Here is a 50,605-nt window from a genome sequence, read left to right as displayed (position 1 = left end):
TATATTTTTTAATTATTATTATTATTTTTCTTATGATACTATTCACAAAAATTCGTGTATCCGTCCTTTGCTTTTGATTGCAGAATTTAGTGTTCTAAGGAAGATCTTAAGTGTTTATGCTGAATTTGACCTTGGATGTAATGGTGTTCATTACCCGCAAAGGGCTTATTGATAAAGGCCGGATGTTTTTAAGGAATTTTTTTTAAAAGAAGCAGATTTTATTAACCTAATCAGATCATTATAACCTTTAACGGGCGTTGGGGTGTAAGATCCATGCCATTTTTTTTAAAGGTAATAAATATTTAATTTCATTTCATTAGAAACCTCTACTTTCACGAAAAAGGCCAAACAAAAGCAATTGTCTGTACAAATTCAAATTTTATAAAAGATCTGTACAATTGCCAAAGGTTTCCGCACAAAAAAGACGTCGGCAGTAACAATACAGCATAGAAAGAAATACCCTACTAGTCTTATAGCCCATTAGCTGCATCCCACATAAATCAGCATCCCTAAACAAAAATAGGTGAGCTGTCCTGATCTAAAGAGGAATTGACAGGTCGGCTTTTTTGGTGCACTTGTTAATGCTTCGGGACTAGGAGATGCTTCTTGCTTTTATATTTTTGTTTTAATTAGGCAGTTTCTGGTTTCTTTTGAATTAGCACTAGGTCTTAATTATGTGCTTTGCTGGTACGTTTTAACTCTATTAACTTTTGATTTCGTACTGGATAAAATCTAATACAAAGTTGGAATAAACTCATGCACTATAAAATTTGAATTTGAAATCGATTAATGAATTTAATCAGGACCTCCACCTTACTTTTGAGACAAATCGTCATTAATTTGCTCAAGTCTTCACAAATTGAAAAGAATTTATTGATGCTAAGAAAGCAGTACTAATTAATTATTTCAAACATTTACAACTTTCAAAATGAATTTAAGTTATCAAGAAAACAAAGCCTACTAATGAATTTGTCCACCCAAAGTTAGATTAGTGATCCAGCACAACATAACACCATTATACAAACCATTTCTTCACGTTAATTAGAAGTTCAACAAATTAACCTATAGCACATATGTCATTAACGTTTTCCATATCAAGATATATGAATCCAAATTTTTATTAATTTGATAGGGTTATTTTGATATTGTTACTAGTACATGTTAAAGTTTGTATTGTTGATAAGCTTTGGACCTAAGTATAGATAAATAATTTAGAGGCATTTTAAAAAATAACCCTTAAAGATAAAATATTTTTAAAAATAACATTTTTTATAATTTTAATTAATTTTAATCAAGTTGGATAAAATTACTCTTAATGATGTTACACACCATTACACGATACTACACGTCATATTAAAAAAATGTTATTATTACATATTATTAAAAAAATTTGTTACATGCCAAGTTGAAAAAAAAAATTATTATTCTTATACGTACAAATACATGTTATACGCTATAGTTAAAAAAGATTGTTACAAGCCTTAGATGTCATGATTAAAAAATATTATTACAATTCATGTTAAGAAAAATATTATTGTTACATATTATATTAAAAAAATGTTATTATTACATGTCATATTCAACAAAATTTTATTACATTTTAATAGCTAAAATGTTGTTATTTATGAGCTAAAACTTCAAATCCTCTCAACTCTTTTGGCACCGATAAAAGTATGTTTAATATGTTGCAATATATCAAAACATAAATTTTCTTATCTAAAACACCTATTTCTAAAACACCTATTTCGACTAAAAATCGAAAAAAATTCTCTTTAAAATCTTAAGTTTATAAATTTCAAATTCTTGAATTTATTAGTGTCTAAGTTCCGAATTGATCTAATTAAAAAAATCTTAAGTTTTTAAATTTTAAATTCTTGAGTTTATTGATGTCTAAGTTTCGAATTGATCTAATTAAAAATTATTTCAAACATCTTTAATTATTTTTACCGTTTTAGTTTCATCTCAAATACTTAAAAATCAAAATTTTCAAATAACTACCCACTCCAAAAACATTAAAAGCATCGCTTAGCATCTTGAAAGCGACAAAAATCAAGAGCATAATGTACTAATGTTGAAGTGAGAATAGAAAAAATTAGAGAACTAGATGGTGAAAGAGAAAAATCGAAAACACATATGAAAAAAAATTATGATGAATAATTTAATTTAATTTGAAATAATTGTGAAAGTATTTTTATCTAAATCATAATTAAATATAGTTAAAAATAATTAAATTTATTTTGATGATTATTTTTAAAATATTTTTATTAAAAAATTATTTCGCACAATTTTCTCCATAATTTATTATTTCGTACTATCTTAATGAATTATTAGAAAATCTCTAAGAAGAGGCGCATAAAGAGAAATTTAGCTACATAACAATATACCTTGGAACAACCATTCACAAGTTTGTGAACATTACATGATCAGCACTCAAACCGAAAGCAGAACAGAAAAACTGATTAAAAGCACAAATTCTCTTTAAGTACTTTCTACATCAACCTTTCAAAAGTTATTCTCTTTGTCTAACTGATCCATGACCGGAAACCATCACAAGGAATCACTTAGTACTACCACATAGAAATAAGTTTGCTCATGAATCATCAACATCAACAAGGTAACAGCGAAAACCTCGACATATGGCCTTTTTTGTCCTATAAGAAGTGCCTTTTCTTTATGCTGGACATTGGAATCCTCCAGGTGGAGTCTTCCCGCAATCGACGAGGACCTGAAGGGCAATTGGAATTATAATATTGATATTTAAAAGCTTGGCCTTTATTGTGGTGCAAAGGCAAATTGCAGCATCCAAGTCTAACAGCCCTTGAAGTACGGGGCAACATGTGTCCTTGGCGCTGCTGCCTATGCCAACGTGCACTAGGCCACCTAACACGTCCACACATGCACCCAGTTTCAGAGTGTCAATGGGGCATGTTTGCTGCGCCGGCGGTGGTGGATATGGCAAGGGTGGGGGTGGTGGAGGACATGGTTTCTCGATTGGAGGTGGCTTCACAATAGGAGGACTTGGATATATAGGAGGGGTTGGAGGCAGGATTGGCGGTGTTGGTGGCTTCACAATCGGAGGACTCGGATAGACAGGAGGCGTTGGAGGCAGAATTGGTGGCGTTGGTGGCTTCACAATAGGAGGACTCGGATATACAGGAGGCTTTGGAGGCAGAATTGGTGGTGATATGACTGGCGGTATTGGATAATAAGGTGGGGGTTTGACGACGGGTGGTTTGGGTACATAAGGTGGCTTAGGTACAGGCACGATGGGGGGCTTCGGTACATATGGTGGCTTGGGCACCGGCACGTAGGGAGGTTTTACAACTGGAGGTTTTGGTGTATAGGGTGGAGGCTTGACAACTGGAGGTTTTGGTGTGTAAGGTGGAGGCTTTACAACTGGAGGTTTGGGTACATAGGGAGGCTTCGGCGTATAAGGTGGAGGCTTTACTACCGGAGGTTTGGGTACATAGGGAGGCTTCGGGTATAAGGTGGAGGTTTTACTACAGGAGGTTTGGGTACATAGGGAGGCTTCGGTGCATGAGGCGGGGCTTTACAACAGGAGGTTGTGACGGATATTGGTGCATTGAGCGGAGGCTTTACAACTGGAGGTTTGGGCACATATGGAGGCTTTACGACAGGAGGCTTGGGTGGCTTTGGAGGATGGGGAGGATGTTTTGGTGGTTTAGGGGGAAACGGAGGCCTCACAATGGGAGGATGTTTGGGTGGATACTTTGGAGGAGGACATTTGGCGGAGGAGTTGGGTGTGGACATTCGGGACAGGCAAGGAAGTGAGCAAAGCTCCCAGGTTCAGAAGAAGGATAATCACATTTGCTAAATTAAGCTTCCCCATCATCAAGCTTTTCCCCTCCTCTCTGCGTAGGGAGTGGGGAGTAGAGTGCTTAATTTATTGTCACTCACTCTTCGTACGAGGCACTTATAGACCATGCAAAGGCAGACAAAAAGAAAGCAACCAATTATACAAAAGGTTTTTTCCTGGTAATTTATTAGAGCCTTTGGACTCATTCATCGACTTAAGAACTTCATTAGTCACAGACTCGAGCTTGCAAAACTTAACCCAACTTAATTTCATGCATACTTCACTATCAACAAGGGATAATAGGGAGTACACATTTTTTGACATGAAATTTTCAACTCTCGAGGACAGGGGAATCTGTAAAACCGCGTGCTTGATTGGGGACATTTTTAACTTGTAGTGCCTGTTGAACCCGTGATTGGATACTCGGCTTAATGGAAGCCCAGCTTGCATGTGAATCCTTTCACCATTCCATTTTCTTTACATTAAAAACTTTTGCAACATGACAAACCTCGCCCAGATTTTTTCATTCACGTAGATAGCGACAGTCCTATCCTGAATAAGACCACTGGGCCATCCTCCAATGTCGGTCAGATACGTACAAACAGTACACACTACATTTAAGTAATTATCATTGCTTTGCTTTATACATGCACAAGAATTTTTCAAATAGCCAAGTGTCTAAGAATGCATGAATTTGTCCACATCGAGCGTACGTTGAGATTTTTTCTCCTTATTTGCCTACAATTTTCCACTTCCTATGGAACTCTACTTGCTTATGGAGATATATAGTAAGTGGAGTAGGTTCAATTAATCAGTCAAAAGATTGATAGTGATTGTTCTATCATCTTTCTGGTTGTGGTGCATAATGGACTATCGAATTAAAGTCTAAAATCAAGGATAGAGAAAAACCCACCATGATCTTCATAAATTTAGCACTATTATCCATTGTCAAAATCAGTTGCACTGTTTTCTAACATATATGCCTTTGAGTACATATTGAGAATCTTTTTTTGACGATTCAGACACATATTGGAGAACAGATGGATGATAATTATTATATTCTGGTGGGTTAATTAGTAACTCAGCAAATAACAACAGACTTGGCGCGAAAGTCAATCACATGAACTAATCATAGCATATTTTGTCTTCACTTTTTGGATCTCAGACGACGACGTGCGCTCTGGAGAAAAATGGGGAATGGGGCTTCATTCTTACTTGAATGCTACCCCGACCTTCTCATCCCTCCAATCCTACTGTCTTCTTCATTTTCACAAACAACCTTCCTATTTAACTTGTGAGCTAAAAGTAATGAAGACCCATCACATTGCTGTTGAAATGTTACATCAGAGACGCTTGGGATATTAATTAAATATCTTAACTCTATCATAGTAACTTTTTTTCTTTACTCCTCTTGGAGTTAAAATTAGAGTTGCCTATTGACCACTCTTTGTTTTATTATGTTTTACTGGCTAAACTAGTCGAGGTAGATTTGTGCATCGATAATTTTCATAAAATTTTTGAAGCTTCTAAAATATGAATACCTGATATACATTTATCGGGGCCTATATATCAACAATCTAATTCACATTTATAATTTATGTATAAATGCTGATATATCATATTATATAGTCTTCAAAAATATAGATATATACATGAAGGAAAAATGTGATAATGAAAATATATACTGTAATCATTTTTTTTACCAAAAAAAGAACCAACCTAGTAGTCTATATGTATCATAATCAATTTATTGAATTGCTAAGCTACTTTAGGTCGCTTCCTTTCCTCCAGCAAAGGTGAGCTGGAGAACATGAATGAGACCGCACCAAACGGAGAAGAGAGAAGAAGCAGTAATATTTTTTATCAATCAGAATCAGACAGCCGAGGGGGGAACAAAAAATAGGGGGCCCTCAATTTACACTGTTTGCAAACCTTACGCGTTCCTGAAGAAGGACCAGAAGAAACCGATTGAATTGACATTTTTGGAATTCTTCTCCCATAAATGTTGCTTCCAATCCATACATGGCACAACCCCTTCCCCTGTGGTTGGCCTCTTCCTTTCCACAAAATGCAAAAAATACAGAAGGCAACAAATAATACTGGGCAATTCAACAAAAACTTGCCACCTGATTGCCACTATACTTTCTCCTTGGAACGAAAATGCTCTTTTCTTCTTGGAGGAGTCTTTGGAAACACAACTCTTTGGAAATACCTTCTTGAAGAAGTCTACTAAGATAAAAAATCTAATTCCACAATTATCGATCCCATGCTCCAAGTTCCCTTCTTTGATGCAAAAGAATAAACACTTCCAAAACTTGATAATGGTCAATAAAAGAAATTTTTACTAATTAATAAACAATGTGTTGGACATTTTCAGTAACAACAAGTATATATGGCCCAATCTCACATTGGAAGAAATAAAGAAAAGGAGTATTCTTTAAATTAAGATGTGTATGAGTCCTTCGGAGTTAGACTAAACTCGGTTAAAGTGTAAAATGGACTATGACTAGCAGACTTTCCAAACCTTTAGTTGATCTTTTAATTTAATTAAATTAATAATATAATTTATTTCTTTAATAAAAATACTTGACACTTGGCGCATGTAATTAATTAAATAATAAATTATATTTATTTTTAATTATTTGACTACGAACAAATATATTTGTCCAGACAAACAGTTATGTCTAGACAAATAGACATGTACTTCTCTTTAAATAGAGACTCCTCTGTTTAGGACAAACACACAAGAACAACTTCATCAATCTCTCATTCTTTTCACTATAATTACCTATTATTAGAACATAGGATTGGAAAACGAATTAAAAGAATGATTTCAAGACGTGTATTGATGCCACTATCTTAAAATTTTATCACCCCGACTTACAATGTTCAAAAAGATTATGAGTAATAAGCCTCAAGGATACAATGAAGTGATTGATTAAATTTACACACTGTTGAAATCAATCCATTGGGCATTTACTTGTATATAGTAAGATTACCTAACTTCCTTACTTTATAGGAGTTTTTTACAACAAAAAGATATATAAGAAATCTGGATAACATTGAGAAAGAAGTGAGAGATTATAGTTTTTTATTTCTATGTATCCTTTTAATCTAGAGTTCAAGCGACACAATTGTTGATTTTTCAAAAGACATGACTATCCTTTTATGGTCAATTAATGCTTGCAAGTGCCAAATTAATTTAATTAATTTCAAGACCAATCAAGGCTTGAAAAGTCCATCTATAGTTCATCTTGTACGTCAACCCACTTTAGTTCTATTAATATGAACTTAATTTCCTCTTCATTTAAAAAACTCTTCTTTTTTTTTTTTCAATATGAGATTGTGTCCTACATTTATTATTATTGAAAATTTCGGCACTTATATACTACTTTGTTGTAGAAAAACACTACAAAAGGCTGATAATCTTGCCACACACCATTGAGTAGTAAGATTTCGTTGATGCAAATCGCAATCAAACATTGGACTTTATTGTGTTCTTGAGGTTATTGCTTTTTTTAACTCTTTTGCACATCTTAGTGGGAGTGAATGAAACTTTAAAGATGGTAACATTATTACACACTAATTTTGAAGTATTTCCCTAATATTTGTTGTTTTCCAATCCTATGCTCTAGCATAATGGAATTTAGAGAAAAAAAAATCTCCAATATTACGGGACATAATTCTTCCATAATTTTGGGGCTCCAACAAATATAGCCTCCACCCAAACTCAATTTTTTCAATCCCATGAAATCCTAATCAATCACAATGTGGACTCTGGCAAAGGGGTTGGACTTGAGGTACTTGACTACTTGTAATTTATTGGATTTCGGATGAGAGCTTTTGAAGATGTTGACAGTTTAGGGAGGGTTGGGGTAAGATATCAAAGGGGTTGGACTGGTGGTCTGGTGATTTGGATAGAAAACTCAAAGTGATGTTGAAGGTACTGCCGTCACTTGGTACCATTTTGATAACTACCATAAGGTTGGAGATAACACTAGGACAGGAACAAAGAGCATGGGAGACAATTCACTGATAATGTAGCCAGATTGTTCTCCTGTTGTATGAAGGTTCCAGAAATTTAAGTCTTCAGAGCTGGCCTGTGTGGGAAAATCTTTTTCACAAATAAACTTTCGAAATACATATACCAAATATTAGTATGATTAACATCCGAGTATTTGACTAATTGATTGATGCATGTGCTCTTTGCTTAAAAAACAAGGTTCAGATCCCTGTCTCTCAATTATAAACATATATATATTAATATGATTAACAATTCAATAAATATATAACTGAAACTAAATGCAATAAAGATAAAGAGCATATAATAAAAAGAATTGCAAACTCAATTCATAGTGGTTTGGTCCTTCCTCTTGGTGCCCATGTCCTATCCCTTAGCTTTCTAAGGAGTTTAACCTACTACTCAATTTAACTAATCAAATACATTTTGAAACCTAATTCTATCTTTCAAAAACTTAGATAGAACCTCTAACATTATCTTTAGCAGGTTAAAGTATAACTTCTTTATCTTTCAAAGGCTCAAATAGAACCTTTAACACTATTTTAGGATGACTTATATATAACTTCTTTATCTATCAAAGATTTGAGTATTTGATAAACTATACAAGCAAGAAAACCTCTAACAGATAGATATTACTTAGTGAATACGAGGGCGTATGTGCTACTCCTGAAAATCTAATAGTGTATCTTTTTGGACATTTAAAAAAAAAATTCTTCTTTGAGTTGAACCTATATCGTTCTAGAAAATTAAAAACTTAAGTTTGATGCTTTTCAAAATAAAGAGAAAAAGAATGAAATAAAGGAATATATAATTAGAGGAAATTTACCTACCACAGTGAGTGAACAGAAAGATGGGTAAAATGCAAATGCTATATTCTAACCTATATTCTTATATATTGTTTTTAACACATTTTACCTCAAATTTTCTTCAAAATTTCAATCTTTTCCTTGCCTAAAAAATCATCAAAATTGAGGTTGTTGATGATCATTCTCAATCATCTTCGATGCTTGTGATTTATCGTTAAGTAATCCTTATGATTTATGGTCAACTCATTATTCACTAATTTGATATATGTAAATTTCAAAATCTGATTCTCGACTACTCAATTTGGTTGCTATGACATTAGATCGATGCATAAATGATATAATCTTATTAACAATTGTGACAATATAGAATGTTAGTAATTAGATCAAATTACTTACAAGAACAATTCAATGCTCCAATGGCATATTTTACTCACTAAGAAAGATGGATCAACATAAGAGTATCAACAGTTATCTTATAATTGAGTATCTCACAACCCAATTAAATATAATTAAGGTACCCCATAATCTAGTTTGGATAGTCAAGCTATCACCCGTCATGGGTTTAAGTAGGATTTAGGTAGTGGCCCTAGGGTACCACTACTCTGACTTGATTATAAATAATAGTTTAGAATATTAAAATTTAGTGTTAAATATATATTTCTTAAAATTACTGTATTACTTACTAACATTCATTAATTATCCTACATATGATTTTAAACTTTAATTTAAATGTATTAATTTAATTTTCATTAATAATATACATAAAATTTGCTTTTAAATTTATTTTAATTGGGTATTTAACGAACACAAGTATTTAACAAGTATTGTTTAGGATATTCAAGTACAGGCATGAGTATAGATTCGGGTAATAATTCAAAATTTTAATTGAGTATTTATAAGATTCGTGTAGCGTATCAGATGATACGGTTCGAGTTAGTGTACCTTAAAAATAACAAGTACTATACCTGTTGACATCCTTATATTAACATGTTAACCACCAATCCATGTTACAGTTAACTATGCTATATAGTAAATATTGTGTAATTGGTCTCTTTAAATTATGAAAAAGGGATTATTTATCTCATTTGTTAACATCAAAGGTATAAAATAAAGATTTACTTCACTAAAATCAATATAGTAATAAATTTTATAACTATTTTTTTTTACTATTGTCACTTTTAACTAAAATATTGTATTATGACACATTTTCTTATATTGTTTTTAAGACAATTTTTCCTCTTAATTTTGTCCTTGCACAAAAAATAATCAAAATTAAGTTCATCAATGATCACTTTCAATCATCTCCAATGCTTGGGAATTATGGAGAAGTAATGCTTGTCATTTATACTCAAGTCATTATTCACTTATTAGTGATATGTCAATACCGAATCTAATTCTCTATAACTCGATCTCATTGTTGTGATGTTAGATTGTTGCATATATAAATGATATAACCTTATTAACGACTGTGTCAATCTAAAATGCTTTTAGAACTAACCACTTACAAGACCAATTCAGTGCACCATGACATGTTTCGCTAATCAACAATGATAGATCAACCAATTCCTATTACAATTGGCTATGGTAGATTGTAAAAGATAAAAATTTCCAACTCAAAGCAAAATTTAACAAAGTAAAATATTAAATTTTATTTCACTAAAAGCCAATACAATAATAAATTTTATAATTGTTATTTTTAACTATTGTCTAACGAAAATGGTATAGTCTAACTTATTTTCTTATATGTTGTTTTGAAGATAGTTTTACCTCCACATTTTCTTTGTAACTCTTACCTTGAACCTACTCAAAAACTTATCAAAATTATGGTCATCAATGATCATTTTCAATTATTTTCAATGTTGTGATGTATGGTCAAATAATTTTTGTGATTTATGGTAACTCATTATTGACTAATTTTTAAATGTGAATTCCAGATCTAATTCTCTATTACTCAATTTGGTTGTTGTGACATTATATTGTTGCATAAATGATTATAATTTTATAAAAAATTATGCTGATATAGAATGTTCTTAACTAGATTTAATAACTTATAAGACTAATTCAGTGCCCCAATGGCATGATTTACCCATCAATAATGACAGATCAACATATTGAATACCAATCCCTGTTATAGCTTAATGTGCTAGATGGTAAAATATTATGTAGTTGGTCTCTTTAAATCATGAAAACATAGTTTTTTCATTTGTTATTGTCAAAAGTAAAAAAATAAAGATTTACTTCATTGAAACCGATATGGTAATAAATTTTATAGTTGTTTTTTTTCTAATGTCATTTTTAACGAAAATATTGTATTGTAATCTATTATGTTCTTATATATTGTTTTTAAATTAATTTTACTTCCATATTAATTTCAACCTTGTCCTTGCCCAAAAAATCATCAAATTTAAGGTCTTCAATGATCATTTTCAATCATCTCCAATATTATGGTCTAATAACACTTGTGATTTATGGTTAACTCATTATTCACTAATTCTTTTTTATGCCAATCCAAAATTTAATTCTTCAATATTCGATTTTGTTGTTGTGACATTAAATTCTTGCATAAATGAAATAATCTTGTCAAAAACTATGCTTATGTAGAATGCTTTTAACTAGATCTAATCGCTTACAAGAGCAATTAAGTGCACCAATGTTTTTGCTCATCAACATTAATGACAAATCAACATATTAACCACCAATCTATATTATAGCTGGTTGTGTTATATAACAGAATAACTTATAGTTAGTCTCTTTAAATTATGAAAAATGAAGTAGTTATGCCATTTGTTACTATCAAAAGTAAAAGATAAAGATTTACTTCAATAAATTCAATATGGTAATTAATTTTATAGTTGTTTTTATTTTACTATTGTCCTAAATAAATTATTGTCATAGTATAAGCTATTTTCTTATATTGTTTTTAGGACAATTTTACCTACATATTCTCTTTGTAATATCAATCTTGTCATTTCCCAAAAAATCATCAAAATTAATGTTATCAATGATCATTTTCAATCATCTCCAATGTTTGAGATTTATGGTCAAGCCATTATACCCTAACATGTGATATGCCAATTCCAAATCTAATTCTCTAGTACTCAATCTAGTTATTGTGATATTAGATCGTTGGATAAATAATATAGCCATATCAACATCAATGCCAATTTAGAATTTTTTTTTTAAATTAGATTTAATCACTTACAAGAAAAATTTAGTGCACCAATGAGATGTTCTGTTTATCAATAATGACAAATAAACATGTTGACCACTAATCTCTATTATAGTTGGCTATATTAGATAGTTGAATAGTTTTTATTTGGTCTTTTTAAATTATGAAAAAAGGAATTGTTATCTCATTTATTACATTCAAAATTAAAAAAATAAAAATTTACTTCACTAAAATGAATATGATGATAAATTTTATAACTGTTATTTATTCCTAATATCATTTGTAACTCAAAAGTTATATTCTAACTCATGTTTTCATTTATGTTTTTAAGACAATTTTACCGTCACATTTAATTTATAATTTCAATCTTGTCTCTATCTAAAAAGATCATCAAAATTAACATTGTTAATGATATTTTTATCATATCTTATACTTGTGATTTGTGATCAAGCCTCTATTCACTATCTTTTAATACGCCAATTTCAAACCTAACCCTCGACTATTGTATCAAATTGCTAATCACAATCCCAATAAAAAATCTTAAATTCCACATCAAAAGGAATATAAAGCCTCGGTTGAGAAATATAAATTTCATATAAAAAAAAGCTCCGAACAAAGAATCGGACAATATCACGAACTTAAAAAAAATCATAAATATCGCATCAATTATATACTAAAATAAAATTAGATATTTAAAAAGTTACATCACTTTCATCTTAATGTAAACGCTATTTTTTATTTTTTTTAATTTTTATTTTTGCACCATTTACTTTAGTGGTTATTTAAATTGGGCCTGGTAATGGAAACCTACTATTGGGTTGACAACAAACCAGCCCGGTAGGAACAATTTGGCCGAAAAAAGATTAAACCACCTAAGCAAGGTTAAGATTAATAAAAAGTAAATAAAACTAAAAAGCTTCAGAACAATCTAGAAATCAGAAGAACAATAAATGAAAAACAATAAGAAACAAGAGAGAGAGGCAACAGCTCAGAAGCAATTGTCTCGCCAGATGCAAAATTTTCCCATCTGGCAGTAGCCCTCCGATGCTGAGGGGCGCCTAGGTGGCTGCATCCCCAGCATCCAGGGTAGATATATAATGCCCCTAAATCCTAGAAAAACCCTAACGGCTAAAAAACGAAAAAAAGAAAGAAAAACCCTAGGTAGTTTAGCGACCAGAAACAACCCCAATAAAAAAAAGAGAAGAGCGAAAAGATATAAAAAAAGCTAAAAAATGAGAAAGGTAGTGAATAGTGTTAGGATTTCTGGTTTCGTTTTTTTAAAGGGGAAGAAAGATTTAAAGTTTTAGAGGTTTGATCTTTGGAAGGCCGACTAAAGGAGAATGAGAGCTAAAGTTTTTTTTGGGTTCGGTATATCGATCATCGACGAGGAGAGAAAGGGCTCATTTGGGAGACGAAGAGGGAGGAGAGTGAACGGTCGGCGAGGGGAGTGCGATTCAAAGGGTTCTTGGGTACGATTACTAGTGAGAAAGGAGTGAAAGAAAGGAAAGGAAACGTTTAGACAGAAGGGAATCGGCGGTTAGACAACAAAACAAAAGAAAGGAAAATAGGGAGAAAGAAGAGAAAAGGAGGTTTAAGTATCTAGTGCTGGGGCGTGTGAAACGACACCATTTTGAATCTGTCTAGAGTTCTCTTTCGCTGCTCTAAATGACGTCGTTTGCGGCACTTAAGTTGCTGCTGTACAAGGCACCGGATGGTGCAGTTGGAACGAACTACGGGCCAGGTTGTCTAGTTTGGGCCAATTTAACCCAATCAGGTAAAAGCTTTTTCCTTTGGTAGATTTTGTTGTGATTTGGGCTATTTGGGGTTGTTGTAGCTTGGTGTTTGGGTCTTGCTCACTTTGTTTAATTCAAATTTGTTTGCTTAAAGATATAGGGTGAATTTCATTCATTTTATCATAGTGTTATAAGATTTTTAGATAATATTTTAGGATTAGAGAATTAAAACAAACCGAGGAATATGAAAATAATGACTTTAATAGCAGAAAGTAGTAAAAATGTTTTAGATATTTTTGTCATAAACTATTTTTTTTTGGAACTTAGAAAAGTATGTATTTATAAATATGACAAATTAGGTTGAAATATATATATAAATAGTGAATAAAGGTCCCAAAAAAATATAGTTATAGTAATAGATTTAGTTTAGTTAGAAAAGAAGAAAAAATAAATAGAGAAGGAAAAAGATAAAAGAAAAAGAGGGAAAATAAGGAAAAAGGATATCGGAATAGGTAAATGATTAATAAAAAATAAAATAAATAAGTAAAATGAAAAAATATGGTAATAAAATAGAAGAAAAAGTAGATGCTTGTTGATAGGGGTTAAAATGGTGAGATAAAGAAAATATTAATTATAATAATAAAATCTATGTCTTGGGTCAATATTAATAGTTAAGAAAGTATAGGAAAGTGAGTCTTAAATATTAATCAAAAAAATAATATATAAGTAATACCGATGATGGGATGTACGTTCAGAATGCGAGGAGTCGCAATTCTAAAAGAATTTTCCCTAAGCTCGAGAATTAAATTAAGACCCCACCAGTACAATAGGAGGGTCTTGATTCTAAAATTTTGATGTTTCTAATTTTAAATAAACAAAAATTATTGAATAATAAATTAGTCAAAATAAAGATACAAATATACTAAACATAAAAGAATAAATGACATATACTTGTTTAAGTTGTCAAAAGATAAATAGAAAATTGTAAAAATAATACTCATAACAATAACTAAATAAATATATAAATAAAATATTCAATGATGGAAATTCATAATAATGAATATATTAGGTTATATAAAATATATAGAATAAATTTATAGGAGTTATTAAAGGGAATATGATAGATAATAAAATGAGGAAGCATTGGATCAAAACATATACAATTATGAAATGAAACATCCTGTTTAAAGGCACCCGAGCATTTGGCTTAGTAGTTGGTGCATTATCCCCCTACCTAAAGAGTAGGATTCGAATTCCTCCTCTCCCAATCATAAAAAAAAAATTCTATTTAAAGGACCATAGAGTTTGAATAAAAAAATTTTATAATAAAATAGGCATACACCTAAATAATATAGAAATATATAATTAAAGAGAACAATAAAAAAGGAAAATCTTAAAGAAATAACAAAGAAAATATAAGAAGATTTGGATATAAAATATTGAATTTCATAAGTATAGCATATATCATTATTGCATCGTAAATGTCATGACATATAGATACTTATGCATACGAGTATAAGTCTCGATGATAGGATTTTTCAAAAAGTATTGCAAAGGTGAATTTTCTTCGAAAAGTTTTCTAGGTGAAAGGAATTTCTCGAGTCCAACCAGTATGATGGGAGGGCTCAGGCAATATCTTCAATAAAAAAGCTTTTTAGGTTTACATTCACAAAAACATAACTTTTTCTAAAAAAAGCATACGATAATCCCGAAGATGGGATTTATTAGTCAAAATTGCGAAGGCAAGTTTTTTGGATAATTCTCTATGTGAGAAAATATCCCTGGATCCTACCAGTATGATGGGTGGATCCAAAAAGTATCCTCGATAAAAAGTTATTCGTCCAACATTATTTGAATTTTATATCGTACATTTCACGAATGCATCATATACACATCACACTTGTAAAGTCAAATAAAATATTTTAATAAAATAAAATATAAAATAAATGAATAATAACTAAGGAAACATAATAAATTTAAAAATTAAGGCTCCAATAAGATAATATATAATCAAATGGTACTGTTTATAGAACGGATGTCAAGGGGTACTAATCCTTTTCTGGGCATAATTGTACTCCCGAACCTAGTCCTAAAAATCATAAAGCAGTTTAAAATTCTCTCGACGGACTTAAAATTAATTTAAGACCTCGTCGATTAGAATTAAGTCCATAGATAGCCAATCACACTTAGGAAAAAGATTGGTGGCGGCTCTTAGATTTTTCTCGCGTTTGGAGGTCGAGTTCTCGGACTCGCACATTACGACACTTATGAGGCACCTTTGGTGAGAAAAAACCATAATGCTCAACAAAGCCAAAGCAAACAATACCTTATAGTTTGGTGTGGACTATGATAATTGGTATTATAGTGGATTTTAAAGGTATTAACAATGTGCCATTGAAGATAATGGGCTCTTGTTGAAGTGAGGGAAGATGTCACGATTCTAGTGAGGAGCCTCGAATCCCACGTCAAAGAGAATAAATGGTCCAGCATGCAACCATAAATCCCACATTGAAGAGAAAATCCCAACGCGGAGGTAAGGGAAGATATTATAGTCCTAGATCGGAGCCATGAACCTCACATTGATTATGTATTAGAGTGAGATTAGGCGTTTATGGGTTCACGTCACCTTCTACTTATAAGACACCTTTTGTGGGATAAAACTGTGAGTCTTAGCTGAGCCAAAGTAAATAATACCTCGCAAGTTGGTGTGGACCATGACACTAGCGCATTAGTTTTTGACATATGTCATTGACTGTTCCCATTTTACAAGATTAATTCAGTGCACCAATGGCATAATCTACTCATTAATAATGCCAATTCATTGCACCAATAACATAATCTACTCATTAATAGTGCCAGATCAACATGTTAACCATCAATCCCTATTACAGTTGGTTGTAATAAATTGTAGAAAACTTTGTGGTTGGTCTGTTTAAATTATGAAAAAAAAAAGAGAACTAACTATCATATTTGCTATTAAAACTAAATACATATATAGATTTACTTCACTAAAATCCATATGGTAATAAATTTATAACCGTTATTTTCGCTGTCATTTTAACTAAAATGTTTTATTTTGACCTACTTTTTATTGTTTGCAAGAACATTTTACCATATATAACTTTCTTTCCTAAATTATGTTCATGGAGTGAATTTGGACAAATCATTAACCTTGTTAAGGTTGTATATAAATATTGCTAGTGAGTGCTCATTTCAAGCATATTTTATCTCAAGTTTGCTTACTTGATACCATAAATTTTGATAACAACTTCTTCAAAAAGATCTTTCAGAGTAACCAAGATATGTCAGTGCATCATGTTGCATGGGTTCCATCATCTGATGACTCATGGAAACTCAATTTCGCTGGATGCATTAGTCCTAATGGTGGTGGTTCTGGGTGCGTTCTTCGTGATCAAAATGGCATATTCAAAGCAGCCTATGCAACACCGCTAAAAGATTGTAGAAACCTTATAATGGCAGAATTGATTGCTTTGCACTATGGGCTTCTTATTGCCATACAGTATGGAGTCGATTATATTGAAATTGAAGGAGATCAATCATCCGTGATTCAAATGCTTGTAGGTCAAGCCATACCTTTTTCGAAAATATGTCAAAGGATTCTTGTAGATTGCTTTAAATATATTAAGAGTTTCCGAAGTGTGAAGGTTCGCCAAATATTCGAATATTCGAATGATGCTGCAAATAACATTGCTAGAATCTCAACTGAACTAGATGAACCTTCCCTTTGGAATGGCTACCCTCCTGTGGAAATAGCTAATATCTTAGTTACTGATGTAATTGGTCGTTGGATTTCTTAATTTGCTTATCTTTTCTTTTGTTCATCATTTTAATAAAGTTAATCGGTTTTACAAATGCATATCCATGGGTTGAAAGTTATGGACATGAGAGAAATATTGCAATGTATATTATTCTTCACCACAATTTCTAACAATCTAAATTTAAATTATGATGAATCCTATCTACATATTTCTTCTACATCTATCATCTGTTGTTGGTGTTTTAACATGTTTTAAGGGTATTTTCAACTTTTTACGTTTTTTTCTCCTTTCCTCCTCACCTCTCTCCTTCTGCCCATGCTTGCCATCTCATTCTTCGACAGGTCGATGATATTATGGTCATTTTACGTCTTTTACAATCGGCATTTTGAACATTCGACATGTATATTTCTTTCGGCATAGTGACGGTGATCATGACGAGGCAAATTTGAATCATGAGGGAAGCTAGAAGCTTCCAGATTGCAGAAAAAAGAGTTGTTGTTGTTGTGAAAGAAGAAGAAAGCATGAAGAAAACGGCAGAGGAGAACTTGGAGCAACGAGATTTTCTTTTTTACTTTCTTCGGCTATTTGTTACTTGGTATTACTTTCTCTCTATTTTCGTTTCCTTTGAGTTGGCTTTTATTTTCAAGATCTTTTTTTTAATTGGTTTTTTGGTGCAATATCAACGGCTGCAGAAGTAGGAAAGAGAACTACTAGGGGTGAGTTTTAGACCAGAAAACATTATTCCGCGCATCATACTGTGTTTCATATTTGAGTTGTTGTTGGATTTGTCAAAGCCCAGTAAAACTCTTTCCAAGAAGAAGAATTTCCTACCTGGAAAGCCTCACGAACGAGACTTTGTTTCCACTAATGCTGAACGAAACCATAAAGTGGTTTGTTTTGGCTTTTTGATTGTTATTATTTTAAAAAATTTTACTTCTTTTGTAGTGTAATTGTTACAAATAACAAATGTGATGACTTTTTAGCGTCTTTAAGATGTTTGGATGGCTGAATTTTAGTTACTAGAAAAGGGAATGACCTTAGGGGTCTACTTGATTGAAGTAATAAAGCTCAGGAGCTTTTTTCAGAACATTTGAACTGATTGTGTATGTTGTTTCTGGTTATGGTTATCATATGCTTTGCTGAACTCATGACATAAATTTCTCTGTTTAGAAAACTTAAGCAATTTGATTTAGTTTATACTTTGTATTAACATCACCCAAATGATATTATAAAACTATGGAATTTTGAGTTTTTAGACTTATTATGACAGGTTTTAGTGGTTAGACAAAAGCTTAAGATCAAATCAGGGAAGATTACATCTCAGTGTGCCTGTGAGATTCATGAACCACTCTTAAATCCGAGATTTTGACATCAAATTTTAGTCTCCACTGTTTTTCTGACATTAACTCCTCAAATCCTCCCACCCCAAGCTAAATTATATTAGAAGGAAGTCCTCTTTCTCACTTTTCCATGTATGTTAACCTTTCGATTATTTGACTAAATCTTTCTTGCCCAAATTTACAAATTCTGTTACTGACATGTATGCAGAACTGATTCAAACGTATGTTTCCTAATTATGAGTCAATTTCTTAATTCCATCTTTCATTTGTGGCCTTACTATAGTGGAAGATCCAGGAACCCATTGTCTACATTAGTCATATGTATAGCTAAATCGTTTTATTAATGTTAAATTATGTAAAATTAAGACAAGGGGAGGATTATGGGTAATCCAAAATGGTCATTACATGCGGGAATCAATAAGAAATGTAAGCAGGTGATTGCATTGGGAATGATTAGGTTTTCACTATATATGCCAACATTCATCTCTTATGTTTAAAATATGCTTTTTTGTTTTCTTAATTATGTAAGTACACTTTCATTTTCTTATCAGGAATAAGTTAAGGGAAGCAGCTGAGAATATTGGCCTCATGAAATGAATTTTCCTTAATGGTTGTGGTACCTCTCTTGCCAGTAACTTTTTCTCTTTCTTTTACTTTTTAATTTGTTAAAAAGAATGCGGCTATGATGAGTGTTTTTATTTCACCTTTGTTGTAGATTTTTTACAATTTTAAGATTATCTAGTTGTTCCTAACTATTTTCTCCTATGTTTTTCAACAAACGATATGGTTATTCTTTGGTGAGTTACTACGTTTAAGTTCAAGTTGGTGACTATAAAATTTATTGGATAAAAGGATGAAATTTTGTTTTCCACGCATGGTTTATAAACCTTTTTGTTTTGTAGAGGTTTCGTGAATAGACAGTTAAGATTCTTTTAATCATGGAGGCAAAAGGCTTTGAACCCTATATTGTGATGCTGAATGTGTTGAACAATTCCTTTGTTATAGCTGGGAGACATGAGGAGGCATTATCTATTTACCACCATATAAGAGACAGTGCGAGCCCTTTATGTTATGCATGGATATGGGTGAATTAGTGTTTTTGTTTTGTCTTTATTTTTTTCATTTTGGGGCAGGCATGATAATTTGTAACGTAGGACTCTTGATTTCCTCCATTAATTAATCTTTCAAGATACATTTTTTCTAATTTCGATTTTCTAATTGTTTTGAAGGGTATTAGTCCCGATGGGATTACTTATAGTATGGTCATGAAAGCTTTTATTCGAGCAAAGAAATTTGATAAGGTTCTAACTATAATTGAAGTCTCTAAAGTTACTTGATTAGCTGCAAATTCATCACATATGTCATTTTGCTCATGCATGCTTGTCTCTCGCTAGCTAGGTTCCGGAGGTCTTGGAAATATATAGGGATTTAAGCAAATTTATCACATAGTCTTTGAAGTTACTTGATTGCTAATGTATTTAGATTTATGGTTCCTACTATAAATTGTTGGGATTTCAGCAACCCTTCTAATGTAGATATTTTACTATTAAATGGTCGTAAATTGAGATGTTGTGAAGTTGTGGTATGCATGTTCAAAATAAATGCATGAAAATTCTTTAACCTATTAACCAGAGCAATTTGTTATTTTATTTTATATATATATATATATATATGTAACTTTTTGGCCTAAAATATTCTGTCATTGTACTCGTGTAGATACCAAATTCATTACTTCATTTTTTACCATTAGAAATTGTTTAGAGGAGGCAAAATAATGAGACAGAGGAGGTCAAAACAATGAGACGCAACATGGCTTTTCATTAAGTAGCAATAATATTATAGAATCAGTCTCTTTATGCAGTTATGGATGATCAAAACAAAAAACTTGAGTTAATTACAAAGCAGTATACTACTAAATTGAAAGGATATGCAGACTTCTTTGCATTGAATATTGTAAGAATCTCATATTTGGCTTCAACTATACCGCAAATGTTATTTGTAAACATGTTAAATATCAGTCGTCAAGAACTAGAGTATATTGATTTTACCGTATCAATGATAATAGTCACAGTTGATAACAATGGTAAACAATTTTTAAAAAGGAGTATTTAACAAATGTTTTCGGTTTGCTTCTGATAATGGGGGGTCTTTTCCAGCTTTTCGTAGAAAATGGCAAACGCATTACAGGATTTTTGTTTTTTCTTCCATCCTTCGATTCCTTTGACTCCTTTTTAGTTATGTTGCTTTCATCATAGCACATTGGGAAAGAACATTCACAATTTTTACCATTGATTATTAATTTTTTACCATCCATTTACAATCAACATAAAAATTTACAAAATTTTGTTAACCCAATACATTTTATAAAATTTCAACATCAATTGTTCATAAAATTTTGTAAACTCAATACATTTTGTGAAAAAATACACCTATATAAGTCTTTATAAAATTCTATAAACCTGCTCCGCAGCTTTTCCACTAGTTATATTAACAACTAGAATACCAAATAAAGAAAAGGTATAATTATTTAAATTAATGTCTAGTTGGGAGGGTAGGAGGGTTGGGAAGGATGTGAGGGAAAGAAGACAAGAAAGAGAACTATAGGAAAAAAAAAAAAGGAAAGATAACTGGAAATGTAAAAACGAATGCCACCTAAGTGCTAGAGGTATATCAGCTAAATGTAAAACCCTTTAATTTTAGTTGATTGAATTTATGGAAAGGTCACAATAGCACCCTTAATAAGGCTGAACAATGAATTCCAAATGTAGATCATTCGTTAGTTTATGATTTTTTTAAAAAAAAATTATTTAATTCACGACTTAAAGAGTTTGATTTTTTTTATTTTCCTTTCCTGACTTTTTAAATTGTTTCAAATCTTCTTAGGACAAAGCCGAGATTCAAAGTGAGGGGGCCAATATACATTAAGTTAAGCTTATTTTAGCAAGAATTAAGTTAAGAAAAATAAAAAAAATAGTGTTTTACTATTTATTTTTTATATATTTTAAAATAAATAAATTAACTTAAAGTTTGTTTGCATAAAAGTTTTTGTAATTTATTTTTTGATGTTATCCACACAATATCCATAGTTAAAATAATTTTTTGGGAAAATACAATTTAATGAACAATGTCATAATCTATAAGTTTGAAAATCTAACTGTTCGATATGTACTAGGGTTGTCATTATTATTTTTTTATTTAAATGTGATTGGTCATCTATTTGAATCAAATTTTTAAAATGTTATTCTAATCTTAGATTAAATTTATTTATTTTTTTAAAAAATAAGTTCTTATCTATCTAACAACTGTAAAGTTCAAAAATACTATTATACACAAGGGAATATGGATCCAAGGTATCAGAACTTTTTATATTGGATGCAAACTTTGGAACAATGTCACCAAGGACATTGTTCAACCCACAAGTGGGGTTGATGAGATTGCTACTTGAAGATTAGCATAGTTAAAATCATCATATCCTGACGTGGTTTTATTAACACCTCTGTTCCGACTAGTCATATTCAATTTGCTGATTTTGAGAGAACGAAAGTGATTTGAGATTTTCAAGCCACTAGGTATAAATTTTCTAGACTTGCTCACTATTATCAGTTGTGGACTACTTCTCAAATTGCAATCCGACCTAAAAACGATCAAATTTTTTTCCCAAGTTTAACCTATTTGGAATTAATTTACTCATGTTAAAATCAATAAGGATTGTCTTCATCTTGTTCAAGTTATTAAGGATTTTCGTCCGGAATATGAAGCTGTCAATACATAATTGCTAATTGAATACCACTTTTGACACTAGATGCTACTGTCTAAGAAACTACTTTTGAGGAGACGCATTTTGGCCTAGATAAATTTTCACAAACTGGCGTTGCTCTTGCTACAACTCATTCTAGGCCATCAAACCATAAGTCTGGAGCTAAGTTCTGCAAGAATCATTGCCAAAAAGGTCACAACTTTTCTGATTGTTGCACGATTGACTGTAAGCATTGTTGCAAGGTTGGAATTATTATTTAAAATAGTCATGTGTACCCACTAAAACCTCTAGGTGGAACCTCTAAATCTAAGGGAGATTTTTAAACATATGGATCTTCATCCATCATCATTGTTGCATCAGAAAGAAATACTGCTTTCACTTTAAGTGATATTGAGGTTTTGCTAAAACAGGTTATCTGTTCCTATTCTCCTTGTCACATTGCCCTATTTATTACTCAAGGTAATTCATCTAGACTCCTTAGTTTAGGTATTTGCACTTCAAATTGGGTAACAAATTGTTACCACCGAAATCTTGGTCAGGTAACAAAACAATATGTTAAAACCATTTCTTGTACTTAAATGTTCATGTACATGTGTTATGTTATCAAATATCAACAAGAGTATAAACATTTTACATCGAATGTCCTTACCCAAAAAGATTATCAAAATTAACATAACCAATTATATTTTTTTATCATCTTTGATGCTCGTGATTGATGGTTAAGTCACAATTCACTATTTTTTTTATATGCTAATTTCATGCATAATCCTCGACTACTGATCTGGTTGTAATAGCAATAGATCCTCACATTTATCATTGATTGTTCCCATCTAGAGTATTTGTAATTAGATCTAGTCACTTACAGGTTCGGTATGGTGCACCAAATGAAAACCTACTCATTAATAGTGCTAGATCAACATGTTGACCACTAATCTCTATTACAGCTGGTTGTACTAGATTGTAAAAACAAATCCTATTGTTGGTCTTTGTAAATTATGAAAGAAAATAAAAAACTAATTATCTTATTTGTTACCATAACTAAAAAGAAATATACTTCACTAAAATCAATATGATAAAAAATTTTATGTCGATATTTTGGATATTGTATTTTGACCTAGTTTGTGTGCCATATCAATGTACCTCTTATCATGTATAACTTCTTTTTCCTTAATTATGTTCATAGAGTGGATTTGTACAAGTCATTAGCCTTCTTAAGGTCATATATTGCTCATGAGTGATCACTTCAACCCTCTTTTGATAACAAGTTCTTCACAATAAATCTTACATAATAACCAAGATAAGTTGGAGAATCGCGTCTCATGGATTCTAGCATCTGATGACTCATAGAAACTCTATTTTGTTGGATGTAATTGGTCTTCACGGTGGTGGCTCTGGGTTCATTCTTCGTGATCAAAACGTTGTATTCAAAGTAGCCTCTGCAAGACAGTTGCCAAATTGCAAAGACCTTACAATGGTGGAATTGACTGCTTTGCACCATGGCTCATTATAGCTATAACGTATGGCATCAATTATATTGAAATCGTAGGATATATATCAATCACACGTGATCCAAATGCTTGCCAGTCAACAAGCCACACCATTTTTAGAAGTATATACAAGTACTCTCACAGATTGCTATGAATATATTTGAAATTTTCAAAATGTGAAGGTTCGTCAGATATATGAATATTCCAATGATGCTGCAATCATCATTGCTACAATTGCAACTGACCTCGAAGAACCTTTGTTTTGGGATGGCTTTCCTCTTGTAATTATTAATGTAATTGGTAGTGGGATTTCTTAATTTATTTCGTGATCTTTTCTTTTCTTCATCATTGTATTAAGTTTAATCAAGTTTACAAATGCAAATTAACGGGTTGAAAGGTATGTACAAGAAAATCTCTAATAGGTAGATATTGCTTAGTGAGTATAAAGGTATATATTACTCTTGAAAATCTAGAAGTTTATTTTTTTTCAGCCATTTTTAGAGAAAAAAAAATCTCTTTGTTGCCTTTCTTGAAAACTTTTAATTTCTTCTTCGAATTGAACCTACATTGTTCTATAAATTTAACAACTTAGTTTGATGCTTTGATTTAACTATAGGCTAAGGATGATAAACTTATTTGATTTGGCACAGTTGACAATATAAATGTCAATCAGATTAATGTACCAATACCAGATTTCAGTAAGAAACATAATTTAAATAAATATTTTAAAACCAGTATACTTAATTGATATGATTAGAATTGAATTCTATAATTAGAATGATGAAATTGATCAATTAAACTAATTGCCCTGTGCTTTAAGATAGTATGAAGTTTTTGACAAATGCCAATGCCTAATCAATAAATTTAATGTTTATGTCCAGCTTGAGCAGCAAAGAAACTTTGGGAATAAGTCTATTCCACATTATTCTCTGCAGGTTTTTGTTTATACATTATGCTGTAAAATATAAATTGCCCGGGACTTGTTTATACATCATATAAAAATACTATACTTCAAACTCTATCCGGTTCACAGAAGGTAGCAAACAAGCTAACAGTTTCAGCTAAGCAGTTCAACAACCAAAATGCTACATCTATAAATAGAATCACGTCTAGCAAAAGTACTGCTGGTTCAAACTCCTCTGAAATAGAAAGTACTGGACTTAAGGGTTGATTGGTCTTTTAAATTGGGGCTTTCTCTCTTCAGCAATCAACTGTAGCTGAACTGGCACTTCTCAGAACCTGTCACATTTTTCATTACAAAAATGTTATTAAAATGAGCAAATACATATCTTAAAGTTAACCAAGTATTTAAAGAAAAAGAAACACGAAAAGATGAATAAATCTTTGGAATAATATTTCTATTTGCATATTGGGAAGTAGAGATTGTGGCATTAAATCAAACTTACTAGGATCAACGGTAACAAGCATGGCAGTCCCTCCAAAGTCACAAGTTCCACCTGTCCCCTTGGTGTTTTGCCAGTAGCTGTTGAAAGCATATGAAGCATGCGAAATCAATGTATTGGGTTGAAAGCAGGCCTCATTCGGCTGGATAGACTTGCAATCTGCACCAGACCCACATGCATAGTCCATGGCTGCCTGGATTATCGGATCAGGTACGGTCGGCTTAGCAACACACCAAACACCAGACTTTGACGCTTTGCTTGGAGGGGGCGGCCCCAAAGGCTGTGGGTTCACCATTGGCGGTTCATAAATGGGTGGGCCTGGAACATGTTTAGGGGGGCTGGGAACATGTTTTGGTGGGCTAGGCTGATATTGAGGAGGACTTGGGAAAATGCTAGGTGGACTGAGCCCATGTTCAGGGGGATTTGCTGGAGGGGTGTGAATGTAACCAGGTGGTGGAGGAGTTGCTAGTCCGTAGCTCATTGGAGATGGCGGACGGATGGAAGGTGATTGTGGGTTGAATGGAGGGTACTGATAAAACGGAGGAGAGTGGTCAGGCTGAGGAAGTGGTGATAGTGAGTCAAAAGGTGGTAAATAGAAAGGTGAGTTTATGGTATATGGATCAACATTGGAGTTGACACGATTTGTTATTTTTAGTCTGTTGATCAAGTCGCTGATTGGACTTTTCTGGAGCTTTGAGCCTTGTTGCTTCCATATGTGAACCACAATTCTGGCATCTAATAAAAAACAAGACACAAGAAACAAATGTATGAACCATACATATAGTGCAAAAAATAACACTCTAACAGACTACATTCAACCTTAGAGAGTGTAAATATGTTTAGATGATAAATCCTTCATGTAGATTTATCAAAAACTTGGAATTGAATCTGACTCAAAAAGAGAAAAATAAAGGATATATATGATTGGGGGGGAATTTACATACCACAGCTAGTGAAGAGAATGGTGGGTAAAATGGAAATGCATACGACCGAAAGGAGCAATCTTGGATAGTGCCCCCTTGCATCCATGGCTCTGAGCAAAGCTTGAGAGTACTGACTGAGATGACCAACTCTTTGGGGATGAACTAGGTGCATAAATATAGAATGTTAAACGAGCCAAGGACATTTAGCTAACAGGGAAAAGGAGAATGGAGCAAAAGAAGCGGGCCGGAAAGCTGAATTATCAACATAGGAAAACTAAAGAAGATTCCAAGCCAATAGTTGGTATTGTCACACTAACACATAGATGGGCTAAGAATAAATGGAATGCACTTCTTTTAGCTAGTTAGAATATATGCTTGCTTGGCGATGGAGGAAAATAGGGAGAAAAATTTTGAGGTCTTGTACTTTCGTTTTGCTTGCTTTCCACTCAAAGTCAAAGAGCACTTTGTCTGGAATCCTCTCATCTAGAATCCTGAAAACCATCCTAGCGAAATGTTCCAGCAAACAGTAATGCATGCAGGAAAGAACCAAACTTCAACAGGAAACACAGTATTAAACATTGTATTTGCATTCTTGCATTTTTCCAAGTCATCCCCGTACCGAACTGAAGCTTCAGGGATGTGGCAGATCCATCTTAAGTTTCTTAAAGCTTCTCTGTGAAGTTGCACACGTATTACACGCATTCAAATAATTTGGTTTTGAAAGCTCTGGAAGCCATATCATGGTGATTTGGCATGCGCATGAACACGAAGCAAAAGATAATAATCCATGGGAGGAGAAAAGACTTGAGCAAAAGATGGGCATTATCTTATGCTTATTGCTAAAGGCATTGCAATTCCGAAGACGCCACTCCAAACTAAACCTTCAAAATCCTTGCCTGGAATATATTTCTTCTACTTTGGCCAGAAGATTACATTGTAAACTCTCTTGTACGTCATATGGATATTAAGTCCTCAATAGAGTTCAAACTTATAGGGCGGCCATCAACCTGTAAGACAGAACATCAATCCTCGCCACTCACTGAGCCAACTTTGCTAAAGCATTTGAAATTTAACTTGAATTCAAATATTATTAGGTTCTCAGTTCACTAAATCATATTATCTATGTACTCTTTGGAAGCAAGTTGATAAGCTTTTTCACAATATAAAGGGTTAAAATGGATAAAGCACCAAGAACGAATAATGGGGTTTTCTGCAACCTCCATTTTACTGCCTCATATTCGCAGTTGATTCTAACATTTGACGAAGATTCCGGTGCTTTCATTGATCTTGAGCCATTCTAACGCAAAAGAGATTCCTATCACTTCAGATCGGTAACTTAGATTTAGATGGGGGAAGTGAACAACAAAGCATATTCTATTGGTCTGCTGTTCATCCCCCTCCATTTGAAATCACGTCCACAAATCATTTCCTTTTAACCATAGTAATTAAATTAACAAATTTACACATTCTATTACCATCCAACCATCTAATTTAATTGCTGATGTGAATGGGATATATCCATGACAATCCTGTTTCAATCCTGTTTATCAAGAGTCCAAATGATGCATCTAACAACAAACCAATTAACCAAATCACCAGCTTCTAAAAACAAAATAAACAACTTACCAACAACTTCATAATGCCAAGGAATTGCAAAAACTTCTCAATTTAATAAAATTCTCCAAAACAGGATTACAAACGTAATACCAAAGGTTTTCTAAACCTGCTTCAACTCACTGATAATATGAAAACAAAACTAATGTCTTAAACCAGTAAAATAACAAAAACAAAGCCCTCAAAAAGCAACCTTACTTCTTGTCTTCTTTCTCAGCCTCAGCCGCCTTCTTCATTCTGGCACCAATATGGCGCTCATTCATTCGTTCAACACGGAGCTTGTTATAGGCCTTGAATGACTTCATCTCCTCTGTGACCTTCACAAGCTCAACAGAAGGCTTCTCAAGAGAAATAGGCATGTATGGTCCTTGGACTTGGGTTGCAGTTGCAAGCTCCTCAGCAGCAGAATCACCAGCCTATAGAAACACAGAATAAAAAAAGTTAAAATGCACTAAACAAAGATAAAGGATTAACAATTAATCACTGCAGATAGGCAACATAAAAATACCTTAAACTTGCGCGCACGTCTTGGGAAGACAACTAGTTTGGCCTTGTACGTCTTAAGCCTCTGAACATTGGCTTGAAGACCCTCAAGTGATCGGTTCTTACGGCGGTGATCAACTGCGATACCAATGGTAGGTGCAAGTTTCTTTGAAATACCAGCAGCCTGATTAGAAAATAAGATGAGTGTCACATTCGTTACAAGCACATGCAAACTACAGCAGGTGGGAATTATAATTCATCCATCATATCTGCAACACGGATCCCTATACACATTTATAAAAGAACCGGCAGAATTCATTGATTATTTTAATTCTTAACTGTTCAATTTTAAACTTGATTGCCGATAAAGGCGTTAATAATATTTAAAGTTCTCATAGGCAGAGAGACAAAATATTTCTTTACTCACTTGAAATTAGTGTGAGCAGTTCAAAGGAAGTTAAGAGATCCTAAGAGATCGAGGTTCAATCAAGGTTCTACAATTACTGAGAATAAATACTACACTTAAGAGATCGAGGCCTTCTAAAAATAACCCAAAATTGCAAAACAAATAAAAAGAAAAAGAAATGGAGAAAATAAAACAGCATACCTTAAGCTCTTCAAGAGTGAAACCCTTGCCAGCTCTCAACTTCATGTTGTACTTCAAAGTCTGGCCATGAACAATTGGGCGAAGAGGTCCAGAAGTTGGCCTTGGAAAGATCCTTACCGCCTTCTTTTGCCTTGCTGGAAATCCCAAAACCCCATTACACGTCAATTTTAGCCACTAATTCTCTTAACAGGAAAACAAAACAGAAAAGCCATAGTGACAAAAGACCCACCAATCCTTCTTCTGGCCTTTCTTGCCGGCTGATTGAACCAAGTTTTCACATAGTTCTGCCAGTGCTTCCTAAAGTGGCCATTGGGTATAACATTGTTATGCTTAACCATGACTTACCTGAAATTTCATGCAAATACAAACCAAAATGTCAAATGATTATAACGAGGAAATGAAAAAATGAGAATAAGAAATGAAAGGAAATAAGCGGAGGACCTTCGGTTGGAGGTGGCTGGGGAGAGAGAGATGGTGGAGGATCGGCGCAAAGAAGAATGAACCCCCTTTAGCCCTCTTTTTAGGGTTTTTCTCGACTGCAGCATATTTATATACTGCTTCTGGTTTAGATCTGACGGCTGTTCACTTAACCCTAGCAATCTGACGGTGTAAAAGGAGTGGGTTTGTACATATATGTATATCCAAACTGAAATGGGCCAATACTCTGGAGGCCCAAAATAGGAGAATTACTAAAAAAAATATCAAAAATGTATTAAACGGATACTACTTCCATATGTAAAAAGTTATGTTTTTTGAAAGGTTAAAAAAAATAACCTAAAATTAATATGAATTTTAATGATTAATATAAATATTTTTTTTAAAAAAAAGATAAAAGTACCAATTTTTTGGACTAAGATAGCTCCACATAAAAAAATTTTCAATAATTAAAAATAATTTAAATAAATATAACTATTTTTAGACTAGACAAATCTACACAAAATATAAGTCTTAAAATAGAAATATAATTTCATAAATTAAGATAACTTAACATATTAAACTTAAAAAAATAATTTCACCATAACACAACTACGTAATTGCTCAAAAGATTTTAACATTTATAAGGTACAACTTTACAAGATTAATTTTAACTATAAACTGTTTCAAATTTTCTAATTTGTCTTCACAAATATTGTCATGTGTTAGCGAATCAATATAGATATCCTTTTTTAGCATAGTAACTCTGAAAAACATATTCTTCTTAATTTTTTACATCTATCTATTTAATTTGCTTTAACATAGATTTTATGCAACAACCTTTTTACCTTTTTTTTTTTTTCTCTTTGATTGTTTATGTTGTTTTATAAGTAGCCATAATTTCATGATCTTTTGCTCAATATCTTTACTTTTGATGCATTACTCACATAATTTATCTTTGAGTGCTTTTTCTACTAAATCAATAATTTATCTTTGCTCATCAACAAAGATAAATCAATATATTAACCATCAATCTCTATTACAGTTGATTGTGCTAGACAGTAGAATAGTTTTAATGAGACCTTTTAAATTATGAAAATAGAAATAGTAATCTCATTTGTTACCATAAAACAAAGATATTATCATTTTGTAGTAAAATGTTGTGTTCTAGCCTACCCAAAAAATTAAGGTAGCCCTTACCCTTCATATTTTGGTTGTAATTTCTATCTTTATCCTTAGCTAAAAAATCATCCAAATTATGGTCGTCAATGATCATTTTCAATCATCTCCAGTTGCTGCGATTTATGGTCAACTCATCATTCAATAATTTTTATATGTGAATTCAAAATCCAATTCTTTACTACTCAATTTGGTTGTTGTAACATTAGATTGTTTCATAAATGATATAATCTTATCAATGACTCTGTCAATCTATAACACCTTTAACTAGATCTGATCACTTACAAGAGCAATTCAGTGTACTGGTGGCATGTTCTACTCATTAACAATGACAGTTAACATGTTGACAGACAATCACTATTGGAGCTAGTTATGTTGTCATAGAATATTTTGTGGTAGGTCTTTTCAAATTATGAAAAGAGAGTAGTTAACTCATTTGTTACTATCAACGTAAAAGATAAATATTTACTTCACGAAAAGCTATGGTAATAAATTTTACAACCATTATTTTTACGACCGTCATTTTTAACTAAAATGCTATATTCTAACTTATAGTCTTATATATTGTTTTTAAGACATTTTACCTCCACATTTTCCTTGAAATTTCAATCTTGTCCTTGCACAGAAAATCATTAAATTAAGGTTGTTGTTGATCATTTTCAATCATCTCCAATGCTTGTGATTTATGGCCAAGTAATCATTTGTGATTTATGGTCAACTAATTATTCATAAATTTTTTATATGCAAATTTCAAATCTAATTCTCTACAACTTGATTTGGTTGTTATGACATTAGAGGTTACATAAATGATATAATCTTATCAATGGTTGTGCCAATTTAAAATGTTTTTAACTAAATCTAATCACTTACAAGAAGGATTCAATGCATCAATGACATGTTTTGCTCAATAACAATGACAGATCAACATAGGAATGTCAATGGGTATCTTACAATCAAATTTCCTACATTACTCGACCCAATTAAATAATATTAAAGTACCCGATAATCAAGTTCAAGTAGAGCTTGGGTAGTATACTACTACCTGTCATGAGTTTGAGTAGGGTTCAAGTAAGGACCTTTGGATGTTTATTATTTGAACTCGATTATAAATAATTATTTTTATTATTAAATTTTAGTTATATATTATTTTTTATAAATTTCTTATAATTAATGTATTACTAACATTCATTAATTGTCTTAAATATTGATTTCAAATTTTAATTTATTAGTTTAGTTTTGTTTAATAATATACATAAAAATTGATTTTAAATTTATTTGAATCAAGTATTTAATGGGTATATGTATTTAACGAGTAATATTTAGAATATTCAGGTATGGATATAGATATGAGTACAAGTTCAAGCAACAATACAAAAATTTAATTAGGTATTTAAAGGATTCAAGTATCCTATCAATAACAAAGTTAGGATTAAGGTACCTTCCCCATTGACATCCCTATATCTACATGTTGACCACCAATCCTTATTACAATTGGCTTGCTAGATCGTAAATATTTGACATAATACTTAAAAAAAATCTTTAATTATTCAAAAAAAATTAAATAAGCTTTTATTCTTTTATTGCTTTCAATCAAGTTTCAATTTACTTTTATTTTGAGTTAAATAGGCTTTTATAACTAATAATTGATGAATTGTTATTAATTAAAATATCACTTGTTATTTTTACATCATGTGACATTGACACGGCATGCTAACATATCATAATAAATGGTGACATGACATGTTGATGTGACATGATGATATGACCTTATGACTTTCACTCTTCACTTCAATATCACATCACCATTATATGGTTATAATATAACAAGTGATATTTTGATTAATGACAAGTGATTAATTATTAGTTATAAGGGTCTATTTAACCTAAAATAAATGTACATTGGCTTGATTCGGCATAATAGAAGAATAAAAGCTTATTTGAATTTTCTTGAATAATTTAGGAGTTTTTTCAAGTATTATGCCTAAATATTTTATAGTTTGTGTCTTAAAACTCCGAAAAAGATGTAGTCATCTCACTTGTTACCATCAAAGGTAAAAGATAAAGATTTACTTCATTGAAGCGAATATGGAAATAAATTTTATAGTTATCTAAAGTACTATGATTTTAGCCTCTGAAGGGCCTTTAACGTTTGACACGTGGAATTGTAAATTGCTTGTTGCATGAAGGGTGTTTTGAGGATGGTTTTTTTTTTTTTGTGATTTTTGGATTTCTGAGGGAAGATTTGGGTTTTTTTCCTTTCTGTTTCTTTGTTCAATGAGTCTTTGATTTTTTTCTCCCTTTTTATTATTCTCTCTTTTTGTTTCTCTCCCATTCTTTTTCTCTCTTTCCTCACTTTCACTCCAAAAAGAACCCACGATCTCTTCATCTTTCCTAAAAGTTTACCCGATTCCATGTTCTCTTTCAAGCCTCCAATTTCTTTAAGCTCAATGGATTGTGTGGGATCCTTCCCTTCCTAACTTGTTTTCGACGAGGTCGACATCATGATTAGACCCATGTTTGTATACAAAATACATCTCTTCTCCATTGGATCATGTTTGAAGGCAGCAACAGCTAATGCTTTCCTAATTTATTTCTATTTGAATGCTTCCAAAATTGTCCATGCCCTAAAATCAAGAAATTGTCAAGTGCTTTTCCTTTAGCAATCTTTTCTTTTGTTGGTACGTTGTTGGTTTAGTCTTTTGGCTTTCTTGATGCTTGCTTAATTTGTTACACTGTTTCATGATGAAATGTGTGTTTGTTAGTAAATTATAAAGCAAGTTTTACTATTAATTTTTATGCATATTTTTTTTGTGATATTTTGCATTGTAAGTTATATGTAGGAAGTTAGGTTGTGAATTATTACTTGTAATTGAATGAATTGGGATATTAATACTAACTACCACCTTGTTTAGAAAGAAAGAACAATTAGAGAATGTTTGAAGATTTTCAGTTTCCTCACACTACCTCTATTAATCATGTCAAAGCTTAGTTTGAATGAAAAACCCAAAACCTAGTTTTATATTAATTGATCTTACTGAACCTAAACCTTGCCAAGAGAAAGCAAGTCTTGGATTTATGGAGGTAATTTTTTTATGTTTTGCTTTTATCAATCCTTAATATGTTTTAGTTTTGTTTTTGTAGATGTCAATGAGATCGAGTGGATTTTCATTGTTGTCATTAGAGTTTCTTATCTTCAATGGTTGAAAGTTTCAATATTTGGCAATTCTATGTCTCAATGTTTCAATATTTTTATCGTTTTCCTTTCTATTTTAACTTATTTGTGTTGCTATGTTCATTCCTTTCTATTTTAACTTATTTGTGTTGCTATGTTCATGAAGGATGAGTCTGTTGGTTGATATTAGTTTGTTTTTTTGTTCTTAGCGTTTTATGTTTTTATATTTAATTTTTTTTGTTGCTAATATTTTCAAATTATTATACTTTTCATTTTTGTACTCTTTTTGTTTATGTGTTTTGTTTCATTTATTGGCGTCTTATATGAATTGTAATATAAGCATATGAAAGATTTATGCTTATTCAAGTTAAATAATTTAGTTTATGTGACAATTATCAAAATCATGATCAATGATTCAAATACTCATTCTTTTATTGAACAATGCAAATAAAGTATCATATATTACACAACTATGTATCAACATCTAAATCAAATGGTAGTTATTTCTCTTCATTTTATAAATTTATTATTATCTTTTGTCAATATTTTTGTATTATTTTTTTCACACACTAATGTATACGATATAATCATTATTTGATATCAAAAGTATTTGACATGAATATTATATATTTTACAAGAACACAAAAAATGTTGTTTCTTTTACACAATATTCATTATAAAGCTCTTTTTTGTTTTGTATTTTTGAGTAAAGTCTTTATTTTTGAGTAAAGTCTTTAGAGTTTAGGTGTTCGATATTGGATGAATGCTTTTGTATTACTTTTTATGTTTAGCTCAAATTGTATGTTATGCTTTTTTAATTTTTGTAAACTCCTAACCTAATGCACATGATCAATGATGGACTTGTGTTTAGAGTGCTGTGAAATATTGTAAAGATATTTTTAAATCCCAAAATCACTCCCAAGATTCATGTATGTTAATACTTGCTTGCAATATTTTCACATAGATTGTATTTTCTTTTTTTCACTTTTGACTTCTCATACCATTAGCTACCTGTGATTTATAATTATAATTTTATAAATTTATTATTATCTTTTGTTAATATATTTTTTTATTATGTTTTCATCCATTAATATATTTGATATAATCATTTCTGTGATATTAAAAGTATCTAACGTAAGTTTTATATATTTTAGAAGAACACAAAGAATGGTGTTTCTTTTATAGAACATGCATTGTAAAGATAAATTTTTATTTGTTTATTATTTTTTTGATAAGGTTTTTAAAGTTTAGGTATTTTATATTGGATAAAAGCTTATATGTTACTTTTTATGTTCACTAAAATTTTATATTATGGTTTTTTAATTTTTGCAAACTTTTTAACTGAATGTCAGCAAATATACAAGTAAAAGAATCAAGAAACTAAACTTTTTCATTTCATGGTATACTTTGCTTATTTTCTTCATTATATCATCTATAGTTTCTTAGTTTTTAGTGAATTTATAATGAATGTGTAGTGTTTTACTTATTTGTGTATTATTCACTTACTAATGCAATAGATGCTGCATTTACACCAGTCTATATCATTTTTCTAATCTCTTTATTATCTAAGGATTTTTAAAATGTTGTAAATATTGAAACAGTATTAAACATTTGTTGCATTAATAATACTATTTTTCTATTCTTTTTTGGATTTGGCTTCTTCAGGTACACTTGTCGCAGGCCTCTAAATGATTAAAGGCTTTTCAAGAAATATTATATTAATGGTTCTTTATTTTTTTTATTCTAACTATTTCATTTATAAATTATTATCAATTATTATATTTGATATGTTACCATACTCTTTTCAAGCTATGAAAGACAAATTGTGCAACATTTGGCTATTTTATAATGTTATCTCTAAACATTATAGATATGCAATTTTTATTTTGTCAAAACTTCTATTACATGTGAATTGAAAACTCTTCAAGAAACATAGCATTATTGTAATTCAAGTAAAGTTATGAATCAATACAATTTTTCTATTTCTATTCATGTTTTTTCTTTATTTATAAATCACACAAAACTTATAATTATCCTGTAACTAAATTATCAGTAATACAATCATTTATCTTTCACTATTCTTCTCAAGAAAATTTTTTACAATCACTACTTAAAAGATTTAATTAACCTATAGCAGAGTGCGGGTTAAATCTAGTTATTTTTACTACTGTCATTTTTAACTAAAATATAATATTATGACATATTTTCTTATATTATTTTTAAAACATTTTCTTTGTAATTTCTGTCTTGTCCTTGCCCAAAAAATAATTAAAATTAAATTCAACAATGATCATTTTCAATCATCTCTAATGCTTATGAATTATGGTCAAGTAATCCTCGTCATTCATGCTCATATCATTGTTTACTTATTTGTTATTTGTCAATACCAAATGTAATTCTCTACTACTCGATCTCATTGTTGTGATATTAGATCGCTGCATAAATGATATAACCTTAGCAATGACTGTGTCAATCTAAAATGATGTTAGATCTAATCACTTACATGTCCAATTTAGTACACCAATGACATGTTTTGCTCATCAACAATGACATATCAACATGTTGACCATCAATCCCTATTATACTAGTTATTTTAGATAGTAGAATATTTTTGTAATTAGTCTTTTTAAATTATGAAAATAAGAGTAGTTGTCTCATTTATTATCTAAGGTGTTAGGAAGATAAGGTAAAAGTAAGTAACAAAAAGGGAGGTGAATTAGTTATAACTTAAAAATTCTCCCTTTTTAAAAAAACATTAAAAATGTAGAGGAAATATAAGGAATAGGTAACAAAAGCACAGTATGAACTAAGCAAGTAAAATGTAGAAAAATAAAGAGTAATTAACAGGATTTTTATAGAGATTCGTCCTTTCAATGCCTACATCATCTCTTTTGATGGCACAAGGAGTTTGAATCCATTATCAATTTGCCTTTTCAATAGAATCATAAGTAACCTTTATAACATGCCTTTTTAACAAGATCAATTGTAACTTTCACAATTTGCCCTTCAACAACATCAAGTATAACCTTCACAACATGCCTTTTCATTCAATCAAGTGTAACTTTAACTAAAACATTGCCTTTTCAGGTTCAAGCACAACTTTTACACATGACACGATCTTTTTAAGGAACAAACAAAACCCTTTTACTGTTTCCATGGAGGTATAAGTGATACAATAGTGGATTCTTAAAGAATCTGTAGCTCAAGACCTCTAAGAAGGTTGATAACGATGTTTAGGTTTAAAAAGATGAGAGCTTTCTCAAGAGAAATAAATAATGAAAAGAAGTTTAGGCTCGAAAAATATCAGTCGAATGATAAAATGTAATCTTTAGGTTCTACTCTACTTAAATATAAGATTTTTCTACTCTTTGCTTTCTTGCTTGTTTTCCCTCTTCTTGGCTCTTCAAAATCTTTCAAAATCATTCAAGATCACACTTGTAACTTCCTCAAAGTTTATATTTATAAGCCCTTATGATTTCTTGCCTATTGGAGTGAAATTTGAATAAACTTTTGTATGTTCTGGTCAGCTTGCATGTTTCTATTGCACATAGAGATTCGATTCTTTAATCATAAGTTGTAGGCTCTTCATAAAGTCTAGAACTTTTTATCTCTAAAGAATCAATTCTTTTTTTTTTTGAGATATTGGTTTTTCATAAAGTATGAAATTTTTTATTTTTGGAGAATCGATTCTTCTTTCTTAATATGTCCGTTCTTTCTTAACTTAGTTCTAAATTGACACTTTTGCTCTTTTGGAGAATCACATTTCTTCTTTCTCAAGGTGTTGGTTCTTCACTGCTGATTGGTGCCAAAATTTGAATTTCAACATGACTTTTGACACTTCAATCTTATTTATTCACACCATTTCTTTCTTATTCACCAAGTTTCTAATTTTTACTTTTGGTACTTCGAGAATCAATATCTTCTTTATGTAGAATCGATTTTTTATATCTAGACTTGTGCTCTTTGGTTTTTTCTTAGCTCAGAATTGACTTTTGTTATATGGAGAATCAATTCTTTCTTTGTTGCGTTCTACATTCTGTTCTCTTAGAATAGATTCTTGCACTCTGAGGTGTCGATTCTTCTCAATTTTAATAGTTCTGTTTTTCAAAAACTGGCCTTTTTTTTTTAGAATCGATTCTTCCTTGTTTCTATCTGCTAAGAACTAACTTTTTCCATTTTCAGAATTGATTCTTCTTATGGTAAAGAAATAAATTTTGTATCTTCTCATTTAAGAATCAAATCTTTACTTTTGAGAATTCGATTCTTAGGTTGGCAGTTTAAGTTTGAAAACCAAAACTTTTTGAGAAAGCTTAGGTGCATATCTTTAATTTCAAGAAGATTATCATTCACTTTCAAAGCATATTCAATCAATCTAAGCATTTGTAGATATCTTTCTTTGTAAGACTAGCTTCAAAACATCTTTGAGGATTTTCTTTAGATTCAAAAACATCTTTCATTCATTTTCAAAGCATATTTAGTTCAATTAATTTTGACATTTCAAAACCAGGATAAAGCTAACACAAGGTAAAAGACAAAAATTTACTTCACCAAAAACCAATACGGTAATAAATTTTATAAATGTTATTTTTACTTATTATGTTAACTTTTAAAAAAAAAACAAAAACCTATTGTGTCATTTTAACTAAAATGTGGTATTTTAACCTATTTTCTTATATATTGTTTTTAAGATGATTTTACCTCTATATTTTCTTTATAACTTCAATCTTGACCTTACTCAAAATATTATCAAAATTAAGGTCATCAATGATCATATTCAATTATCTCCATTACTTGTAATATATGGTCAAGTAATGCTTGTGATTTATAGTAACTCATTATTCACTAAATTTGAAATACGAATTCTAAATCTAATTATCTACTACTTGGTTTGGTTGTTATGAAATTAGATTGTTGCATAAATGATTACAATCTTATTTACAACTATGCTAATATAGAATGTTTTTAACTATATTTAATCACTTACAAAACCGATTCAATGCATCAATGTCATGATCTACTCATCAATAAGCATATCAACATGTTGACCACCAATCCCATTACAGTTAGTTGTGCTAGATAATAGAATTTTTCGTAGTTGGTCACTTTAAATCATGAGAAAAAAGGTAGTTACCTCATTTGTTATGTCAAAAGTAAAAAAAAAAAAGGTTTACTTCACTAAACTAATATGATAATAAATTTTATAAGTTTGACTACGGTCATTTTTAAGTAAAATATTGTATTCTAACATATTATTTTCCTCTGTATTGTTTGTAAGACAATTTTACCTCCACATTAATTTCAACATTGTCCCTACTAAAAAAATCATCAAAATTGAAGTTGTCAATGATCATTTTTTTTTCAATCATCTCTAATATTATGTGAAGTAAAGCTTGTGATGTATGGTCAACTCATTATTAACTACCATTTAATATGCCAATTTCAAATATAATTCTTTACTACTCGATCTGGTTGCTGTGACACTAGATTATTATATAAATGATATAATTTTATCAACAAATATACCACTATAGAAAGCTTTTAACTAGATTTAATCACTTATAAGACCAATTCAGTGCATTAATGGCATGCTCTACTTATCAACAATGATAGATCAACATATTGACCATCATTGTATATTATAATTGGTTGTACTAGATAATAGAATATTTCGTAGTTGGTCTCTTAAAATTATGAAAAAAGAAGTAGTTATTTCATTTTTTACTATCAAAAGTAAAAGACAACTATTTGTTTTACTAAATCTAATAATGTAATAAATTTTATAGATGTTATTTTGTTATTATTGTCCTAACTAAAATGTTATAGTATAACCTATTTTCTTATATTGATTTTAAGGCAATTTTACCTCTACATTTTCTTTGTAATTTTAATCTTATCTTTTTCTAAAAAATTATCAGAAGTGAGGTGTTAATGATTACTTTCATTCATCTCCAATGTTTTTGATTTATGGTCAAGCCATTATTCACTAATTTATAATATGTCAATTTCAAATCTAATTTTCTACTACTTGATCTGGTTGTTATGATATTCGTTGCATATATTATATAACCATACCAACAACTATAGCAATTTAGATTTTTTTTAACTAAATTTAATCACATACAAAGGGATTTCAATGCTTTAATAGCGTTTTGCTTATCAACAACGATAAATCAATATGTTGACCACCAATCCTTATTACAGTTGGTTGTGCTAAATAGTAAAATATTTTACATTTGCTTTCTTTAAATTATGAAAAAAGAAGTAGTTATCTCATTTGTTACCATCAAATTACAAGATAAAGATTTATTTTAGTTAAATCAATATGGTAATAAATTTTATAACTATTATTTCTTATTACTATCGCTTTTAACTCAAAAGTTATATTCTTACTTGTTTTCTTATTTATTGTTTTCAAGACAAATTTACTTTCATATTTTATTTATAATTTAAATCTTGTTCCTACCCGAAAAGATCATCAAATTAAATTAATGAGGTTGGTGAAATTTTTTTCATTTTCAATACTTGTGATTTATGGTTACGCCACTATTCACTATTTTTTTTATATGCCAATTCCAAACCTAATCCTCAATTATAAGATCTAATTGTTATGATATTAGGTCTTTACATTTATTATTAACTGTTTCATCTAAACTTAATCTAATTATCACAAATCTCACATCAGTAAGAGATGTGATGGGTATTAGGTTAATAAATAAATACCTTCTTTCACTTGTTAGGCATGTTTTTTGAGTTAGAAACGTGAGTCCATGACAAGTGGTATCAGAGCATACTTAATTCTTTACTAATATCAGCCCTATGAGAGATATCAGAGTTGAGGTGAATCCGGATCAGTGTAAAAGTCACTTTCTCTTTATAAATAAACAGTTAGTGTAACAAATGTATTGCATAATTAGGTGGAGTGTAATACCAAGAATCCCACATCAATAAAAGATAGAATATGTCTTGGGTATATAAATATAGGTTTTCTTCCACTCATCAAGCATTAAAAATGTGGACTTGTGACAAGTGATATCAGAGCAGATTTGGGTATCAGAGCAGATTTAGGTATCAGAGTAAACTCAAATCTTCACTAATGTAGAACTTTTATAAAAGATATTAGGGTCAAAGTGGACCTAAACTAGTGTAAAAATTTCTCTTTTTTATGGGTAAAGAACTAGTACAATAAGGGTATTACACAATTAAGTGAAATAAGATGTCACGGATCTCATACTAAGAAAAGATCGGGTGGATCTTGAGTTAATAAATAATGACATGTTTATCTATCAGACATGTTTTTTGAATTGAAAATATGTGCTTGTGATACTAATCACTTACAAGACTAATTTAATGCATCAATGGCATAATCTATGTAATAATTTAATAGTGACAGATCAACTTATTGACTAACAATCCTTATTATAACTAGTTGTACTTGATTATAAAATATTTTGTGATTGATCATTTTAAATCATGAAAAGAGGACTAGTTATCTTATTTGTTGCTAAAACAAATAAATAAAAAATTATATTTACTTCACTAAAATCAATATGGTAATAAATTTTATAACTGTTATTTTGCGCTGTCACTTTAACTAAAATGTTGTATTTTGACCTATTTCTTACTGTTTACAAGAACATCTTACCATATATAACTTTTTTTCCTTAATTATGTTCATATAATGAATTTTGACAAATCATTGGCTTTTTTATTGTTATATATATTATTGCTTGTGAGGGCTTACTTCAATAATTATTTTTCTCAAGTTTACTAACTTGACACCATAAATTTTGATAACAAATTCTTCACATCAAATCTTGTAGAGTAACCAAAATATGTCAGTGCATCACATCGTATGGATTCCACCATCTAATGACTCTTGAAAACTCAATTTCGCTGGATTTATTGATCCTAACAATGGTGGTTTTGGGTGCGTTCTTCATGATCTAAATGGCGTATTCAAAAAAGCCCGTGCAACACCATTGTAAGGTTGCAAAGACCTTATAATGGTAAAATTAATTGCTTTGCGCGATGGGCTTATTATTGCTAAAAATATGACGTCGATTATATTGAAATTGAAGGAGATCAATCACTCGTGATCCAAATGCTTGTAGTTCAAGCCATACCATTTTCGAAAATATATCAAAGTATTCTCGCAGATTGTGTTAAATATATTAAAAGTTTTCAAAGTATGAAGATTCACCAAATAGATGAATATTCTAATGATGCTGTAAATAACATTGCTAGAATTGCAATTAAGCTCGAAGAAACTTCGCATTGGGATTGTTGGGTTCCTGCAGAAATAGCTAATATCTTAGTTATTGATGTAATTGGTCGTTGGATTTCTTAATTTGCCTCTTAATTTGCCTCTTAATCTTTTCTTTTGTTCATCATTTTAACAAGGTTAGTCGAGTTTAAAAATGAGTATCAATGGGTTGAAAGTTATGCACATGAAAATAATAGCAATGTACGTTATTCTTCACTGCACTTTATAACTATTATATTAACAACTAGAATACCAAATATAGAAAAGGTATAATTAATTAAATTAATGACGTGTGGCCAAAGTAGGAAGGTTGGGAAGGATGTGAAGGAAAGAAATCTAGAAAGAAACAAGAAAGTAAAGTAAAAGAAAAAAATGAAAAAGAAAAGAAAATTGAAAATGAAAAAAACGAATGTCACATAAATGCAGAGGTATGAATTAGTTCAAGAATTCTACTCTTCCTCATAAATGGCTTTGAAGTTTTAGTGAAGAAACGAACAACCTTTGAGGCAAATAATCATTGAAAAATATGGTATGAATCCCAATGCTCTCCTACTAATTTACTCTCCTTCAAGGTTTGTCTTTTCTATTTGGAAAAATGTCACTAAGCTTCTCAGCCTTACTGATGACTTATCTCGTTTGCTTTTTGCTAGTATGGGATTTTTGCTTGGCAAAGGTAATAGAATTAAATTTTAGCATGATGAATAGGTTAAGGGCTGTCTCCTTAAATCATCATTTCCTAGGACTATTACGCTCTTTTCTATTAAAAAAGGTGTTTTGGCTGACTATGGTGAATGGAGAGATGATTTGTGGATATGAAAAATTTAATTAAGGCTCGACCTCTTTGACTGGGGAAGGGATTAATGGTTTAATCTGATTGGAGTTCTTGATAAAAATGAAACTGACGGTCATTTAGAAAAACAACTCTTGTGGTCTTCATTCTTTCAGTAGTTTTTATAAATCTGTATTTGATTCTAATGGCAACAAACTCTTTTGGAATTCTATTTGGGCTAATCTTGCTCATTCTAAATGTGAAATTTTCTGTTAGCTAGTAATGAAAAGTATGATTGCAGTTAAAGGAGAACTTCTTAAAAGAGGTCTTATTGATAAGAATGTTGCACTTTGCCCTATCTGTAATGCTGATACTGATCTTGTTGAACATCTTTTCATTGACTGTTATGATATTTGGTGTGTTTGGATGTTATGGGTTAATTTTTGGGGATTTTCTTAGACTTTTTTTAAAAATTTGAAAGATCTTTTTTCTATCTGGAATGAGGCTAGTAATGGCAGAGATCATTTTTTAGTTTGGAAATTGTCCTTTTTGACAATTCCTTGAACAATTTGAATTTAGAGGAACCATTTGGTTTCCAATGGAAAACCTTGGGATTGAGGTTATATTTTTTAAATTACCAAGTTAAGGGTTTGCTTATGGGTCAAAGCCAAATGGCTTAACTTTAATTCTTCGATGACTGTCATGATTTGAAACTTAATTTTGCTAAAGTCTCCCAAATGGTTAAAAAGACAAAAAAGAAGTGTGATTGGTTGAGCTAGTAGCTGGTTCATTGAAATTCAATGTTGATGACGCTGCTCGTGGATGCTCGGATCCTTTTAAAATTAAAAGAGCTCTTCGAGATCGTGAAAGTAATGGCAAAATCCTGTTTTCTAAACTGTTAGGTATTATTGATTCTAATATTTCAAAACTCTTGGCTAATAAAGAAGCCTTTGTTATTTCTACTCCATCTTACTAGAATTCTTCTCACAATCTCACTATTGAATCGGACTTTACCAATGCTGTCAAATGGATCAACTGCCTCTTTTCTTCTCCTTGGAAATTCAAGTGCACTCTTAGACAGATTAATTTCTTGATGAAAAATATTAAGAATTGGTCTATTAACCATATTCTCTGTGAAGTAAACTACTTTGTAGATCGCTTGGCCAAGCTTGTTGTTAATTGTACTTTTGATCGCATTCAAGTTTTTGGTTAATTATTGTGTTTTTGGGTTCTTCTGGTGCTATCCTCCCCTTCTGTTTATGGTTAGTTCTTTTCTTGATTGTTTTTGCTTTGTCCTTAGTGTTCTGGGACTGCCTTGTAGTTTGATGTACCTTTGATTGAGGCTTGGAGTTTTTCCTTTTCTATTAAGACTCTCCTCTTCCTTTTTAGAAAAATTATGCTGTTAAAAAACAAATGTGTTGAGGTATAACAGCTAAATGTAAAATCTTTTAGTTTTAATTGCATAAATAATCTTTTTAATAGCATAAATGAATATAAATTAAGTTAAGGTTATTTTAGTAAGAATAAAGCTAAGAAAAATAAATCAATAATATTTTTACTATTTATTTTTATATATTCTAAAATAAATAAATTAAGTTAAAGTTTATTTGCTAAAAAGTTCTTGTGATTTATTTTTTAATGCTATTCAAATGATATCCATAGTTAAAATAATTATGTGGAAAAATATAATTTAATGAATTATGTCATAACATGGGAGTTTAAGACCGCAATTGCTCAATGTGAAATGGAGTTGCCATTAATCTTTTTTATCTAGATGTGATTGACCACTTATTTGAATCTAATTTTTAAAATGTTACCCTAAGCTTGACTTAAGTTCCATTTTTTAAAAAATAGGTTTAGTTTACATTGCAGTGATAAGGTTTTGGACTACAGTTATGCATGAGAAAGGTATTAGTACCCCTATGACATTCGTTCAAAAACCGATACCAATTATCTACATGTTACCTTATCTTACCCTTAATTAATAATTCTTAACTTCATATTTGCTTATATTTTCCTCATTTATTTATTTATATATTGTTTTCTTCTTCCATTTTTTTACCTATTATTATTACTATTATAATTTGCTATTTTAAGTTTTGCCAACACTCTCTACAAAACTAAGAAAAATCCTCTTACCTCGAGAACATTTAAGAAAATCACTTCTTTTCTTGAAGAAATTCCATTGTCAAAATTATTTTATTATGTTTATAAAAATGCTCAAGTAAAATGTTTTTCTCTTTTTATGCTCATTTAAAATTTTTATTTTTATATTTTGTTATTATTAATCATTTATTACTATTATTATTATTATTATTATTGTTATTATTTTGAGTGAAAATTCTTTAATGTGAAAATTTTTTCTAAATTTCCCAACACTTTTGGTAGAATTTAATAAAACTTTCTCACCTAAAAATTTTGAAGAAAATTGTCACTTACAAATTTCTTAAAATTCCCTCATTGGAGAATTTTTATCTATTTGTATATTTTATGCTTTTTATGTGCATTGATTTTAAATTTACTTTATTTTCTCAAAATAAGTACATAAACAAAAATGCTTTGATGTTGAAATCTTTCTTGAATTCCCCAAATTTTTAGATAAAATTGAAGGAAATTTTCTCACTTAAGCATTTTCGAGAAAATTATCACTTACGATGTTCTTAAAATTCCAACATTGAAAATTTTTTATTTACAATATAACCTCTATAAATTAATACTCAATAAATTAATAACCTTGATTAAATAATATTTTTGACCAATTTGTGATGTAGACACTACTTGGTATATGGCAAGATTAACGGTTTGCGTGGAATGTTTGAATAGTGGATTTCTGTTTGGACAGCTGCTGAGTTGGTGGTTTGCAATTAGGAGAGAAATTGGTTTAATACAATAAGAATGGTCTGAATTTGGAAGCTTTAATGTGATTCAGATAGCATAAATTCTAGATAGGATCAAGCGGTGGATTGTATGAATTAGTCATGGATTAAATTTTGGCATTAGTATTATTATCCAATTTACCCTAAGTTGGATGTTTGGTTATTTTTAAGGGTTATTAATACGCACTATATTCTCTTTGTACTTATAAAAGTCCAAGATCGTTTTGGATTTTGACAATTAGCAATAATATTACCTACCTTTCAAAAAAAAATAATATTTTTGATCAGTCTCGACATGGGACAAATGTGGTTAATTAATAATTTACTAAATTTATAAGATAATACATTTTAAAATAAAACTCATGGGTCTTATTTGATACACAAATTAATAATCTCCTTATATTGTTGTTGGATTTACCACGCTGATGCGCCTACCGTTAACAAGTAATATATCATAAAGTAAAGTTCGTTCTCATAGAGAATTGTCCATATCTTTTTACTAATTACTAGAATTAGCACAACTTAATCTTGTTTAAACAACTAAATTTAAAACTACTGAAAATTAGAGAAACTAAAATTAAAATTAAAAGCAAAAGTAACAATTTATGTAGAATCAATTAATCAAAAGTCTAAAATCACAATATTTCCTCCATGTTTCATTTGAATATCTTTTACTCTTTCGTTACTTACTAGATACGTTCAAGTTGTTAGCCTAGAGTTCTAATATATATATATAGATAGATAAACAAGATTAAACATTTAAGGTAGAATAATATGTATCAAATTATATCATTGCCATTGCTCAAATTTTATTTTAATAGATTTGAAAAGTTGATTGCTCTTTGTAGATACTTCATTTTGGTTAATATTTATTCTCTAAAAAATTACTTTACAACGTAACATTATATAGAGAATAATAAGAATAACCATTACAAATGAAGCACTACTTCATGCAGAATAACTAGAATAAATGAAGTACTACTTCACGTAGAATGATTAGAACAAGTGAAGCATTATTTCATGTAAAATAATCACTTCCTATGAATAGCAATGAAAGTAATTCTGAATGAGTGGCAATTAAACATGAAGTACTACTTCATGCAAAACAATTAGAACAAATGAAGTACTACTTCATGTAAAACGATTAGAACAAGTGAAACATTACTTCATACAGAATACCCACTTCATACGGATAACATAAAGCACTACTTCATGCAAAACAACTAAAACAAGTGAAGCACTACTTCACATAGAATGATGAGAACAAGTGAAGTAATATTTCATGCAAAATAATCACTTCTTGCGAATAACAATGAAAGTAATCCTGAATGAGTAGTAGTTAAAAGTGAAGTACTACTTCATGCAAAATAATTGGAATAAGTGAAGCACTACTTCATGTAAAACGATTAGAACAAGTACAACACTACTTCATGAAGAACACCCACTTCATACAAATAGCAATGAAAGCAACCTGGAATGAGTGACAGGGTTCACGGGTTACTTTTATCTTGGAATGATTTGGAGAATTTAGCTTGGTAACTCAGATATGCAAATAGTTAAGAGATTTTTCTCTTAACCTTTACTTGAAGTATGAGTGTTTCTTCTTTTTACCTTGTTTTCATGTGCCTATTCATGTACACCTTCTTCATTTATACCTGTTCACATACATCTTTTTCTCTTAATTTGTTTTCATATAGCGTTTCACGTATACCTCTTCTTTATTACCTTCTACTCGATAACAAGTATTATTACACCTAATTATTTCAACGATCACTCACATTAAATGACATAAAAACACCACCTCATTATCTACATAATGTCTGACAGTAATAGTTACTTACATTAAAACTATTCATAATAATGTCATTCATTAAGCATATTAAAAGCCTATTTTTGACGCTACCTATAAAGCCTCACAATTTATTTAGAAGGATTTCTTTTTCTTCTATAGCTAACACATTCTCCTCTAGAGCTCCTCTATCTAAATTCTCTCTAATTCTCTTTTTATTTTCTTTTATCCACCACGACACTCAGTATTTCAAAAATTACTCCGATTTTTCTCTTTATTGTCTTTGACACATCCTTTTACATATTTGCAATACCTCATTTCTCTATTACAAGCACCTCTTTTACAATCTTTAACTATATGAAAGAATGCCTTCCATATATGGATTAAAGTATAATAGATTTTTGTCTCATTTTGCGATAAGTTGCTGTTTCCGAAAAACATTTAAATGCAAAGAAAATAAAACAACAATGAGGGTAGAAGAGGAAACGAAGATCGAAAGATAGGTATAACTTAGGCATATCACTTTAAGTGAGTGGCAATCGGACAAAAGTCCTCGCAACGGTCACTTTTTGAGCTTTTAAGTCTTCTCTCTTTTGCTTGAGAAACTGAAAATAAACAAACTCAAAAGCTTTGAAGGAAACAGCACCCAGACAAAAGAAAGAGCTAGAGCAAAGATTAAAATTGCAAAACCCAACCATGAATGAGCAAGAAGAGCAAGAGAGTCTTATAATTGCTACAGCGAAAGTGGTGGAGTATTTGGAGCCATTGATGTCAAGAGAGCTGCTTTGCAAGTTCCCAGACAACTCTGCCTTTGATTTCGACTACACCCAAAGCTCGCTTTGGTCTCCTTTGGTCCCTCGTGCTTACAGCCCTGCAGATTTGGATTTTGATCCGATTACACCTAGGAAGCTCGCTTTTGAGTTTGGGTTCGGGTTGGAGTTGGCGAAAAGCAAGAATAGTGGCAAGAAATCCAAACCCAACGTCAAGAAGAAGATAGCCACGGCTGCACTTAACATCAATCTTTTGAGGAACAAAAACAAGAAAAGGAAGAAAATGACTTCTGAGTTTTCTCCAACTCCTATTAAGGGTGGCTGTGCCCACATTATTACTAAGGTAAAGGAATCTGTTTCCATGCTTACCATGTCCTTTTTGGTCCAAAGACTTGTATTAGGTTATTCGTAATCAAGTCAATTAACAAAGATTTTTCCGTGTCTTGTGAACCGTACTGATCAGGGATGGAGTCAGATGCTGAAGGCTGCCTCGAAGCATTTCAAGAGAAAGAAGAAAGACTCAACGGTCCACCACGTGAAGCTTCCCAACTATTTGATGCGGGATTCAAATATTTGAAGATCATCAAGATATATTATTCATTTTTTAAGTTTAGATAAATCATGCATATATTCCAGCATGCATTCCTGTTCGCTTCATTCTTTTCAATTCTAAAACAAAGGCAATATTTTGAAGACATGATTAATGTCGAGCATGTAATTGGTTGTCATTTGCTTTACTTCAGTATTTTTGTTATGCTTTATACTTTTTCAATTGGTTATAGTTCAGAAGAAGCTCTGGACTATTGATTATTTCTGACTTTCTTCAATCTAAAAGTGGTATATAACTTGAAACCAAGTTTAAGTTAATCCTTTGTTCCTCCTTTCAAGGTTCTTTTTTTTTTTTTAATTAATCAAGTCAGAAGACGACAAGAAAAATTGCCTACAGATCTTTGCTGCATCTGCAGTCCACCACAGGAGATATGTTCTTCAGAACAAATATCCCTACTCTAAAATCTTTCTTGCACTCAATACCCTGACAAATAAGACAAACTTTATGGTGAAGAAAATTGCTGTTTTATCCTTGAAGCAAAAAATTGAATTCCTTTTTCATCCTAAATAATTAAAAGCAGAGATCTAAAAAAACCAGAAAGACTTAACTGGAGCCTCAATCCTCAAAAGAAAGTGCCGACCACAACTACATGTACATAACCAAGAAGATTTGACATACCTAATGACCTGTTGGCAGAATAAAAGGCGGATATACCTCAGCAGTCAGCAATGAAATATAACCAAGGAAAATTGACATACTTACATGTACACATGATGGTACACCTTAGATGCAAAACATCCTGCATGTAGCATCAATTTATGAGCAGTCTCTGTAACATGGTGTAGTAAAAAAGACGGAATAAGAACCACAACTACATTCCAAGGGGCACAATAAACATTTTACGGGTAAGATCAAATTCTATAACAGAAATGCAGCCTGATCTCAATAAAGAAACAGAGAATTTAACCACATGAGAAACATGCGAACAAAGATCCATATTACAATAAACTGAGTACGAGAGGAGTAAGCACGACAACCATAAACCAAACCATGACCTAAAATAAGTTTCAGAAGACACTTAGAACGCTTAAAACATTGGCCAATAAGCAAAAACAATTCATTGAAGAACCAAACACCCAGACTGCTGCATCACTTCTAAACTTAAAAGCCACCACGAAGGCGAAGAACAAGATGCAAGGTGGATTCCTTCTGGATGTTGTAGTCTGCCAGAGTCCTCCCATCCTCCAGCTGCTTCCCAGCAAAAATCAACCTCTGCTGGTCTGGAGGGATCCCTTCCTTGTCCTGGATCTTTGCCTTCACATTATCAATGGTGTCCGAGCTTTCAACCTCCAATGTTACTGTCTTTCCAGTCAAGGTCTTCACAAATATCTGCATCCCACCACGTAAACGCAACACCAAGTGAAGGGTAGATTCCTTTTGGATATTATAGTCAGCGAGAGTTCTCCCATCTTCAAGCTGCTTGCCAGCAAAGATAAGCCTTTGCTGGTCTGGTGGGATACCCTCCTTATCTTGGATCTTTGCCTTCACATTATCAATGGTATCTGAACTCTCAACCTCCAATGTGATAGTCTTTCCCGTAAGAGTCTTCACAAAAATTTGCATCCCACCACGAAGACGGAGAACCAAGTGAAGGGTTGACTCCTTTTGAATGTTATAATCAGCAAGTGTCCTTCCATCTTCAAGTTGTTTTCCAGCAAAAATCAACCTCTGCTGGTCTGGTGGGATACCCTCTTTATCCTGAATCTTGGCCTTGACATTGTCAATAGTGTCTGAGCTCTCTACCTCCAAAGTGATCGTTTTACCTGTGAGAGTCTTGACAAAGATTTGCATGCCACCTCGAAGACGAAGCACCAAATGGAGGGT

The 50,605-nt window shown here is 31.1% G+C and overlaps 6 protein-coding genes across 6 annotated transcripts in view; 2 read left to right on the top strand and 4 right to left on the bottom strand.

Annotated features, from left to right (window-relative positions):
- Positions 1–2,353: 2,353 nt before the first annotated feature.
- Positions 2,354–3,935, bottom strand: LOC110408829 (uncharacterized). The gene is given in 5 exon segments (XM_089782457.1): positions 2,354–3,477; positions 3,480–3,546; positions 3,592–3,738; positions 3,741–3,787; positions 3,790–3,935. Coding segments are annotated over 5 exon segments (1,131 nt in total). The 5' UTR covers positions 3,854–3,935; the 3' UTR covers positions 2,354–2,671.
- Positions 3,936–16,848: 12,913 nt separating this feature from the next.
- Positions 16,849–17,364, top strand: LOC110410010 (uncharacterized). The gene has a single exon (XM_089785757.1). It carries the CDS (start codon positions 16,849–16,851, stop codon positions 17,362–17,364), a length of 516 nt encoding a protein of 171 aa, XP_089641883.1.
- Positions 17,365–24,757: 7,393 nt separating this feature from the next.
- On the bottom strand, positions 24,758–27,190 carry LOC110409351 (uncharacterized). Its single transcript, XM_021418663.2, has 3 exons — positions 26,257–27,190; positions 25,316–26,047; positions 24,758–25,148 (listed from the first exon to the last, which is right to left on the bottom strand). Exons 1-3 carry the CDS (start codon positions 26,405–26,407, stop codon positions 25,117–25,119), a joined length of 915 nt encoding a protein of 304 aa, XP_021274338.1. The 5' UTR covers positions 26,408–27,190; the 3' UTR covers positions 24,758–25,116.
- A 695-nt stretch (positions 27,191–27,885) lies between these two features.
- LOC110409179 (large ribosomal subunit protein eL13z) lies at positions 27,886–29,463 on the bottom strand. Its single transcript, XM_021418448.2, has 5 exons — positions 29,381–29,463; positions 29,169–29,284; positions 28,940–29,073; positions 28,358–28,516; positions 27,886–28,265 (listed from the first exon to the last, which is right to left on the bottom strand). Exons 2-5 carry the CDS (start codon positions 29,275–29,277, stop codon positions 28,044–28,046), a joined length of 624 nt encoding a protein of 207 aa, XP_021274123.1. The 5' UTR covers positions 29,278–29,284; positions 29,381–29,463; the 3' UTR covers positions 27,886–28,043.
- An 18,489-nt stretch (positions 29,464–47,952) lies between these two features.
- Positions 47,953–49,517, top strand: LOC110408877 (uncharacterized). Its single transcript, XM_021418003.2, has 2 exons — positions 47,953–48,514; positions 48,635–49,517. The coding sequence occupies exons 1-2, from the start codon at positions 48,098–48,100 to the stop codon at positions 48,746–48,748; spliced, it is 531 nt and encodes a 176-aa protein (XP_021273678.1). The 5' UTR covers positions 47,953–48,097; the 3' UTR covers positions 48,749–49,517.
- A 146-nt stretch (positions 49,518–49,663) lies between these two features.
- LOC110408876 (polyubiquitin) overlaps positions 49,664–50,605 on the bottom strand; it is a 2,409-nt gene continuing 1,467 nt past the window's right edge. Inside the window, exon 2 of the mRNA XM_089782330.1 lies at positions 49,664–50,605. This exon is cut by the window's right edge and continues 651 nt beyond it. Within this exon, the coding sequence (XP_089638456.1) occupies positions 49,883–50,605 (723 nt within the window). The 3' untranslated portion in view covers positions 49,664–49,882.

This window comes from Theobroma umbraticum, unplaced genomic scaffold (genome assembly GCF_002168275.2).
Source record: "Theobroma umbraticum cultivar Fairchild unplaced genomic scaffold, ASM216827v3 scaffold_44.0, whole genome shotgun sequence".
NCBI classification, from domain to species: domain Eukaryota; kingdom Viridiplantae; phylum Streptophyta; class Magnoliopsida; order Malvales; family Malvaceae; genus Theobroma; species Theobroma umbraticum.
This window is presented reverse-complemented; position numbering and strand designations above follow the sequence as displayed.

What these genes read in the sequence shown, in the direction of transcription:
- LOC110408877 (XM_021418003.2), top strand. Translation starts at nt 48,098, where the DNA reads ATGAATGAGCAAGAAGAGCAAGAGAGTCTTATAATTGCTACAGCGAAA. An exon ending in GTGCCCACATTATTACTAAG is followed by an intron (nt 48,515 to 48,634) that starts GTAAAGGAATCT and finishes CGTACTGATCAG; the next exon opens with GGATGGAGTCAGATGCTGAA.
- LOC110410010 (XM_089785757.1), top strand. Translation starts at nt 16,849, where the DNA reads ATGTCAGTGCATCATGTTGCATGGGTTCCATCATCTGATGACTCATGG.
- LOC110409179 (XM_021418448.2), bottom strand. Translation starts at nt 29,277, where the DNA reads ATGGTTAAGCATAACAATGTTATACCCAATGGCCACTTTAGGAAGCAC. An exon ending in AAAGGCCAGAAGAAGGATTG is followed by an intron (nt 29,074 to 29,168) that starts GTGGGTCTTTTG and finishes TGGGATTTCCAG; the next exon opens with CAAGGCAAAAGAAGGCGGTA. An exon ending in GACGTGCGCGCAAGTTTAAG is followed by an intron (nt 28,266 to 28,357) that starts GTATTTTTATGT and finishes GTGTTTCTATAG; the next exon opens with GCTGGTGATTCTGCTGCTGA.
- LOC110409351 (XM_021418663.2), bottom strand. Translation starts at nt 26,407, where the DNA reads ATGCACCTAGTTCATCCCCAAAGAGTTGGTCATCTCAGTCAGTACTCT. An exon ending in CATTCTCTTCACTAGCTGTG is followed by an intron (nt 26,048 to 26,256) that starts GTATGTAAATTC and finishes GTTTTTTATTAG; the next exon opens with ATGCCAGAATTGTGGTTCAC. An exon ending in GCTTGTTACCGTTGATCCTA is followed by an intron (nt 25,149 to 25,315) that starts GTAAGTTTGATT and finishes AAAATGTGACAG; the next exon opens with GTTCTGAGAAGTGCCAGTTC.